This window comes from Carcharodon carcharias, chromosome 11 (genome assembly GCF_017639515.1).
Source record: "Carcharodon carcharias isolate sCarCar2 chromosome 11, sCarCar2.pri, whole genome shotgun sequence".
Classification (NCBI taxonomy): domain Eukaryota; kingdom Metazoa; phylum Chordata; class Chondrichthyes; order Lamniformes; family Lamnidae; genus Carcharodon; species Carcharodon carcharias.
The window spans coordinates 100,045,904-100,117,992 of record NC_054477.1 but is presented as its reverse complement, the minus strand read 5'-3'; the positions used below and the strand labels follow the sequence as shown (position 1 = coordinate 100,117,992).

At 43.5% G+C, this 72,089-nt stretch overlaps 1 protein-coding gene and 1 non-coding gene across 2 annotated transcripts; one reads left to right on the top strand and one right to left on the bottom strand.

Annotated features, from left to right (window-relative positions):
- Nucleotides 1-12,723: 12,723 nt before the first annotated feature.
- cfap300 (cilia and flagella associated protein 300) lies at nucleotides 12,724-59,666 on the bottom strand. The gene is made up of 7 exons (XM_041199783.1): nucleotides 59,560-59,666; nucleotides 59,117-59,198; nucleotides 53,928-54,003; nucleotides 45,575-45,741; nucleotides 32,707-32,879; nucleotides 14,481-14,547; nucleotides 12,724-13,433 (listed from the first exon to the last, which is right to left on the bottom strand). The coding sequence occupies exons 1-7, from the start codon at nucleotides 59,664-59,666 to the stop codon at nucleotides 13,302-13,304; spliced, it is 804 nt and encodes a 267-aa protein (XP_041055717.1). The 3' UTR covers nucleotides 12,724-13,301.
- Nucleotides 59,667-70,975: 11,309 nt separating this feature from the next.
- Nucleotides 70,976-71,047, top strand: trnae-cuc. Its single transcript has one exon. It is a non-coding gene; the product is annotated as a tRNA-Glu (tRNA).
- Nucleotides 71,048-72,089: the final 1,042 nt, after the last annotated feature.

Sequence of the window (72,089 nt, the reverse complement as noted above, 5' to 3'; positions counted from 1 at the left end):
TTGCCCATTCTCCTAACCTGTCCAAATCCTTCTGCAGCCTCACCGCCTCCTCAATACTATCTGTCCCTCCACCTATCTTTGTATCATTTGCAAACTTAGCCAGGATGCCCTCAGTTCCTTCATCTAGATCATTAATGTATAAAGTGAAAAGTTGTGGTCCCAACACTGAACCCTGCAGAACTCCACTAGTCACCGGCTGCCATCCTGAGAAGGACCCCCTTATCCCCACTCTCTGCCTCCTGCCAGACAGCCATTTTTCTATCCATGCTAGTACCTTGCCTCTAACACCATGGGCTCTTATCTTACTGAGCAGCCTCCTGTGCGGCACCTTGTCAAAGGCCTTCTGGAAGTCCAAGTAGATAACATCCATTTGTCTAACCTACTCGTTACCTCAAAGAATTCCAACCGATTTGTCAGGCATGACCTCCCCTTGATGAAACCATGCTGACTTTGCCCTATTTTACAACGCACTTCCAAGTATTCTGAAATCTCATCCTTAATAATGGACTCTAAAATCTTACCAACGACCGAGATCAGGCTAATTGGCCTGTAATTTCCTGTCTTTTGCCTCACTCCTGTCTTAAACAGGGAGGGTACATTAATGATTTTCCAGTCCTCTGGGATCCTCCCTAAACTCCAGTGATCCCTGAAAGATCATCACTAACGCCTCCACTATCTCTTCAGCTATCTCCTTCAGAACTCTGGGGTGTAATCCATCTGGTCCAGGTGATTTATTCACCTTCAGAACTTTCAGTTTTCCTAGCACCTTCTGGGAATGGCCACCATACTCACCTCTGCCCCCCAACTCTCTTGAACTTTGGGGATGTAACTCATGTCTTCCACTGTGAAGACTGACGCAAAGTACCTATTCAGTTCCTCCGCCATTTCTTTGTTCCCCACTACTACTTCTCCAGCGTCATTTTCCAGGGGCCCAATGTCCACTTTTGCCTCTCTCTTATCCATTATATATCTAAAAAACTCTTGCAATCTTCTTTTATATTACTGGCTAGTTTATCCTCATATTTAATCTTCTCCCTCCTTATTTCTTTTTTAGTTGTCCTCTGTTGGTCTTTGTAGGCTTCCCAATCCCCTGGTTTCCCACTGCTCTTCGCCACATTGTATGCTTTCTCTTTAGCTTTCATGCTGTCCCTGACTTCCCTTGTCATCCATGGTTGCCTTGTCCTCCCTTTAGTATGCTTCTTCTTCCTAGAGATGAATTTTTGCTGTGTCTTCCAAATTACTCCCAGAAATTCCTGTCATTGCTGTTCTACTGTCTTTCCTGCTAGGCTCATTTCCCAGTCAATTCTGGCCAGCTCCTCCCTCATGCCTCTGTAGTTGCCTTTATTCAGCTGTAATACCGTTACATCTGATTCCAGCATTTTCCTCCCAAATTGCAGGGTAAATTCTATCATATTATGGTCACTTCCTCCTAAGGGTTCCTTCACCTTAAGTTCCCTTATCAAATCTGCCTCATTACACATCACTAAATCTAGAATTGCCTGTTCCCTTGTGGGCTCCACCACAAGCTGCTCCAAAAAGCCATCTTGTAGACATTCCACAGATTCCTTTTCTTGGAATCCACTACCAACCTGATTTTCCCAGTCTACCTGCAAATTGAAATCCCCCATGATCACTGTAACCTTGCCTTTCTTACATGCCTTTTCTATCTCCTGGTGTATCTTGTACCCCACATCCTGACTATTGTTCAGAGGCCTGTACATAACTCCCATTATGGTTCTTTACCTTTGCGGTTCCTCAACTCTACCCACACAGATTCTACACCATCTGACCCTAAATCATTTCTTGCTATCGATTTGATTTCATTTCTTACTAACAAAGCAGCCCCACCCCCTCTGCCAACCTGCCTATCTTTTCGATAGGATGTATATCATTGGATATTTAGCTGCCAGTCCTGATCCCCTTGCAACCATGTCTCCGTGATGCCCACCACATCATACCTGCCAATTTCAATCTGCGCCACAAGCTCATTTACCTTATTTCGTATACTGCGTGCATTCAGATACAACACCTTCAGTTCTGTATTTCCCATCCCCTTTCTCACTGTCGTCCCTTTATTTGATGTGCTTGAAGTTAGATTCCTAGCCCTTTCCAAACATTCTGTCCTATTTTGTGTTCTGGAGACTTTAATAGCCTCTCCTGGGCTCTCCTTTCTTTTCAGTTTTTTCATAATTTTTCATGAAGTTGAATCCACCCCCCGACACGCCAACCTGATGCTTTGTTTCCCATTAGTCATACTTCTTGGAGTTTTATCCTTCCCTCCCCCCCCACTTTCTAGTTTAAAGTCCTGTTGACCACCCTATTTACCCTTTTCGCTAGAACATTGGTCCCAGATCGGTTCATGATGCTGGGGACCTTCGGAGGAGGCTCAGATGTATCATCCATTCGGCACTTCTGGCTGAAGATTGTCGCAAATGCTTCAGCCTTATCTTTTGCACTGATGTGCTGGGCTCCACCATCACTGAGGATGGGGATATTTGTGGAGCTTCCTTCTCCAGTGAGTTGTTTAATTGTCCACCACCATACATGACAGGATGTGGCAGGACTGCAGAGCTTAGATATGATCTATTGGTTGTGGGGTCGCTTAGTCCTGTCTATCACTTGCTGCTTATGCTGTTTAGCATGCAAGTAATCCTATGTTATAGCTTTCCCAGGTTGACACCTCATTTTTAGGTATGCTTGGTGCTGCTCCTGGCATGCCCTCCTGCACTCTTCATTGAAACAGGGTTGATCCCCTGGCTTGATGGTAATGGTAGAGTGGGGGATATGCCAGGCCATGAGGTTACTGATTGTGTTTGAGTACAATTCTGCTGCTGCTGATGGCTCACAGAGCCTCAATGGTGCCCAGTCTTGAGTTGCTATTGCTGTTCAAAATCTGTACCATTTAGCATACTGGTAGTGCCACACAACATGATGGAGGATATCCTCAATGTGAATGCGGGGCTTCATCTCCACAATGACTGTGCAGTGGTCATTCCTGCTGATACTGTCACGTACAGATGCACCTACGGCAGTCAGGTTGGTGAGGATGAGGTTTAAGTATGTTTTTCTCCTCACTACCTACTGCGGACCCAGTCAAGCAGCTATGTCATTTAGGACTTGGCCAGCTCAGTCAGTAGTAGTGCTACCGAGCCACCCTTGGTGATGGGCATTGAAGTCCTGCACCCAGAGTACATTCTGTGCCCTTGTCACCCTCAGTGTTTCTTCCAAGTGGTGCTCAACATGGAGGAGTACTGATTCACCAGCTGAGGGAGAGTGGCTTGAACTGATGCCATGAGACTTCATGGAGTCCACAGTCAATGTTGAGAACTCCCATGGCAACTCCCTCCCACCTGTTTACCCCTGTGCCACCACCTCTGTTGGGCCTGTCCTGCCGGTGGGACAGGACATACCCAGATGGTGTTTGGGACATTATTTGTAAGGTATGATTCCGTGAGGGTGACTCTGCTTGACTAGCCTGTATGGCAGCTCTCCCACTTTTGGCACTAGTCCCCAGATGTTAGTAAGGAGGACTTTGCTGAGATTGCCATCGTCATTTCCGGTGCTTAGGTCGACGCTGGGTGGTCCGTCCAGTTTCATTCCTTTTTTGTGACAGTTTCTGTAGCGGTTCATTACAACTGAGCGGCTTGCTAGGCCATTTCAGAGGGCAGGTGGGTCTGGAGTCATGTGTAGGCCAGATCGGAGGATGACAACAGATTTCCTTCCCTTTAGGGGAATGTGAACATTAATGAACCAGGTGGACTTTTACAACAATTGACAATGATTCCATAATCATCGTTATTCCAGATTTTTGTTGAATTCAAATTCCACCATCTGCCGTGGTTCGATTCAAACCCAGGTCCCCAGAGCATTACCCTGAGTCTTTGCATTACTAGTCCAGCAACAATAACACTACGCCATCACCTCCTGATTGTGGCTGGTAGGTCACAGAGGGGAGTTGGAAGGTGATACTGGAGGCTCAACTGTGATGGGGGAAAGGAAATGGGTGACTGAGGTAGGGGAAATGATGGGGGAACGCACGAAAAGCTGAATCAAGACCATGCTGTCCAAATCAAAAGTGAAACAACAATCATGTGAGCGAGATCAGGTGCTGCATGGGGGTGTGATCATTGGGTGTGCGGAGATGCCGGTCAGCTCAGATGGACAATTGAAAGCAAACCCCAGCAGGCAGCATTGAAAATGCCAAGGACATTGAGATGAGTGTGTGTGGGAGAGTGCTTGCACGAGGCTCCAAAAGGCCCTGCCACACACACACTTCTCCTTCCAGAATCACTCGTGGGCCAGCTCCTCCCTCTGCAAGGATTGAGGGGTCACAGGCAAAGGGGACTTGGAGGGAGAGGGCAGCCTCTAAAATTCCTGAATGGATGGCCAGGGGTGTTCAGCTGCTGCTCCTCCTCCCTTCAGGTGCCTGGGGGCCCTGGCCTGACTCCTTGATGGGAAGGAGCAGCTGGAGGGATGTCGAGGTGCCCCGTTTCCCCCTCGCATTGCCACTGCAGGAACTCACCCACGGCTCCAGCAATGGAGTGCAGGTCTGCACACACCTCTGCACTCTGCTGGACCAGGGTCTCCATGACGTCCCCCTTCCTCCCAAAGGAAACCTCCATATGTGCACATGTGGGCACCACTTCATCAGAGAGCAGGCGGACGCAGTCCTCCGACTCATGTGCCACTCTGTTGAGGGCTCCCAACAGCTCTGCATGATGTTCCCCCGCCTTCTGCTGACTCTCCAGGATGAGTGGGAAGGCCAAAGCCAGAGACTCGTCATCTGACTCAGACCTCACAGGTGTCTCTTCCCCAAAATTTCCCTGAGTGCCAGGGGGCTCGGCCAAACCTGCCTCCTGCTGCTGCAGACATGCAGTGACGAGATTGTGAATCTGAGCCTGCTCTAGATCTAGTTTCTAGCAGGGTGTGTGTCTCTGCGCTGTTCGTGGGTGTCGGTAAGTGCTGTGATGGGTCTTCCAGGCTGCTTATTTCCAACTCTTCAATGGAGGAGGTGTCCGCTTGGCTAGAGTTGAGGACGTTGATGGAGCTAAGGGACTGGCTGGCTGAGGATGTTGGTTGCTTGGCAGAGCTCCCTGTGAACCAAAGTAGAGATAATTAGTGCGTGGCAGCAGAGTCAAAAGCAGGAGAGAGAGCACTCATCCTTGATTGAAGGATGATGTGGTGCAGGAGCCTTATGAGGTGTTTGCCATTGACCTCACCATTACCATAGGCAGGGTCCATGCGCCCTCACCAGTTTGTGCGATGGCACATTCCTCAAAGTGAGTGAGGGGTCTAATGTGGACCATTCCACCCCTGGCCTGGGACCTCTTCCTGCTGATGTGAGCCAGCTACTCCTGCATGGAAACAGATGGAGAGAGTATGAGCAGGACACATGGCACTGAGTGGAATGTTTGTGTGGTGAGTGGAGCCATAGATGGGGTGAGGACGTGAGCTAAAGAGAGTATGAGCCTGATGGAGATGTGAGGGTGTGTGTGAGAGTTATGGTGTTGTCCCTTGAGGTGTGAGATCCCTGTGCATGTGTGATAGGTTTATGAGTGTGTGGGTTGAGAGTGGCGAGAAGAGTGAGTTACCCTGGTGGAACAGATGAGACCATTCATCCTGGTGATGGCACTGGGTGGCTGTCCTCTTTTGCAGGGCATTGGCACTGACCACTGCTGCCACTGCCTCCCAAGCCAGATTAGTGAGTTTGCTGCCCATCCTGCGGCCAAAGCAAGGGTAGAGGACATCATGACGCGTCTCTACAGCATCCAAAAGGGAAGCATCATTGAACCTGGGGGTTGCAGTCTTTTTACCTTTCAGGACCTTGTCTTCTTTGCAGCAGTCATGGGCTGGAAGCACTGAGAGGTGCGTGTGTGGGGGACTTTAAATATGATGACTGGTATGATGAAAAGGCAAGGTGATGGTGTGGTGGGCAAATGAAAACCCTCATACCATGGAAGCGTCATGTTTCCCAGGAATGCATAATCAATGCAGCGGGTTTGTGATGATATGGTATGAAAAGCTGCCATTGTTGCCGACGGTTTTACCCAACTGCTACCGCACTTAGTGCAAATCTAGGATGATTCCACCCATAGAGAATTTCTGTAAGACTTGTTCTACATGTGCAGCTAATAATCCTGATCCACAAAGGAAGAAGGTTCCTTTGGGACATAACCATTTGTCTGAGACTGTGACAATATGTCCAGATAGACATATTGGACCTCTGCCTACCTTCAAGAAGGGCAATAAGTATTCCTGAGTCCTGGTGGAAAAGACCCTGGTTGGGGAAACATTTTCCAGATGGGGATTCTTGAATGTTAGAATCGGACAAAAGGGAGTCATTTCATGGAAAAGGTAATGCAGGCCACACTGAAATTGTTTGGGCTTGAGGGAAGATGGTGTGTGGCTCACACCCTGGAGTCATCGGGAATTGTAGAGAGAATGAAATTGGCTCTGTAAAAAGAATTGAATGAAAACCCCACCAGGAGGGAATCCAAAGGAATGGGCTACTCCGTACATCTATTGGTGATTGGGAGATCCATGTGAAGCCCCACACACTTGTTACTTCGCACGTTGATGTTCCAGCAGGTTGACAAGGTGACCAGGAATAAGTTTGTGGACAAGCTGTGGGAAACCCTGAAGATGTTGTACCTGAGGCCGTTCACAACATTGGGAGAACACATCTGCACAACTGATTGCTCCTGGTTCTGAGTAAACCTCAGGAATGGGAAGTAGAATATTATATGATGGCACTTAACTATGTAAGTCTTTGAACCCCTTCACATGGGACAAGATAGAATCGTTTACAAAGCTAGTCCCAAAGTGTTTAACCTAATCCCATGCAGTTTAATTACCTAAGCAAATTAAATGGTTCCCATTAACCAAATGAAACCTTCCAGCCAACCAGCAAGTCAAGAAGGCAACCAGCTACGATCATGAGTGCGGTGTGGATGACTCATCCTACCCAATGGGATGATGAGAAGGGGAACCTATTGTGGTGCCTCCACTGGTACATTATGGTGATAATTAGAGACAATGGCCCAGGTGTAAAGCAAAGTGGTTTAGGAAGTTGTACCAAATGGGGTGACTGTTAGGTCTGTCCCTCAAAGAAGGTGGAAAGAAAGGAAGTTATACTCCACTGTTATTTCCTTCCCCTATAGGCAAAGATAAAGCAAGGGAAGATGGGGAGACTATTGTGGCTGCTGTTGTGTGGTGCAATGCTCTACATTGAAGTAACAATGGATACAATGACGATAGCAAGTAGAAGGCTTGATGGTTCAGCGTACAAAGTCAGATAACCGTTGCCTTAGAGGCCTCACCAAGACACCGCCTGGGTCCAATGATACATCTGGAGTAAATGGTGCCATGTTTACTGAAGAAAATGACTGAGCAAATGGCAGCCTATGTAGACTGAGGCTGTGGAGCTTGATGCATGACACAGCAACTGCCTTCAACACCAGGAACTCCCTTACCAATAGCCTTGATTTGACCAGCTGTAAACATGATCAGAATTAGTTTAAGTAAAATTCTGTATCAGGTAAACAATCAGGAAGAGGGGCAATTGTAGGAGGGCCAAATTATGAACATAAATCTATGAAATACGGTAAAACATCTAGGATTCCATGCTAAGACAATACATTACATTTGTAAGGAGGACCAGAGCACCTATAATGAGGCCGTGTTAAATGATGTATAAATAATGTATGGGTCCTGATTGGTGAAACAAGCCCAGGAAAACCTGCAACACACTGCTGAGGGGAAATTCCCTCCCGGGTGATTGACTGATTTTTGACATTGATGTTTTCTTACTGACAAAGACCATGGGCGGAATTTTCCGAGCCCACTGGCTGCGGGCGTGATAGGCGGCATGCATGGAAAATATGGTGGGACCAACTTCACAACAGGGTGAAGATAAGTTGCAATCTTCCACTCAGCCTGCCAATGGCGGGCCACATTTCCCGCCATCAGTCGGGCTCTTGGAACCCCGCTATATTATCCATCCACGTTGGCAGGAAAGCTCGCCGATGTGTTTCACAACAGCGCACAGGCGATGTGCACTTGGCGGCCTTCACTTTGGAGGAACTGAGCTTTCCCATTGTTTACAGGCCTCAGGGGTCCCAGGGGGTGGGGGAACCGATGCCTGGTCCCGTAGGCGAATGCTGAGGGGTGGGGCTATCCGGGGGCAAGTGCTGGCCAGCCTTGGAGGCAACTGCTGAGGGAGGCAGGAGGGAAGAAGTGCTGCCCTGGTGCTGCATCCCACGCGCAGGTAGGGGGTAGGGTAAGTGAGGGAAATGGCCACGCATTAGGGACACCTGTATAAACTGACCATGCCTTTGCAACTAAGACAGATCAGGTGCAGCCACAGTGATATGACTGCGGTCAGGTTTCTAGTCTGCTTGCCCATGCAAGGAACGCGGAAGCACCAAAGGGCCACCAAGCACTCCATAGCTTACCCCCCACCTGCCCCCACAGGTGACCTCTGTGGGATTTCACAATCCGCCACCCACAAATGCATCCATGAGGTCACAGATGCCATCTTCTCCATGACAGACAAATTTGTGCATTTCGCCCGGCACCGGGACAGCCAGGATGCAAGGGCCATTGGATTCGCCCTGATCTCGGATTCCCACAGGCGCAGGGTGCGATTGACTGCAGCCATGTGGCACTCGGTTCTCCATTGCTACACTCAATGGACTTCATCAACCACAAGGGCTTCCACTCACTGAACGTGCAGCTGATATGCAACCACCAGAAACACATCCTGCAGGATGTGCACGGTTTCCAGGGAGTGTGCACGATGCCTACATCCTGAGTCACTCGCAGATCCCTGCAGTCTTCCAGGGTCCACAGAGGCTGCAGAGTTGGCTCCTTGGGACAAGGGCTACTCGCAGAGGCTGTGGCTGATGACACCCATGCGGTGGCCTCAGGCTGCAGCAGAGCGACACTATAATGAGACTCATGTAGCAATTTGCAACTTGTAACAGAGCATTGGGATGCTGAAGATGCAGTTCTGGTGCCTGGATTGGTCTGGTTGAGCCCTGCAATACAGTCCGCAGAGGTTGTCATGCATCGTCATCGTCTGCTGTGCCCTTTACAAACTGGCACTGCAACAGGTTGTGGAGCTGACTGAGGAGATGAGGAGCTGCACATCTCCTCGGATGAGGAGGTCGCTGATGGGGATGAGGGTGAGGGGGTCCTCGGTGGTGATGATGACAGTGATGAGGCTCTCGCACTGGCTAGATGAGGCAGGCACGCTCTGGAAGCCCTCATAGCTGCCAGTTTTGTGGAGGATGATGATGAAATGCAGTGAGAAGTCCTCACAGATCCTTATGTCACAGTTGTGAACGTTTGACTTCAGTCTGGCTTATCACAGCGCCAATACCCTCTGTGAGAATGCTCACGTCATGGATGCAGTGGAGGCCCTAATAATCGCTCGATCGCAGGAGGATGATGACAAAATGCAGGGAGGACACTCCATAGATCTTCATATAGCCTCTGAAATATCTGACTCCTGTCTGGCCAAGGGCAGCTCGCTTAGCTCCATGATCAGGGCCATCTCAGATTCGCAGCCATGAAACTTTAGACGTATCTGATGCTGTGTCCACCTTCAGCACCTCAGCACATCAGGGGCTGGTGCACAGTATCACTGGTCACAGATGCTGGTGTGAAGGGGGCCAGCCCCACCTTAAAGGTGCTGAGAGCACACAGTGAGTATGAGAGAACTCTGTGGCGCCTGCCCACTACATTTTGGCAGCAATGACCAGCACTGCTGAGGTGCAGGCATCAGTAATGTGTCCAGGGAGTGTGAGGCTGGACCATCACTGTGGTCTGAAAATCGCACAGAGTACAGGGAAGAGGCCCTGGACTGAGGCAAAATGCTTGTCGTTTGTTCCACCAAAATCCATGTCGTGGCATGAGCCTTGTTATACAGTCACTCTGCTGCAGTCTGAGGCCACCGCACGTGGGTAGCCCTTGAACCCAAGGAGCCAACCCTGCAGCCTCTGCGGACCCTGGAAAATGTCAGGGATCTGAGACCTGCTAAGGATGTAGGAGTCGTGGACGTTCCCTGTGAATAATGCACAGACTTGTAGGACGTGTTTGTGCTGGTCACAAACCAGCTGAACATTAAGGATGGAAGCCCTTGCGGCTTGTTGCCACAGAAATCTGAGTGCCACTTGAGTGATGGCTCTCTGTGGATCTTCAGCTGCATGCTCAGCAGGCCCTGCTACTCCTTCATCTTGACGGAAGTGCTCCTCCCTTTGCTGAGCCAGGCACCTCCACTGCTCTCTTCATTTACTTCTCTACTCTCTGTAAGCCATGACCCTGATGTTCTCCTCCTGCAGGATCAAAGAGAGAGTCACGTGGGTTAGCATGGGCGTACTAAGCACCTCTCTTGGTTAAGTCTGAAGGCCTCTTCATGCATGCTGGAGAGTGCTGGCCACCACTTAGATGGCCAGTGTGTAGTGCACTTCATGGTTGTCCGAAACCCACCACTTCAGCCCCACTCTTGACCAATTGGTGGCAGCCTTGCCCATTGGACTGCATGCTGTGCTCTCAGCTCGGGTGCAGGCGTTCTCCTAACCCGCACTGCAAGGCAGGTTATTAGATTGAACCATGATGGCTGCTGATCTAAATCTTAATGAAGACATTGCAAGGGGCTGTGAGCACCTCCACCAGTGACTGCACCATGGCCACCTTTCACAAGGGGATTGTACAATTTGCCTAGTTGTCCAATTGTTCTGCTTCCCCCTAAACGCACATTAATTTTCAGTCTGTGTCCGAGGGGTGAAATGTTCTGGAGCATTTCGTGGCACATCCATGCTTTTACGTTGCTTGAGTCGGAAAAGCTTCAGGGACCCGACTCCAAGCATCTCAGCTGTGGAAGAATGCTCACTTTTGACAAGCTTTTCCAAGTGCGTGGCTGCTTCCCTCACTCTCCCTCCCCAACAACCTGTCCCCAATGGCATGTGCTGGTGCACTTCCTTCAGGCTGTTGCCTTGCACCACCCCACTGCCCACCCGACCTCACCCACACTGGAGCCCTTGCCCTGGCGTCGCACTGAAAGCCAGGCAGGAAATAGCAATTTGCCTGTGCCCCCTCCCCTGAACGCATGGCGCCTTTTCCTCGATGCTCTAAGGGCGATGCTCATGAGCGCTGCACAAGGCTGTGTGCACTCGCCTCCAAGTTCCCCTCAAAGTTCAGCTCGCCAGGTGCATGCCTTTTAAAGGCAGTTATATATCACGCCGTTCTGAAGTTATGTTGACATGGGTGGTAAATTTGACATGGGATGATGATTCCAGCATGAGGGCACAATAATGAGATGTAAATGCATTAAGATTAAGTTCCCAACATAAGGTGGCAGGAAGCGATTTTTGGCCTTCTTGCCATCTTGTCCACTCATGCATGCCATGACGCCCGCTGCCAATGGGACCGGGTGATTTTGCCCTGAATGTTAGAGTAAAACATACATGTTGTAAATTGTTTCATCTTTCTGAACTTTGTAAAGTTTGTTTTTGTTTATTCAAAACCCATGAAATCTTGTGGCTTTATTCCATATGCATGTGTCTTGAATCTCAACCTTTACCTACTTTAAACAATACATTACTGGTCCCTAACCTGATCTCCCCTCCATGTCCCAGGGTCTGGCTGGGGATCATAACAATACTGATATCCCACCACGGCAAGTCATCCCAATCTTGGGTACTTTTCCCTTATTTTGTGAGGACGGGCTTAAGAATTCTTTCCGTAGAACTGGATGGCCTTATTATGCGTGTTTGACCAAGAGCCCAGATTCATAGATGGATTCCTTAGCAGGGGGTTCTGTTTTGACAACTGGAGAGAACCATTGACTTTTCTTGCTTTAAGTGGATGTAATAAATTGTTCTTTCTGTGATCTCTTGCCAATGTCTCAATATTTATTTGCAAAATATTAAGAGCTGTGAAGCGTTTGCAGCCTGTTATTGATATTTTAATGGTCTGTTTGAGTGACACATTTATAGGACTGTAAGAACAGTAGTTTTTGTTTCTAAAGAAGATTTGTGAAATGGTGTTTTTTCTGAGCAGTTCCACACATACCATTATTATTATATAGTTCATTGGTCCTGCACATAGTGCATACTGTGGATATCAGTTGGCATGGAGAGTATGAGGGGACAAGTTGGAATGGGGGCTATAAGAGGCCACAGGATTGGATGGGGTCATACGTTAGCATGAAGGAGGCAGGGGGAGTGGGAGGGGAGTGTGAGGGGTGAGGGCTAGAGAGCCTAACAGGATTTAATACCACTGGAATGAAGTCCCTGACAACCAAGGTGGGCCTTCTAACCAGCCTGCACTTGGCCACCTGTGGCCGCCCCTATCGCAACATTGTGGGGCCTTTCTAGTGAGAAGGGTCCGGTGAGTCAGGAAATTTCCCAACTCAAGCTACTCACCTGGATAGCGGAAATTTGGCCCAAAATATTTGTTCAGTATCTCTGCCATTTCTTCATTCCCCATGATAACTTCTTCTGTAACTGCTTCTTAGGAACCATATTTAGGTCTAGTGTTCAGAGCTATACCATGCACTTGACTGCTTAGTCATGGGGGTAATGGTCATGAAATCAACAATTTTTCATGATGTTACCTGTTGTAAATGTGGATGGAATCAGGATCCAAAAATACTATTGCACAACTGGCAAAAAAAAAATCACAAAAACATTGTTTTTAGGATCAAAACCACTAAGCAATTTTAAAAAACTGAACATTAATTAGTTACCATAACAAAACATTGTGTAAAGCAAAACTGTTTTAAAAAGCCACAAAAATTCAAATCTTGTGCAAACATGTATAGGTTACATTTCATACAATTCTTAAATGATCTCACAAGTAAGAAACTGAAATGATAAAAAACTGATGCATAGGTTCTAAACTCTGTTGCAAGTTTTGCAATGCATAAAACTGAGTTACATCTATATAATTTTATTAATCCAACAAATAGATAAATTACACAATATCTAAGTACTATTACTCAAAAATTCCAGATGTAATACTTTATAAATTGTCTCACAGCAAAACTTGTGATAAATTATTTTCTACATAGCCAAATGAATAACTTAAACAGCTGTACATGGAGGATTCTCTGAAGCTGCCTACATTTAATCTCTTTACTATAAATTATAATTAAATACAAAGAAATAAAGTCTCAAATATTGAAATGTATAATCCCTTGTTTGCTTCTTATAATACAGAATGTTCTCCGTATAGAACATCTTCAGCTAAATAATCCACTAGTAATAATGTTCCAGCAAAGACACTGATTGTAAGAATTAATTGCAGAATAATCCTCCTCCGAAGCAATGGTATAGCACATGCACATGACGTTTTAGGGGATCCACAATAAGATAGGCAAAAGTCTGTTCATGCTTCTTAGTGGAAGGGTAGCATGTGCCACAATTATCCTAGTTAAAAATGACAGTAGTGAACAATTAGTATCCCAGTTTGTCACATTTTCACAAATAAAAGTAGCGAAGCAATGTAATCTTGGAAAGCAATATTAACCCTGAATAACTGCAAATAACCCTGCTAATACCCAAATAAATGGCAGAGTCATTATCATCTTAAAAATGTTTTTATTTTAGGATTTTAATAAAAAAATCTCCAGTGAGGAAAGGCATTGCCTGGTATAGCATGGCTATACAGACTAGTATATGCTGAGTAGCTGACCTCAGCTAAGTGGATACATTTATTAGCACAAGTAGACTAGAGAGTGCAGAAACAAAACTTAGCCTGGATTCTTGCTAAGTAGAAAGCATTGTACTACAATGAGAGGCTGAGTAAACTGGGCCTAAAATCTCTGAAGTTCAGAAGAATGGGAGGTGAAACATATAACATTATGAAGGGAATTGACAGAGTAGATGCCGAGAGGTTTCCCTTGGCTGGGGAATCTAGAACATAGGGGCATAATCTCAGGGGGGCTGTGGTCATCCATTGTTGAATACATTTAAGACTGAGATAAACATATTTTTGGTCTCTCAGGGAATCAAGGGATATGGGAAGCAGGTGGGAAACTGGAGCCGAGGCCAAAGAATTGCTATGATCGTATTAAATGGCACAGCATGCTCAATGGGCTGTATGGTCTACTGCTCCGATTTCTTATGTTCTTATGAGATATTACATCACAAATTATTTCGAATGGTTTGATCTGGTAAACATGAGAAATCACTCATTGGTAATAACAGTGGACAAATAGTTAATACAGCTGTATTACATTCATCTGTCTACATTCATTTGTCTGCCACATTAACTCAGATGCTAATGCTTTTATTTTAAATGTTTAATGCCTCCTTTAATGTAGTGGACAGAAATTTTATACGTACATATTAAATGTTCATTGACAAACATCAGCAAATTTAATATATAGGTTTCAGTCTTGAAGTCAGCAATTCAGCCATCAACATAATTTCAAGGAAATTCAAATACATTTCTTGTTTTTAACTGATACTTACATTGGCCGTAACCTTGAATACTGTGGAGATGATACGTATATCTTTTGTACCAGGATCTTTCTGTACACTACAAGAAAATAATTATAGTTCAAGATTTTATACTACAGATATCTGCTCTAGTTTTATGAGGAATGTGTTCCTGAGATGCTCGTGTGAGAGCCTTTTTAAATTAATAGGTTATTTGTCAGCAAAATCTTATAATTTGTCTGGGTGATTCTACTAAACAATCTTGACATTTTCCAATTGCTTCTGTTCCCAGTGGTATTTTAAACTAGTGTAATAATTTTAAACATCACAGCTGCCTAAACAGGTCGGTTAGCTCTGACGGACTATTCGGGTAGGCTGGCTGAGACAAATGCACACTGAAATTTTAAAAAACTGGTCTGAAAGCATCAATCTTTCACCTGGCCGTGGCTGAAGCTCTTCCATTTCACTGTTCAAAGCCTTAACAGCTTGTCAGTTTCCCCGAAGAAGCCCTTGCTGCTGCACACTTGCCTCGGTGAGCCTAGCAAGTTTCTCACAGGTCAAGAAACAGCATCCTCCTGTACCTTGCAGCTCCACTCATTCCTATCTCTCTAGACGCCTCACACCCCCATCACACTCATCTTATTGCCCTCTTGCACTTTTGCTTCAAAGCCACTCTCCATAAATGGTGTCCTTCACTCCTCTCCAAACAAGCCACTATGAGTTCTCACATCTCTGCTTTCTCTCTTTGTTGGAGAAGACAGCACACAACTTAGTGCGAGGCAGAGTTCTGGAGGCATGGGGAGAAGGGTGTTGGGGATATCCCCCCAAGTGACTTGCACCTTATCAGCCGCTGGCAATGTGCGCTCAGCAGCTCCACCGAACAAAAGAAAGACTTGCATTTACACAGCACTTTTCACAACCACCAGGTGTCTCAAAGCCCTTTACAGCCAATGATTTACTTTTTAAAGTGTAGTCACTGTTGTAATGTAGGAAACATGACAGCCAGAATGCCCTCGTCAAACTCCCACAAACATTATTGTTATAATGACCAGATAATCTGTTTCCTCATGATGTTTATTGAGGAATAAGTATTGGCCAGGACACCAGCGATAACTCTGCTGTTCTTCTTCAAAATAGTGCCATGGGCTCTTTTACATCCACCTGAGCAGATTAATTCCAAAAGCAAACAACTGTAACAGTGCAGTACTCCCTCAGTATGGCACTGGAATGTCAGCCTTGATTTTTGTGCTCAAGCCCTAGATTGGGACCTGAACCTAGAACCTTGTGATTGAGAGCTGAGGGTGCTACCAACTGAGCTGCAGCTGACGCGAAGATTGGAAGAAGGTCTTGTTCTACCAGGCTCCCTATATCAGCAATGACTTGCCATGAGATCCTGAGTCTCCTGAGGCACTGATGCTCAGACATGTTGAGAGAGCTGATTCTCAACCCATAGATCCTGTGATGGGGGTCTTGCCTGCTTCCGCCTGGTTCTCCTGTGGAGGGGCACGTAGGTGAGGCTGGTGCTGCTTTTAGTTTTACCCGACCGCTACCACAGTTAGTGCAAATCTGTAACGATTCCCCCCTGTATTTTGAGTTTTGCATGCACAATTGGGTATGGTCTGTACCTTGCCCATTGCGAACAGCAGCCGGGACATGCAGTTTGATACGATCCGCTAGTCTTTGGAACATACGACCTAAATACCTAGCATCACGTTGGCACTGAAACTCATATATCACATTATTTATTTGAGTGATTGGCTGAATGTCTTTTTGGCTTGATGGCAGCATCCTGTCAGTGACGAATACCACTTGTGTTGCTACTGCATAGTAGCAGTGTGGAACAGCTAGCTTCACCTGTTGCTCAAATGTTTGGCATACCTTGCCTTTCCAGGGTAATCTGAGGCAGACTGGACGCTTTTCAGGACCGAATGTGGCAGCCTTTGGCCCATTCATGAGTTTGCATGATATATGACATGAATCGACCTGACCAAGGCAGCCATTATCCTGCAGGATACCTTTTATGCGCCCTATTTCAGCATCAAGCTTGCATGGTGAGCAAATGGCTCAGGCCCTATTTACAAGGTTGTCAATAAAACCAATCTTAAAGCGTGTGGAACTGTAAGAACCCCAATGCGTATATTGACCAGTGAAAGTTACTTGTGGCAGACTGTTGTAGAGAACCCATGGCAGATTTCTGAACAAGTACATCAAGGGGAGTTCATCTACGATTTAAGTCCGCTATATTTAAGTCTGCAGCTGCATGTAATAATTTCCTTACATGTCTTAATGGGCACCATCCTGCCCTCAAATTCGCCTTTGAAATGGAGCAGTCAAATTACCTCCCCTTCCTTGATGTACTAGTTGAGAAATCTGCCAGGGGGTTCTCTTCCACTGTCTACCACAAGCCTACCTTCACAGGTCAAAATACACGTTATGATTCTTACAGTTCCACATGGTATGTTATGATATGGCAGGTGGTATTTGCTGGGCTGACCAAATCCCAAAGGGAAACTTGGTCGGGCTATCACAACAGTTTTGCAGTTTGTATTAATTAAGAGAAGGTATGTGTACTGAAGTCAAAAGTAAAGATTCCACTACCACTTTTGGAGATTTTAAATATTAAATTAAAACATTTATTAACAAAAAAGAAAACTTAAACACACAAGATTACAGTTACACAATTAAATTTAGTCTTATAAAATTCTCAAAAGATTTGTACTTAGCTGGGCTCACAAATAAACACCCTTTTCCAGACAACAGTCCATATAAATTCTTAATCTATAAAACATCCAGTAATATTACTGCAAGGCCCCCCTACTATTGCTTTTAGGGAGGTATTTCACAAGCTTCTCTTTCCCTTTCACTTGACAATGGAAATCTAAGGCTTGTAACAAAACCTTATTTTTTGAACAATCAGACACTTCTCTGGGGTGGCTAGAGGCTGCTTCCTGCACAGGTCTGTCTTGCAGATCACATGGCCACACACACACCTCATACAGCTTTCAGTATTTTCTTCCCTTTCATCTTTACTCATTGTTCTTAACTGTCTTTTGAAAGTTACCTTTCCTAGAATCTAAAATCTTTCATGTTGTCTTTATGGACACCACTTTCAGGAAAAATAAGCTTAATAATATTGCTTTATTTATTTATGATCTTTGCAGTTGTAAAACTTCTTTTTCTCCCTTTGAAATTCAATAGCTAAAAAAATCACTCTTCATTTATCTCCTAATGCAAATTCCTATTCATGTTGTATTTACAGGTATCCCATCTTAGCTCACTCATTTTCACATCAAAATGCCTACATTGCACCTAACCCTTTGATGATTTAAACCTTGGAGTTTAACTGTCATCAGTCTAATTAAATTAGTCACACAGACACACACCTTACAGCCCCCATAAGCCTGCTTCACAGCATCCCACAGTTATATTGAAAAAAATGATATTTTCTTTACAGCTATAAAGTTGATCTTATCACAACCTTGTAATTAGGGCCCGAGCTATTTGCTCACTGTGCAAGCTTGATGGTGAAATAGAGTGCTTCAAAGACATCCATCAGGATAATGGCTACCCCAATCAGATCATGTGTTATACATCACGCAAACTCATGCATGGGCCTAAGGCTGTCACTTTTGGCCCTGAAAAGTGCCCAGTCTACCTCAGATTACTCTGGAAGGGCGAGGTATCTCAAAAATTTGAATAAAAGGTGAAGTTAGCTGTGTCACACTGCTACTATGCAGGAGCAACACAAGTGGTATCCGCCACAACAGGATACTGCCATTAAGCCAAAAATATGTTCTGCCTATCACACAAATCAGTAATGTGATACATGAATTTCAGTGCCAGTGTGATGCTAGGTATATAGGCCGCATGTCCCAAAGACTAGTGGATAGTTTTAAATAGCATGTCCCAGCTGCTGTTCACATCAGCCAAGGTACAGGCCATACCCAACCAGCCTGTGCTTGCAAAACTCAAAGCACAGTGTCCAACATTCGATGTGATTCTGTGAATGCACAACATTTGCTAAATAATCCATAGTGTGCTAAGAGTTACACTGACAACCAATTTAAGATTGTCAGGTTGGGCTTGCAGTATGGCGCATTTGCATGTACTGGAAGCTACATATATTAATACACAGGGCCCTGGTCTTTGTAGACAGAAAGAACATATGCACACATTGCACCTGTTATAGCTAAACAAAATAAGTGACAGCCAATCACTGACTCATTCCTTAGTGTAATGTCTTGATCAATCAGGGTCAAACTGCCTGGTTTAAATTTTAAACAGTGCTTGGCAGTTAACTGTCAGTCACCATCACTTGTACATTCTCCATGGCAACACCTCTATCAATCAGAGTCCACCTGCTAACCAATCAGAGTCCACCTGCTAACCAATCAGCACTCACTTCACATATAGTATAAATTGTTGTTTCCACCTTATTCTTGCAAAGTGTCCTGATGAGTATAAAGCAAAAAGCTTTGACATTTCTCTTTTGCAGCAATACTCGTGATGTTTATTTGACAGATTTGAGAGTTTCTAAGCAGATAATTTTTTTGTGCCTTTTCAAGTTTATATTGACAGATTTATGAGCTTTTCAATGACTTCACAATGTTACTATAGAGCGCATGAGTTCTGTATATAAAGTGGATGCCGGTTGATTGTGTGAGGGGTGTAGAGTGAGGGTGTGAAGGGGGTGCACAGGGGCTGAGCAGGTGAGGTAGGGTAAATAGGGGCTGAGTAGGTGAAGGGTGTAATGGGAGTGAGTGGAAGCTGAGGGGGTAAAGGGGTAAAAAGGGGTGAGGTGGGTAAAGGGGGTAAGGGGAGGTGAGGGGTGGGGGTGAAGAGCACAGGGGTAAGGGGGTGAATTAGGGTAGTGGGCGAGAGTAAGTGGGGCATTAACTGATCTGTAGAACTGTGCTAATGTCTCAATGAACTGAGGCAGGCCTTTTAACCTGGCTACTCTGGCATCAGCCTGCCTCTGGCTCTGGTGGCAGGCACGACTCCAGGTCGTCTCCGTCTCCCTCAGATGAAAATCCCACCAGCCAGAACTGCCGAGATGGAGGCAGGATTCTGACATCAGGCAAACTTCCAACTGTGAATTCCTGCCTCCATGATAAAAATTCAGCCCATGGAGCTAAGTCACAGATCAGCATGATCTCACTGAATGGCGGAATGGGCTCGAGTGGTTAAGCAGTTTATTCCTGTTCCTGTGTCCCAAAATAAAGACAATTGGAAAATAGCCAATGTGACCTCTATTTTCAAAAAAATGGGCAAGGCACTTTCAAATTGTAAACTTGCAAGTCTTACTTGCATTATGAGATAATATAAGGGAGGATCTTGGGTGGAAAAGGTATGGGTGTTTGTGGGTCAAGCTGAAAGATTTAATTTCTTGTAAATCAAACATTTTCAATATTGGTTACCAGATGTCGGCAAGGGGCACTTCCAGGTAGATATGACACAGTAAACATAGGTAAAGCTTCCTTTACTCTTAACAGAAAGGAGTACTTCTCCACTATTCTGTGGATCTGCCACCTAGTGGCAAAGAAAGTAGCATACACTAAAGATGCAAGATTTCTTTGTCCTCACAAGAAGGACTACATTTTATCAGTGATGTTTGCCTTTGTGCTAATGTCAATAGGTTATGCACAAAAATATATTTGGCAATACAAAATTAGAATAGTGACCCAGTATTAATAAACTAATCAAAGCAGGTTTCTGGCAAACAATATCACAATATATTACCTGATGTTGGAATACCACATAACTTGCATTTATACAATGCCTCTCATGACCACTGGACATTCCAAATCGCTTTACAGCTAATGAAATACTTCTGAAATGCAGTCACTGTTGTAACGTAGAAAACACAGCAGCCAATTTTCTCATAGCATACTCCCACATGAGCAATATGATAACAGGCGGATAATCTATTCTTGTGATGTAGATTTAGGGATAAATATTGGGCAGGACATCGGGGATAACTCCCTACTCTTCTTTAAAATAGGGCCATAGATCTTTTGCATCCATCAAGCAGGCAGATGAGACCTTGGTTTAACATCTGATCCAAAAGATGGCACCTCCAACAGTTCAGCAATCCCTCAGTACTGCACGGGACTTTCAGCTTAACTTTCATGCTCAAGTCCTGGCATGGGATTTGAACACACGACCTTGTGACTTAGAGATGATAATGTAGGGAAAATCCTGACTCACCATAGATGTTATAAAATAAAAACACTGCACATTTTGCATGTAGCTGAATAACATTTGTCTAATATTAATGATTTTTAGGGATAATGGTATTAACATAACAAGCCTGTCTCTGCTTCAAGCCTCCAGGGTCTTAGCTCATAATATCTCCATGAAAATTTGGTATAGCTTTTTCACATAACTACTAAAAATGGATGGAAAATCCAACTCAAAATATTTTATGAGACTCGCTATAGCATGAAATGTATTATAACATGAAAAAGCCTTGGCTCCAAAGGATCATGTTGTAGTGAGCTACTCATTGTTACTTTATCTCAGAGTTTAAAGCTTAGATTAGTGTTTATGGCTTTACATAAAAACTATACATCACTTCCAGTGAGTCACCTGCAGTATTCTCATTGCTGTGAAAAAGAAACTGGTATGGAATCATAATTAATTTAATGCATTAAGCTATTGTGTCTATGGCAGCCAAAAAAGAGCTATTCACTTTCGAGCGTTTGGTCTGTCGTCTTGTAGGTTCAAATCCATATCAAAGTACTTTTTAAATGCAATGAGGACTTCTGCCTCAACCATTTTTCAATGAATTCCAGACCCCTCCCACTCTCTGGGTGAAACAATTTCTCCTCAACTTCCCTCTAATCCTCTGGAAAATTACTTTAAGTCAATGCTCCTTGATAATTGACCTCACTGCTAAAGGAAATAGGTCTTACCATTCTCTCTAGGCCTGTCATAATTTTATACACCTCAATTAAGTCGCCCCTCAGCCTCCTCTGTTCTAACGAAATACACCTAAATCTATCTAATCTTTCCTCATTACTGAAGTTTTTCAGTCCTGACAACATCCATGTGAATTTCCTCTGTACCTGTTCTGAAGCAATCACATGCTTCCTGTAATGCAGCAACCAGAACTGCATGTAGTACTCTAGATCTACCTAATGTTTCATACAATTCTAGCATAACCTCCCTGCTCTTATATTCTATGTCACAGCTAATATCAGAACCCTGAATTATTCTCGAGGCATATATTAATGTAACAATAAAAAAGCAAGATACAATTACCTTTGTCCTAACTAGACTTCAAAAGCACCTACGTATAAACACTGTGTGGAGGTAAAAAACCTAAAGCCAATGGTAGAACTTCCATTCAAAAGCAATGACATCAGGACTGTGTCTCATGCATATACATAAAAGTGACCAGCTGAGAGATGTTGTGCATGGTATTGTGATTAGTTATGATAATCACATAAGGTTTCTAAGCTTGATTGAATAATTATCTATTTCATCTTATTTCTTTATGCTTCATATTGTGGGTTGAACAGACTTCACCTTATATCCGCCCAAATCAAATGGCTATCAGTATTGGCTATTAATAAAGCATTTAATTCAAGCTCAACATTATGCTGGGAGGCAACATTTGGATTTCAGAGTAATGGGAAGGGAATCTAAGGTGCTGCAGTGCTGGAAGGTCAGGGTTTGGAAGCATTCAGTTGGATGTAATGGTATTGGAAAACTGGGAGGTACTCCACAGAATTTATCAGCACTTGAGAAGAGTATCCCTTATGCTGTAGTACTGATAATGGAATGTCAGGGTCTGGGAGCATGAATCTGGGGAGAAATTGGAGTAAAGAGCAGTAGCATATGGAGAGAGTTGCATGGTGATACAGATTATTAAAAAAATGACTGGATTGGTGGGAGAGCAAGGAATGGGTGTTTGATGTGACAAAGGCGAGAGGCAGCAGCAGAAAGTGTGGATTAGTGAGGAGGAAAATAATCAGGTGCTTGCAGTCAGAATGTGACAAGGAAGTGGGGAAAGGCAAGAGTATCCAGCACATTGAAAACCAGTAGGAGTAACGGTAAAAAGACATGGCTGCTCAACAGGGCACAACGGGACAATAGGAAGTAGTGGGGATGAGGAAAAGTCATGGGCACCCGACAGGATGGAGTGGAGTCAGGGGGAAGGTGTAGACATATTTAGGACAGAGCCAGGGGCTGGGGACCCCCTGTCTTCCCAGAATTAAAACTCAATAGGACTTTCCCACTATGGAAAACCCTGTATTATTAAAACAGCAAACAATTCTATGCAAATAGCACAGGTCTCCTTATAGTGGAAAAGTCCAGTAACAAATCCACACCAACTCCAATCTACCAAAAGCCAGTTGCTGTTGGTCAGTGGGAACTGGCATTAAAGTTTCTTAAACAGTCAGTAAAATGGTGATTATTGATATTTAAAATTCTTTAAACTCTGTTTCAAGTTGTTTAAAACAACTTACAACTGGATTTCAGGAACTGGTGCAACCCCAAGAGGAACAGATCAAAATTTCGTCAACCTCAGGTGATACTGTACATGACAGCCAGTCACCTTTGAGATGCATGTTGGAACAAATCCACAAAGTGTATCATCTATCTTAAATATGAAGTGGGGAAACTCAAGTAAAACGAATAGCTATATTCCAACATGACAGAAAGAGTGTGAAGGAAATTGGATAAGAGAATGTTTCAGGACGTAAAAACAATAGATATTAAAGTTGCAAGTTTCAAATAAAGATACATATAATTTTAAAAGATGAAAGTGAATCAGCAAATCAAGTTTTACAGGCAAAAACATTAAATTAACAAAGAAGTTGTACCAATGACATTCTTTAAGACGTATTTTTAAAAATCTGACTCAGAATACAAATCTGCCCTGAAATAAACTATTTGACATTATGTACAAATGCTTAATGCATTTTTCTGAAATTATTCTCGGTTATTTTAGTTGAAGCATTACCTTATGTATTTTAAGCAGGTTCATGTCCATGTCAAAATAATAGAGAAAATTTTAGTCAAATTGTTAATTGTTTGCAGTCTAATATTTACATTGCAGATCCATCACTTGAACTCACACATAAAACGAAATGCTTATATCATTGTCTGGGGACTAAAACCAGACCAGGGAACTTCTTTAAGTACAAGTCACTGAGCAATGCCCTGTTTTATCTGCTTATAGAGCAGTCTTACAGCTGATTAACATGCACTTGAGATTACTAAATATGTGTTCCCACCCAAAATGTCAGGCAGAACCTAACTTGTTGGAAACTTGGGAAGTTTCTGTCAGAAAACTTGGAGGATTGGGTTTTCCCATATACTGTGGAGTTTAGACTTGACCTCAATTTGGGTAGGGAGTACTTGGGACCAAGTCTTGTCTGCAGGTAAGTTGGTTGCTGTCACTAATGGATGAAGGTGGGTGGGGTGGGGGGGTGGGGTGAGGGGGTGCATTGGGAAGTGGAGGTGTCTGATCCCCAACCCTGAGGTAGGTGTGTTCAATTGCTCACCCTGGAGAGAGGTGGAAGCAGCTTGGTGGACCATGGGAAGATCCATGAAGCTGTCCATGCCTCCCTAATGCTGCCATGTTATCTGCTGCTTGGGAAATCTGGCTGGCCAAGGTTAAACTTGCAAAGCAGGTAAAATCAGAAGATGCCATCCTTTTAAAACATTTAAATGGCCACCTGGCCTCCTGCAAGTGGGTTGGTTGCCCACCCCTTGACCCATCTCCGTTAAACCTGAAACTGGGCTGGTTGAAGGTGGTTTGGGATTTTTAATGTTTTAACATCTCACCTGACCCCAACTAGGGGGAAGGTGGTGGTACAGTGGTAATGTCACTGGACTAGTAATCCAGAGGCCCAGGTTAATGCTCTGGGGAGACGGGCTTGAGTCCCACCATTGATAAATCTGGAATTAAAAGCTAGATTCGATAATAGTGACCATGAAACCATTGTTGACTGCCGTAAAAGGAAGGAAATCTACCGTCTTTACCTGGTCTGGCATACATGTGATTCCAGGCCCACAGACCAACAGCAATGTGGTTGACTCTTAAATGGCCTTGTATGCCACTAATGAAACTGGACGGAACACCCAGCATCAACCTAAGTACTGGAAATGACATAGGCCCAGCCCAGTCAAGACTCCAAATTCTTCCTCACTAATATCTGGGGGCTTACTAATATCTGAAGGCTGTCTCACATACTAGTCAAACAACTGCCTAAAATAATCATACTCAGGGAATCATATTTGACAACGTCCCAGTCCAGACACCACCATCAGGACAGACCCACCAAAGGTGGTAGCGCAGTGGTACACAATCGAGACAGAGTAGTCCTGGGAGTTGTCAACATTTACTCTGGACCCCATGGAGTCTCATGACATCAGTAAAGTCAAATATGGGCAAGGAAATCTCTGGCTGATTACCGCCTACCGTACCCTCTCAGCTGATAACTCAGTACTCCTCATGTTGAAAATCACAGAATGTACTCTGGGTGGGGATGTAGCTGAAGCTACTCTTCAATGTCCAATATCCTCCTTTGTGTTGTGTGCTAAATGGGGTAGATTTTGATTAGATCTAGCAACTCAAAACTTGGCATCCATGAGGCTCTGTGGGCCATCAGCAGCAGCAGAATTGTACTGAAACACAATCTGTAACCTCATGGCCCAGCATATCCTCCACTCTAACATTGCCATCAAACAGGAGGATCAACCTTAGTTCAATGAAGAATGCGGGAGGGCGTGCTAGGAGCAGCACCAGACATACCTAAAAATGAGGTGTCATCCTGCTGAAGCTACAACACAGAACTGCCTGCGTGCCAAACAGTGGAAGCAGCAGGTGATAGAACTACGTGATTCAACAACCAACGGATCAGATCTAAGCTCTGCAGTCCTGCTACAACCAGTTGTGAATGTTGGTGGGCAATTAACTGATTAACTGGAGGAGGAGGCTCCACAAATATCCCCATGCTCAATGATGGGAGAGCTCAGCACATCAGTACTCAGTGCAAAAGACATGGTTGAAGTATTTACAACAATCTTCAGTCAGAAGTGCCAAGTGGACAATCCATCTCAGCCTCCTCTGGAGGTCCCTAGCATCACAGATGCCAGTTTTCAGCCAATTCGAATCACTCCACATGATATCAAGAAAAGACTGAAGGCGCTGGATACTGCAAAGGCTATGGGTCTGTCAAAATTCCAGCAATAGTACTGAAAACTTGTGCTTCAGAACTAGCCACAGCCCTAGCCAAGCTATACCAGTACAACTACAACACCGGCATCTAGCCGGCAATGTGGAAAACTGTCCAGGTATGTCCTGTCCACAAAAGACAGGACAAATTCAACCCGGTCAATTATTGCTTCATCAGTCTACTCTCAATCATCAGCAAAGTGTTAGAAGGTCAAAAACAGAAGGTCATAAACAGAGTCAGCATGGTTTTGTGAAAGGGAAATCACGTTTGACAAATTTGCTAGAGTTCTTTGAGGATATAACAAGCAGAGTTGATAAGGGGGAACCGGCAGATGCAGTGTATTTGGATTTTCAGAAGGCATTCGAAAAGGTGCCACATAAAAAGGTTATTGCACAAGATAAGAGCTCACAGTATTGGGGGCATGGATTGAGGATTGGTTAACATGCAGAAGACAGAGAGTCGGGGTTAATGGGTCTCTTTCAGGTTGGACAGACGTAACTAGTAGAGTGCCAAAAGGGTCAGTCCTAGGGCCTCAATTATTTACTATCTATATTAATGATTTGGAAGAAGGGACAGAGTGTAAGGTATCCAAATTAGCTGAGGATACAAAAATAGGTGGGAGGGCATGTTGTGATGCTGACATAAGGAATCTGAAAGGGGATATAGACAGGTTGAGTGAGTGGGCAAAAACATGGCAGATGGAGTTTAATGTAGGAAAGTGTGAGGTCATGCACTTTTGCAGGAAGAATCAAAAGGCAGACTATTATTTAAATGGAGAGAGACTTCAAAAATTGCAGCACAAGGGGATCTGGGTGTTCTTGTGCATGAAACACAAAAAGTTAGCATGCAGGTGCAGCAAGTAATTAAGAAGGCAAATGGAATTTTGGCCTGTATTGCTAGGGGGTTGGAGTTTAAAAATAGGGAAGTCACGTTACAGCTGTATAGGGTATTGGTGAGGCCGCACCTGGAGTACTGTATACAGTTTTGGTCCCCGTATTTAAGAAAGGATATACTGGCATTGGAAGCATTGATGGCATGGGGGTAGGTGGGGGTGAGGGGGCATGTGTGATCTGAGGAGGCATGGGGGAGTGGGCGGGTGGAGTTGAGGGGTGAGGTTTAGGGGAGATCTAACCATTGTTGGGAGCTGGGCTGCCACATTGGAGAACCAAGGCTGGCCTTATAACCAATCCACCTCTGCACCCACACTCCTCACTAGCTCTACTGCAGCTCTCAAAATGCACTGCGAACCCAACTGTTGTGTGAAGACAATAATCCCAGACAAAGTCACACATGGATCAGGTGTACATTTCAGAAGATACAAAAGTGAGGTCAGGTTTTGCCGAGTACACGTGAACATCGGAGCCCATTTATTTGGGAACAGCAAACAAGCCAAGGGAATACATAATAAATGACAGATATTGAGAAGTGTAGAGGAACAGAGGGACCTTGAAGTGCATATTCACAGGTCCCTGAGGAATGAGTCAGCAATGCCTTGGCCAATCAGGGTCAAGCTGCCTGGTTTAAATTTCAAACAATACTTGGCAGTGAACTGTCAATTACTATCACTGGTGCATTCTCCATGCCAACACAATTGCCAACCAATCAGCATTTTCTCTTCACATACAGTATAAATTGTTGCTTTTCCCCTTATACTGGTATTCTTGTGAGGTGTCCTGATGAGTGCAAGATGAAAAGCTTAAACACTTCTCTTCTTTCAACGATACTCAAGTTCTGTACTACCAAATGGCTAAAAGATGTGACTGCACTAGAGAGGGTACAGAGGAAATTCACCAGGATGTTGAACAGTTTTAGCTATTAGAGATGATTGGATAGGCTGGGGAGAGATTTAATTGAGGTGCATGAAATTATGTGGGGCCTATGTTATGATATGGCAGATGGTAATTGCTGGGCTGACCAAATCTCAAAAGGAAATTTGGTCAAGCCATCACAACAATTTTCAATCTGTATTTATTACAAGAGGTTATGTGTACCGAAATCAGAAGTAAAGATTCCACTACCACTTTTTGAGATTTCAAATACTAAATTAAAATATTTATTAACAAAAGAAAAGAAAACTTAAAAACCCAAGATTACAGTTACTTAGTTAAATTTGGTCTTACAACATTTCCCAAAAGGTTTCTACTTAGCAAGACTCACAAATAAACAAAACTTTCCAGGCAACAGTCCCTATGGATACTTAATCTTTAAAAAATCCAGTAATATTACAAGATGCCTACTGGTGCTGTAGGGGAAGTATTTCACAGGCTTCTCTGTCCCTCTCACGCAACAATGGAAATCCAAGGGTAGAATTTTACGCCTCATGGGCTGGCACCCGCCTGACCCGATCGGGCATAAAATAGAGCGAGAAGACATCGGGCGAGCATTCTGGCATCATCCTGCCTGTGTGCAGTCTTCAGGTTGGCAGGCGTGCACGGATGTCAGAGCCACGCCTGCCATCATATTAAAAGGCTATTAAAAACCCAATTGATACCGATTTTACGTTGCCCATATGATTTCGCACTTGTTGCTCGGGCAAAACGTGCAAATTTTGCAAAACCTCATCCAAGGGTGAGATAAAAAGGTCAGCAGCATTGCTGTGTGAGTAGTGAGGAGTTTAGGAGATAGTTTGCGGCTGGTTGCTGTTTTGATTTTGACACCTTCATCTCTGTTCTGAGCTTCATTCTTTGCACTTCTAGGCTTCATTTCAGGACACATTGGTGTCTCCAATGCCCCCGGAGGATTTTGACCATGTGAATCCTTCCAGGTATCAGACAGCCTTCTGTTATCTTGGTATTGGAGATTGTGGTTTCCGCAGGTGGCACCTCCTGAGGAGGAATAGAGGGGCAGAAGGGACAGGAGGCCAGGTGTCTCAATGAAGCTTCCAAGGGAGTGACCTGTGAGACAAGGGGTGCAGGTCCAGCAGGTAGTCCAAGGCAGAAGGGACTGCAGAAGATGCCACTACCCTGCTGCCAGGGTTTACAGGCAGTGATGCAGCTACCGCAATATGTCTGAGGTACAAAGCCAAAGGAGGTTCCGCCTTTTCAGGGAGACTGTGACCTCCATTTGTCAGATGACTGGGCTTGAGATCACCTCCAACTGTGGGGGTGGAAACCCCATGCCAGTGGCTCTGAAGGTCACAGTGGCCCTCAACTTCTATGCCTCCAGCTCTTTCCAGGGGTCAGTGGTGGATCTTCGTCGAGTCTCCAAATCAACTATCCACAGTTGCATCAAGCTGATGACAGAAGCTTTGTTCAGGCGGGTAATCACATTTATTCATTTCCAGATGAGGCCAGCTAGGCTGAGCGAGCCAGAGGGTTTGCAGTGATTGCTGGGATCCCCCGGATCCAGGGTGCAATTGACTGCACACATATGGCCCCCAAGGCACCGGCCCGACTGGATGGATGGCTGCTGGGTGACAAGGGCTATCCGTTGAAAAGTTGGCTTATGGTGCCTCTTTGCCACCCAAGAATAGAGGCAGAGGAGCATTAAATAGGAATCATGCCTCCTCAAGGGCAGTGATAGAGAGGGCCATAAGTCTTCTGAAGATGCGCTTCCGATGCCTAGACCATTTAGGGGGAGCATTACAATACCCCCCAGAGTGGGTGTTACTGATAGTGGTTGCATGCTGCGCTCTTCACAATCTGGCACTGGCAAGGAGGTACCCACTGGAGGAGGAGGACCTTGACAGCCTCATAGGCCACAGAGGATGAATCCAGAGGGGAGTCAGAAGAGGAGCGTGGTGAGGAGAATGCTGAGGGTGTGGAGGCAGACCTCTGTATCCTTCAGGAAGGCAGGGACACCAAGGATGCCTTGATCCAATGGTCCTTTAGCTAGGCTGCCAAAGATCTGCTTCCACCTCAAGCCAGGGCTGCCGCCTCCATCCCAGATATCTGAAATTACCCTTGATTTTGAACCTAAAGTCCACTCAGTGCCTGTGCAATAAAGTTTAGAGCCACTCACATCCAGCATTACACACTGGCGTACCCTGCACCAAAAAAATAAAAAAGTGAAGGATACTCAGGCTATGACAACAAAAACAAAATTAATGTCATTTTCACAATCCAAACAAATTAACATAAACTTCTCTGGTGTTCATTCCCACACCAGTAAACATAAACAAAACATTACAGAACAGATCACCAACCGTGATCAGTCCCTCTTGTGCTCATGGTGCCTTAAACTTACATTTGCGAGTGCTACGTCTTGGTGCCCCCACCTCGCTGGCAGCGGCATTGGAGGCAGCCTGCTGACTCTGGTGTCTTGTTGGCCTTAATGACCTTGACAGTCGTCCTCTGGCCAATGGAGCCTGTGCTGGCCCTGCCCAGTCATTGCAGCCTCATCAGATGCCATGGTTACCGACAGAAGGGCGGAGGAGTTGCTGCCTGCCTCAGAACACCCTGAGAGGAGTCCACAGAGATGACAAGAAGCTCATACACTAATAGGAGGTCGCTCTGGACCTCCCTGGGTTGGCTAAAGGCTGCTTGCTTCACCAGTCTGTCCTCACACAGCACACTCTTCAAGATCACAAGGCCACACCCCATACAACTTTCAACCTTTCTATAAATATGTTTTTTCTCTTTCATCTTTAAACCCATTGTTCTTAACTTACTTGGGAAACTACCTTCTTCAGAATATAAAAATCTTTCATATTGTTTTCATGGAAAAATAAAAATTGTTTTAAGGAAAAATAAGCTTAATAATTTTGCTTTATTCATTTATGATCTTTGCCAATTGTAAACTTCCTTTAATTTCACTTTGAAATTCAACAGCTAAAAATTCAACTCCTCATTTATCTCCTAATGTACATTCTAATTCATGCTGTATCTATTGATATCCCATCTTAGCTTGTTCACCTCCACTTCAAAATGCCTGCTTTTACACCTAACTCTTTGATGATTTAAACCTTGCAGTCTTACTGTCTTCAGTTTAATTAAATCAGTCACGCACACGCACAATATACACACAGACCTCACAAGCTTGTTTCACCGTATCTCACAGTAATATTGGAAAAAATGAGTGGATAGAAAGGACCTATTTCCCTTAGCAGAATAGTCAACAAAACCAGATTTAAGGTAACTGTCAGAAAGATTTGAGGGAGGTTGAGGAGAAATATTTTCACCCAGAGGATGGTGGGGGTCTGGAACTCTATCTCCAAGAGTGGTAGAAGCACAAACAATCACTAAGTTTAAAAGGTACTTGGATATGCACTTGAAGTGTTGCAACTTACAAGGCTACAGACCAAAAGCTGGAAGTGGGATTAGGATGGATTGGTCTTTTGTGACCAGCGGAGACAAGATGGGGTGAATGACCTGGTTGTGTGTCATAAATTGCCATGTATTACTGTCAGTAATTACTGTCAGTAATCTTCAATTCAGTTCACTTCCAAGAGTTGGTTCTAACAGGCCAGAAGCTTTCTCACCCTCAGTTTCCCTTCCCCCTTTATCACTTCCCTTTACACTTGTCTTCCTCAAAGAAGATTTGTTTGCTTTCAAAATTCAATGAGATTTTTTGAAGATGTATGCAGTTAGCAAACTGTACCAGATACTGGTAGGTATGATTTTCAAGAATGTGTTTAGTCACTAAAGATCCTCCGAGGCGGCCAAGGTCGGTGTGCTAAAATGCATGTTTAGCCCAAGATTTGTGCAAGAACCTATTACAACGCTTTCTACGAGATTGTTAGCTATTGCAGGTACTTACAATGAGTTTTCAATAAAACCTGCAACCCACGTACTGAATTGAATATACAGAAGAATTTGTAAACAGGAAACAGAACAAAATGCATTTAGCTACGCTCTCTACTTCATTATTTTTGCTAAGCACTTCCCAGTATTTTATCATATCCTGGTAATTTTTGTAAGTAATGTAATAACACTAAAAATGTAAAGTAAAAATCTTTTAATTATCTTTCATTTTTGAAACATTTATAGTTTTGCATGAGATATGCAAAATTCCACTACAATGCCATGAATTAATTGCAACTAAGATATTCCTTTTCCTTCACTGGCCCTCACTATCAGGCATACTTTCATCATTGCTGCTGCCCATCCACCCACACCCACCATCTCTTTTTCAAATAAAAGCAAACCATGATTGCGAATAACCATAAACTGAGCATTTATAAAACATTAGTCACCAATACATAACTGGTGGGCTGAAAAGATGATAATATATAAATTTACAACAGAGGGGTTCATTCAGATGTATACTTCATAAAATAAAAAAGTGCCAGTGTGTTTTGGGGCTGTAACGTAACTTAAAAATCCTCTGATGACTTTAAATTACTAAAAGTCCACACTTCCATTTTATCACATTCCTCAATTGCAGTTTTCTCAGTTATTCTTACACTTTTATACTTAGTGAGCCTGAACCCTCCCCTCCCACCTGCCCCAGCCCCCGCTAACCAGTCCCAAGCAAATTATATGCCCTCCCTCTGATTACACTGGGGTTTGATGTCACTGGAGGGCATTGATCAACATCTTGACACATCCCAAAGAACTTCAGGGCAGTTCAATTAAGGTCACCTCAGTTAAATGTTCTGCTCAATTCCTAATGCTCCATGATGTAAGGCAATGCTATTGCTGTGCTTATGATACCAGAAGACCAAAATTAATGCATCATAAGGTGTGCAACTTTCCTGGAAGCCTAATGTGAATGGTAGCAGCTCAGGCAGCAAAAGCAGCAGTAGCACTGACAAAGTTTTCTGCTCTCCTCACGATTTGTTTGTAGTTGCAAGTTTAGGGCTTCCTGAATCACCCACACAATAGAATCAGCCATTAAAAAGAAAGAAATAAAGGAGAAGATTGCTTTTCCTCTATATATTGCTGATATGCAGTATGTCATGAAATGCATAGGGAACAACAACTAAATACAAGAATTATGAAATGAAGAAGATTGAAAAGATACAACACTTTTGTTAAGATACAGGATGTGCCCAAGAGCACATCAGACTGTCTCCATGGAATAGAAAGATAAAGATCTTTCAAATACTCAACATGAGCAATCTGAGGTCTGGAAAACTTCACTCTGTTGTATTAAAAGAAAATAATCTGGGAACACATTATACACACCTGACTAATTCCTTGTATACTGCCTTGGTAGTTTCCAGATAAGGTTCAATTGTATCTTCAAATTGACAGAGGGCTCCACCCAAGCAGAAATGTTTGAAGATGCGGAAGACAAATTCCTCACGTTCTGTATCACTGAATATTTGATATTTATCAGATTCTTCCAACAGTAACACCTAAATTAAATATGAAACACTTAAGTATGGAATTTGTTAAAATAAAAGGAAAATTAGTCATAAATAAAATCTCACTCATCTGCCCACATGATTAATGGTGGACACATTATAACATTCAGCACATTTCTCAAACAATATTTTTCTATTTTGTGCAACATCTTTCCTTGTCATTTCAATATATAAAATACAGTATATGATCTTGGCTCCTTGTTTCTTTCACAGAGTTGGCTCATTTGTTCAATGGCTAATTAGATAACACTGCTTAATGTCACTATTATCGAATCTAGCTTTTAATTCCAGATTATGTAATTAATCATAATAGAGACATTTAATGACACTCTACAAATAACAATTTCTCAAGGTCAGTTCTGTTGTTGAACATTGGTCATTACTTAGAGGGGGGCACATAAATGGGTGGTCTTCCTGCTGCCCTCCCGCCTGCCCCCGAACCGTCTGCAATTTTAGGCCACTTAAGGGCCTCTTCCCACCCGACCTCCAGTTTGAGACTGGCTGCGGAAGTACAGAGGCAGGGAAAAAGCCCAACAGGACATCCTGCTCGGGCCTCAGGTAGGGAGGGAAGGCCCCTCCCTCAGAAGGCCCTTTTTCCACTTTGACCTCTCCTCCCCGCAAGGTCTGCTCCCTGCAGGTACTCCCTCTCCCCTCCCAGTCCCTCCACCAAGAACCCAACCCCACCCCCGTCTTTTCGACTCATCTCCCTCTCTGCCATGAGACCCTCCACACTTACCTGGTCCTGGACTCCAGGATTTAGAATCTGTGGACTGCCTGTAGTCCCAGTCTTGGCCACTGCTGCTGCTGGGACTACAGAACTGCCGGCCAGTCAGATTGGCCAGCTGCTCTCTGAGGCAAGACTGCTGCCCAAGTGAGGGGCAGAAGTCCTGTCTCCAAACAATTGACACTTCTTGGAGCATTAAGTGGCTGTGGGCTGCTACGATTGATGACATTGCATTCCCTGCCGACTCTTAGGATGACGGCTCGGGAAACCCCAACACCTGAAAAATCCTGCCCAGGATTTCTGCATTAATCTGCACTTGTGCTAATTCCTGAAGCTGCAGTCATTTTCAGAGGGGTAATGATGACAAATGCTGACAGTTCACATTTAAACCCCCCACCAGGCCAATTGCACTGTAGGGGGTATAACAACAACATCTTGCATTTAAGCATCTTTAACGTAATAGAAGGTCCCAAGGTACTTCCCAGGAGCATTATGTTAAAAAATTGATACAGAGTCAAAAGGATGACTGCAAACTTGATCAAAGAGATAGGTTTTAAAAGGAGCATCTTAAAGGAGAACAGGTAGAGAGACAGAGACGATTGAGGTGGGAATTCCAGGACTTAGGGCTGTGGTAGCTGAAGCAACAGCCATCAATGGTGGAGCGATTAAAGTTGGAGATACTGAAGAATCCAGAATTAGAGCAGCAATGATGTCTCAGAAGTTATATTTTATACAACTGTGAAATAAGTGCATTCATAAATCCAGTCTTGTGCATGGTACATTGTTTTCAACTACTTAAAAGGGAAACTGAGCTGCAGGAGGAACATACTGGAAGGGTAAATACTGACCTCTCGATGAATTCCAGTCAGTTAGCTTTTGCGTATATCGATTCATTTCTTAATAAATAATTCAATTTAGGGGGCTTCTCTGGAATCCTGCATGTTTTCATTTCAACCAGCAATATATGGATGTGTTGTGGTGAGAAAGCCTAGGGTAATCGCTTGAAGTGTATTCTTTCTTATCATTTGAACGAGAAACAATTGGTCACAGTATCAGAACAAAATATGCTTGCTAACTTTGTGCACATGGTCGATTGTAGGAAGAAAGTGATTCCTAAAGTTGATAAATACACTGCATCTTCACACATGGAAACTGGCTTCAACTGAATGCTCCGTGGAAATACACAGCTGTTACCACATGGAAATATGCCATTTGGCACAAACGATATATCTTAGCATTTATCCTCCACACAATTTTAGAATGATGGGATGAGAATCTCCTTTTCCTGCTGGCTAGGATGGTCTTAAGAGAAACTAGTTTCAGTAGCCACAATCTATTACAAGTGGAGTCAATTTTAAGAGCTAAAATTGTTCATAATTCAGCATTAATTAGTATTCAATTGGCACTTGGAATGTTCCAAATTGGCAATTTTCAAAATGTTCCCAACTCAACAAAAATAGTCATACCTTAATTTAAATCTAGAATCATATTGTATGAATGCCCACTGATTCTTTGTTCTGTGTTTCTCCTTGGTGAAACTGTAGGATGTTTAGTCTTCTAAACCTTACCTCAAGCTTCTCCTAGGTACTACCTGATTGTGTAAAGAATTCCCCTAAGAGTCTCATGGGACTGATAGGACCTTCATCTAACAGCAGCCAAGCACGGAGGGGAACCTGCTGCAGGTTTCATTTGTTGTGGATGAATTGTGGATTCATAGATGACAATGGCCTACTCCAATTAATCTGTATCTGCTATACATTCTAGGAAAATGTTCCCTATACCTGAAAATATATTTGCCGCTCTCCAAACATCTTTCTTTTTAAAACAGGACCTGTGAGATCTGGGTCAAGAGGCTCTGTAGCCAAAAGGCTATGTAACGTGATCCCCCAGTCAACAATGTTTGCCTCAACATCTTCCATTCCACCTCTCCATGCTCACTCGTGCCCTGTATATCACTCTGGGCTCTCTGTTTTGGCTCACCCTCTAATACCCACCAGATCTAAGTCTCTATGCAGGGTGAGAGATGCTTCAGCAATGTAATGCTGGCAAGTTTGGAAGCAGTGTGGCCAGGTACATGATCATTTTGTGTACTGGATTGAAAATTCTGCTTCTTCTTCTGTCACATCTGACGGGGAGGTAGAGGAATAGGAGACGCAAGGAAAGGTTACTGAGGAGCAGAGTTCATATCTATGGAAAATGTGATCTGAGGGTTTGTTACTAATTTGCTGACAGTGTATATATGACCCAATAGCCAGACAAGGAAGAGAAGCAGAATATCACAATAGACCAAACAGCTTATGCCTGCTCTCCAATTTTCCTGCCTCTAACACACTCCTGTCTGCCCTGCTGGAAGCCCTAAACTCTCCTTCATAAGAGTAAAAGACTGGAGGTTGAGAAAAACATTGCCTGTAGCCTGTTGTAATAAGTAGTCTACTTTTAAAAGAATGCAAAAAGTGGGAATGTCCTGTGATTGGCATGTGTTGCAGTGAAAGATGGCAGCAGGTACAATATATTAACAGCAAGTGCATGAATCAAACAATTACATAAAAGCTGGTAGTTTTAATGGGGCTCATTTATGTATGGCTGCAAATGATGTATAATGCACTGCATGATCTTCTAGGCATTGATTGTAAACTTTTGAAGCATTTTATCACAGTGACAAGGAAGCGATTGTAAATGTCAGACATGCTCAGCACAGCGCTCAGTACAGCTGACTCTTATCTTGTCTGACTTCATAAGACAAATTAAATATCTTGCAGCGTCAAGTTGCAATGTAAGGAATCATGAAGTTTGCACTCACTGCTCTGACAGTAACTGCTAATTGCCCATTGCACAATGTATAGGCTTGAGCAGGTCCTTTAAAGGGTCTCCATTTGCAGGGCTGCCTTCCTCTTCTCCAATTGCACCCCGACAGGCATTTTAAAACCAATCTGGTTTTCAGTATGACTGGCCCTTTGAGCTTCTATATGTAGCATGGAACTTCCTTCCTGCACCACCCTCGCCCCTCTCTCCCACCCTCAAAAATACACACACACACACACAAAGCTATTTAAATTAAGCGGACCCAGGAAGGTTCACTGGGGGAAGCATTGATTCATTTGGTTGGTTAGAAGTTCAACTCTGCAACACTTAAAGCAGCAATCCTGCCTGAAAGAAACAAATGAACTTATGAACCAGGAGCAGGAGTAGGCCTCTCGGCCCTTCGAGCCTGCTCTGCCATTCAATAAGATCATGGCTGATCTGATTGTAACTTCCCGTCTACCCCCAGTAACCTTTCACTCCATTGTTTATCAAGAACCTATCTACCTCTGCCTTGAAAACATTCAAAGACTCTGCTTCCACTGCCTTTTGAGGAAGGGAGTTCCAAAGGCTCACTACCCTCTAAGAGAAAATAATTCTTCTCATCCTTGTCTTAAATATTTTTAAACAGTGACACCTAGGTTAATGTTGCTTTGAGTGTTTTAGCTCTTGCTCACAACACTTTTTCCCGTATTTAAGCGGCTTACTGCTCTTGGCAAGGTATTTTAACCATTACTATAATCAAGCTTTTTTGCATTTTTAATATTTGTACATGTGTTTATATGTCCAAATATAAAGAATGCTTGATTTTCCCCTCTCTCCGATATTATCTTGAGTGTTTCAAGTAGGGCAACAATAAAAGTAGAACAGATTCAGAGGAACCTTTTTTTAAAATCATGTACATTTGATATGGAAAACTGTTGAGTACCCTTAGCCCCATTTGCATCCAGGCCCTCTTTGTGACACAGGCTATTTGCTACTCGGCATTGTTCATGACTCTGCTCTGGGGATGGTGTCCTTCAGTGCAAAACATGACAATTCTCCTCTGTTTTACTTCACAAAATATCACCTCAAAGGTTTTTCAAGACACAATGCAGCACTTTAAAGTAGTTTTACAGAGCACTTAAAAATTCATGACTTGCTTTAGGATTACACAAAATGTATGTAGGGGAGGCATAGCGGTATTGTCACTAGACTGGTAAACCCAGGGTAATGCAGATGGTGGAACTTGAATCCAATAAAAATCTGGAATTAAAAACCATGAAACCATTATAGATTGTTATAAAAACCCATCTGGATCACTAATTAGGGAAGGAAATCTGCTGTTCTACATTTGACTCCAGATCCACAGTAATGTGGTTGACTCTTAAATGCCTCCTGAATAAGAGCAATTGGGGGTGGGCAATGAATGTTGGCCGAGCCAGCAACACCCACATCCCATGAATGAATAAAAAAAATGGCGCAGAAATAGGCCACTTGGCCCAACCTGTCCATGACAGTGGAGGAGGAAGCTCATCATTCATAAGAATGTACAGAAATACCAAATTTTAGGTAGCTGTTCAAGAAACATCCATGGGATCACTGGCATTGCAGCATTCCAGCCCAAATTGTGCTCTAAAAGGCATTTCAGTCCTAATATCTCATCTGATGAGCTATTACCTCGCTGCATAAGTTTATTACACAAAAATCAAATTCAGAGATTTCAAAGGGAAATCTTTCACAATTATCTTATCATTAATTGGTTGCGTACGGTGTACACTTTGGCACTCGGTAGCTATTTCAAGTCCGAAATGATTTCTGCACTGTGCACGTCACTTCTGGTGTGGGCTGTGTTGGAGGCCATTTTAAGTAGGTTATTAGCACAGGCTGATTTGAATCTAGTGTTGTCATTTTTTTTAACCTCAATGTTCTAGCTAATGCCTCCTCTTATTGTCTCACAGCTGAACACATGTTCAGCAGAAGGAAGGATGCCCACCAGCTCTATTTAAAGGGATTTTCACCCACTTCAGGTTTATTGCTGATTGATTTTTACAGGCTGTTACTGAGTTAGTAGAAATGCTTGGTAGTTTGTAATGCTACTTAAAGTTGATACAGTTAACAGGGAGTGGTGTGGCATATGGTGAAGGCCTTGGTTCTCACTTCAGGTGTTCTGTTAGGACTACCTGCTCCCAGCAATGGGTGCTATAGCTTCTGTTCCCTTTGGCCTGCATCATGGCATGGAGAATCAGTAGACGTGACACAGAAGAAGGGAAGCTCTTGAAAAGGGAGGAGGAGGAGTAGGTTCTCAGCAGGAGGCCATATCCACCCAGGGTCTTCAGAGAGCAATTCTCCTACTTCAACCTAAGCCAGGAACAGTGTGTACAAACTCCCTATTCCACTCAGGAGGTCTTCACTGAAAGCTGCCACCTGTTGCATGCATACCTGCAGCTCAAAGCAGGGAAGGGATGGCATAGCCAAGGGTGTCATCATACAGGGCTCTTTTCATGCTGGACTAGTATCATCTTGTAGTTTGCTATCCACTGTTGTATAAGGAGGGGTGGCTAATGCTTTGTGAACCCAAAGACAGGAGAATATATAGCATTCTCTCTTTCTAGAGAGAAACAGGCAAAGAGAGCACATGCCTTTGCCAGCATTCCCTATGATGCAGGGTGCCACTAACTACACACACGTTGTTTTAAAGACTCTGCAACCAAGAAAGGATCATCAATGTAGAGCTGGTGTGTGGCCATGCCTGTCAATGCCCATAGTCTTTGCTGCAGTCATGATACCTTTACTCTCCACCAGCCTGCTGTGCCATCAACATTTGAAACATCACGAGAAACCAAAGGGTGGCTACTGGGTGTGAGGCTAGTGGTTCAGTTATAAGGATATGGCATTTGAATATTTACTCATCTCCCTTAACCACTCGTGAGGGATCATTAAACTTCTCACAGCACTTTGTCCAGATTCTCAAGGCCACTCTGCTGGCACTGATCGCAATGGTTATCTGCACTGACTTAATTTGCAGTGTCTAGCTGGAAAGCCTCCTGGTCCCCTGTGGCATAGGGCCTATCTCCTCCTGTTCACCAGCTTCCATAGCGCAGAAACTAACAGTGCTATGAAGTTGAATTTTGTGGCCAGAACGTTGCATAACAAAGGCAAGGGATTGAACAGGAAAGTAAATCACTGAAGTGAAGTGTGAGCTTGCATGACTACTAAACTGATAAGGCCTGAAAACAGGTGTGAAGATAGCAATGTGTGATTAACCTGCGCCTGCTGTTTCTCATGCAGGCAGCATGCAAACTGTCTGTTCATTTAATATGCATCAACATTAAGCACGTTGAGTGGCTGCATGCCTGAGCAAGGGGTGAAAAATCATGACAGGCTAGCACGAGTTCAAATTAGCTGCACTACTTGAAGCCAGCCTGTGCCTGTTAAGGGGGAAGGTACATTTTGACTGAAACAGGTGCTGTAAGTCATTCTAAAAGTGAGTTTGACCTGGGAAAGATACAAGAATGGCACAACCTGGCAGAGTGCAAGTTCCGAGATTCCCCAAACAGCATTGGAGGCCTTTGGTGCAGGAAGTGCACAACAGGAGAGCTCCTATGCTGTTATGAGCGGGATCGGAGGAGTGTGCGTATGATCTAGCCCCACTACTCCGCAGGCAGTACAGTTAATTTAAAAGTTTAACTTTTTCACCAAAATAGCCAATCGTCTATTTCCCCAACTGGTGCCCAGAAGAAAAAAGAGACTTCAACCAGGCTTTTTTCAATAAACCCAGGATGATTGTTTATTACAAAACAAAGTTTTGTTTTAGCAAGTTTCAAGTACTGGTTAACACACAATTGTAATTGGGAAGTATAACTATCTATCTCCACCTGAAGAATTCCTCCAGCAAACACACAGGCACACACACATGCAAACAAAGGACAAACAGGTAAGTCTCTCTGCAGAGATGGGCTTTAAAGGATGGGTGTTAAATAAAAGGATAAAGTCCGCAGGGCCTTGATGCTGTCGACCCTCATATGAAGACTGGTCCTGGTGGACATCTGGAATTTCTCACCAACTGATCTCAGCTTTGCACGTCCAAATGCAGACCGGTTACAATCACATGAGGGTTCTCTGGCTACAGGTTGATAGCCACACACAATTGCAGGCAAGGTAGAGGGAGAGAACCAGTTAAGGTAGCCTTCCTTCCTCAGCTTGTTCCACAACAAGGCTGCCTTCAAAACCAGCAGGCTCAAAGCTTAAGTTTATTTTCTCTCTCTCCTATGTGATTTCCAGCAAGTTACCAGCCTTTTTCAGTTATCTCCCCATCAACTAAAGTGATTGCTGTTCAAAACAATCAGATCTTCCTCAAGTACCATAAAGGTCAGGTGATTTCTTGGAAGAGGCCTGCTTGCTGACAGTTCCAAGGTGAACTTATGATCTTTTTAATAAAAATCCCATGTTAGCATCCACATGTACAGATAATGCCACGTTCTACCATTTTGTAAAAGAAAAACTCAGTCTTAAAAGATATGATTCTAAAAATATCCATAGATGATCAGAGGCTTTTACATAGTGCAAGCTCCAAGAAAGAACTCCCACCGCACACATCCCCCGCCTCGAACACCCCTTCACCCCACAGCAATATTTAAAGGCATTTTTTTTTTGTTGCTGCAGAGTAACTGAAGTACTGTGTTGTCAGACGAGTTGTCCTTCTGGTCAGAAGTGAGTGGTACTGGACTTTTTGAAAGAGTGGTGTCATTTTAAAAGACCTCTGAGTGCATCACTTGTGCCCAGTATATAGTCCTATATTGTTAATGGTATCTAAATTGTACTGTTAAGGTTAAAGGTATACAGATGGGAGTCATTGATTAATTAATTATTTTGCACACATATAAAGAGATACTTACCTCGACACATCATGCGTCTGTTGTTGTCCAGCTCGCGACCAAAGGCATTCACAGCCTTAAAACCGTACTGCTTGATCCCGACCACACTCGAGGTGCAGTGGCTCACGTGTGCGTCAGACTCCCCTCTGAGCTTACCTCTGCTCAGATGGAATTCCACATTGGTCCCAGGTACTGAAACCTCCCTCGGACAATGCTGCCCCACAATTTGAGCCGTTTCGTGGAAATTCCCTCGGTGTCCTTCCATTCAGTGTGGAGGGGTTTTCTGTATGGGCTGCTGCTGTACACCCTTACCTTTGTCCAGTGTCCAGACATTTGCCTTGGTATTTTCTTCTATCATCTGATGGTAGTGGATGTCTCCAGCGGGGTGGGGGAGTGGGGGGCTCTCTAAGCGGGAGTCCTCTCCATTACCTCGGGGATCTGAGGTGGAGGGTATTGCATGCAGCAGTCCCATACAACCACAGGGTGAGGTGATTCATGGTCTTCCAGGCTGCTTGTGATTTTTATGGCCTTGTGGATTCCTTGGACCACATCTATATAGGGTGTCATAGACTACATTCCCTTTTTGGTTATTTGAAGGGGCTTTTTCTTAATTTATGGTTGCAATTCAGTCCCATGCTCCTGATCTTTGGGCTCCTGGTGCGGAAGGGGGCAGACAGGTCGGAGGACCTCCTCATGGGTCTGCTCCTGGGCCTGGCCAATTTGGCCACAAAGATCAGGCCTTAGGGGGGGTTTGTTGCACCCGACTCCCTGCCTCTGCACCATATTTACATCCGCGCCTGGGTGTCCTGGGGAAGAGAGTGCATGGTGTCCATGAGGCCTTCTGCAACTGTGGACACCATGGGGTTGGGTGCATCATAACCCCACAAAATGACATTTTAATTTAAAACTCTATACAATTCCTTTGGTATTGATTTGCATTTCAGTGTCCCCTTAAGAGGCTGTCAACCTCAACTTTATTTGATTAATTTTGTTTTATTTAGTTAATTTTGTCTAATTGTAGTTTAAAAGAGTATAGAGAGAGACTTACTTTGCACATTGTGCATCAGTTGATGTCTAGCTCACAGGCACAGGCATCCAGAGCCTTAAAACTGTGGTGTTTGGCCCTGAATGTACTCAAGGTGTTGAAGTGGCTCAAGTGAGTGGTGGACTGAACTGATCCTTGTTTGGACAGAAGTTCACGTTGGCCGTGTGTTCTGAAACATCCCTCGGGAACCTTAGCCCCACAATTTGAGGTGTCTCGTGGAAGTTCCCTCTGTGCCTTTTCGACCTGCATGGTGGGTTTCCTGTAGGGGCTGCTGCTGCACACCGTTCACTTCCTCAACCGGACATGCCATGGCATTCCGTCCTGCCATCCAGAGCACCCAGTGGAGGGCTCTCCTTTATTATCGGGGATTTGGTGGAGGGTATTGTAAGAAGCAGTCACATGCAACAAAAGGTTAAGATGGTTCATGGACTCCCAGGCCACCTGCATTTTCTGCAACCTTGAGGAGTCTGTGTTCCATGTGTATATATAGACTGTGCGAGGTTGCAGCCCCTTTTCGACTTTGAGGGGGCTGATCCTCAAAATCTGGTTGCATTTCAGCCTCACGCTCCTAATCTTTGGGCACCGGGTGCGGGCAGGGCAGAGAGCCTCCCTGTTACCCTGCACCAGGGTCTGGCCAAGAAGGCTATTAATAGGTCCTGGCAGTGGGCGGTTGAGGGGGTCAGCCAGCCTGACTGTCTGCCCCTCTTCCGTGACTATGTTTGGCCTGGGTTTCCCTGCAAAGGTAGCACGCATTGTCCATTGGTATGCTTGAGGCGTTCCCTGGGCGGTGGACACCACAGGGGCTGGAATGCCCCAGTCAATAGCCCTTTAAGGTGTTTTGAATTAGTTAATTAGTTTATTTCTGAATCATTTTATTTTATTGGTTCACGGTTTTCATAGGAGTACAAAGAGAGTCTTCTGCCGTCTGGGGACAATGGGAACCCCCGGTGGGAGGCTCTCTATGTAGGAGTCCTCCCTTTTTCCATTGAGGATTTGGTGTGGATTATGTTGCATATAGCAGTCCCATGCAATAGAAGGCTAAGATGGCTCATGGACTTCAAGGCCATCTGTATTATCTGTGGCCTTGAGGAGTTCCATGTGTATGTAGGATGTGCGAGGTTGCAGCCCCTTTTTGATTATTTGAGGGGGCTGCTCCTCAATTTTTGGTTGCATTTCAGCCTTGCACTCCTGATCTTTGGCCATCCAGTGCAGAGGGGGAGGGGGGGGCAGGGAGGGAGGAGGACCTCTTCATAGGCCTGGCTAAATTAGCTGTTCAGGGGTCTAAGCAGCGGGTGGTCAATGTGGTCATCCAGCCTGACAGTCTGTCCCTCTTCTGCAGTTATGTTTGCGGCCGGTGTCCCTGGAGAGGGAGCACGCAGTGTCCACTTGCAAGCTTGAGGCCTTCCGTGACCGGTGTGCACCACGGGGGCTGGGATGCATCATCATTCCAGGAAATTGCACTTTGATTTAAAGTTTGTTAAGTTTCCTTTGTAATTTGGTTTTAAGTAGTGTCCCTGTAAGGGACCAATTCCCCCACTTGATTTGTTAACTTGCTTAATTTGTGTCAACTTACTTTTCCTTTAACTTGTGTTAAATGTTTCTATCTAAAGAATATAAAGAGAGCCTTCTGCCCTCTGGAGGTAATGGGAGTCTCCAGTGGGAGGCTCTCTAAATGGGAATCCTCCCTTTCTCCATTGGTGATTTAGTGTGGAGAGTGTTGCATGTCGCAATCCCGAGCAACAGAAGGCTAAGACGGCTCACGGATCTCCAGGTCGCCTGTATTTCCTGTGGCCTTGAGGAGTTCCATGTGTACGTAGGATGTGTGAGGTTGCAGCCCCTTTTTTATTATTTGAGGGGGCTATTCCTCAATCTTTGGTTGCATTTTAGCCCTGCACTTCTGATCTTTAGCCACCCAGTGCAGAGGGGTGTGGGGACTCAGGAGGATCTCCTCGTTAACCTGCTCCTGAGCTTGGCCAAGGTGGCCATTAACAGGTCCAGGCAGCGGGCGGTTGAGGGTGCTGTTCCACCCGACTGCCTGCCTGTCTTCCGTGGCTATGTTTGATCCTGGGCGTCCCTGCAGAGGCAGCATGTGGTGTCCGCTGGCACACTTGAGGCCTTTGGCAATCAGTGGGCACCGCAGGTACTGGGGTGTATCATCTCCAACCAAAATATTATCCTAATTCCACTTTCTTTTAAAGTTTTGTTATAGTGCCCCGTTAAGTGACTGTCAAGTAGTTCATCTGTTAATTTGATTATCGTTTGCTCAAGAGACTATGAAGAATGACTTCTGCCATTGAGAGGAGGCAGGGGCCTCCAGTGCGAGGCTCTCTGTGTTGGAGTCCTCTGTTTTTCCATTGGGGGTTTGCCATGGTGGCTGTTGCATGCAACCATCCCATGCAATGGGTGATTAAGTCAGTTCATGGACTCCCATGCTGCATGTAATTTCTGCAGCCTTGAGGAGGCTATGTTCCAAGTGTATGTAGGTTGTGAGATGTTGCAGCCCCCCTTTCATTATTTGTGGGGGCTGCCCTTCAAGTTTTGTTTGCACTTTGGTTGCTTCGCATGAAGCTGAGCCTGCTGCTATGCATGCAGGCTGTCAGCTTTAGCACTGGGCTGCACACCATAATCCTGGAGGTGAACAGGCAGCACTAAGTTTGCAAGCAGCTTGCATCAATTCCATCAGGCACAAGGTAATCATACATCATGATCCGAGTGCCCACCAAGGGTCTTATCAAACATTATCCTCCTCCTTGTCCAAACAGTAATAACACCACCACCATCTTCTAATTTGACTTTATTGTAGTAAAACATCCCAAAGCACTTTACAGGAGCCACATCAAACTGCATCAAACCACATAAGGGTAGATGATCAAAATCTTGGTCAAAGCCATATATTTTAAGAGTGTCTTAAAGGAGGAAAGGGAGGTAGAAAACAGAGCAAGCATGATAAGTTGCATATTTATGTTAGCAATAGCACAATGGTCTGGGATCAAATTAATAATGCTTCTTTAAAATCAATAATATCAATACTTCCTCTCACCTGAAGAATGCATAGCTTTTGCAAAGCTTTCCATCTTGCAGTCAAGCTAAGAGGTGAAAATTAATCTCAACTGTGTTAGGCAAATTCAATACTGGGGCCAAAACCAGCAATATTTTGTTTGTGAAGCAAGTAACACATTCACTTACATTATTAAAACAAGTTAATTTTGTACACTGATGCAATTAATACAAAATGGCATTTTCTGTTCCATTAATGTCTTACCTGTCGAAGCTGATCAGAGATAATAAAATCCTCATAAAATTCATCCAAACACTTGGTAATATGTCCCGTTTCTCGCACGATCCCTTCAGTGTACAAACAGTCAAAGAATAACATTGAAAGTTGACTGCAGGGAACCTCTTCAGCCTCTATTTTCTTAACTTCTGTTCCTACGAAGACAGAATTAAAGATAAATGGAAACATATAACGAATAAATTTCCCATATTTACATAGAAGGTAAAGATCATATGTTTCATTTTGTCATGAACAATTGCCTTAACCTTCAGTAAACTGCAGAGCATTCTGAACATCATTGATAAGACCATAAGACATAGGAGCAGAAGTAGGCATTCGGCCAATCGAGTCTGCTCTGCCATTCAATGAGATAATGGCTGATCTGATAATCATCCTGCCTTTTCCCCAAAAGCATTGATTCCCTTACTGATTAAAAATCTGTCTATCACAGCCTTGAGTATACTTAACGACCCAGCCTCTCCAGTCCTCTTCGGTAAAAAGTTCCACAGATTCACTACCCTCTGAGAGAAAAAATTCCTCCTCATCTGAGATTATGCCTTCTGGTCCTAGACTCTCCCACAAGGGGAAACAGCCTCTCAGCATCTACCCTGCCAAGCCCCTTAAGAAAAATATATGTTTCAATAAGGTCACCTCTCATTCATCTAAACTCCAATGGGTACAGGACTAACCTACTCAATCTCTCCTCATAATCCATACCCAGGATCAACCTAATGAACCTTCTCTGAACTGCCTCCAATGCCAGTATATCTTTCCTCAGATAAGGGGGTAAAAACTGTATACAATATTCTAGGTGTGGTCTGACTAGTGCCTTGTATAGTCTTAGCAAGACTTCCCTATTTTTATACTCCATTCCCTTTGAAATAAAGGCCAACATTCAATTTGCCTTCCCTAATACCTGCTGAATTTGTATGCTAGCTTTTTGTGATTCATGCACAAGGACTCCTACAAATCCCTCTGTGCTGCAGCTTTCTGCAGTCTTTCTCCATTTAAATAATATTCAGCTCCTCTATTCTTCCTGCCAAAGTACATAACTTCACACTGTCCCACATTATATTCCATCTGCCACATTTTTGCCCACTCACTTAACCTGTCTATATCCCTCTATAGACTCTTTGTGTCTTCCTCACTACTTGCCTTCCCACCTATTTTTGTATCATCCGCAAACTTGGCAATAGTACATTCATTTCCCTCACCCAAGTCATTCATGTATATTGTAAATAATTGTGGCCCCAGCACTGATCCCTGTGGACTCCACTAGTTATAGGTTGCCATCCTGAAAATAACCCCCTTCTCCCAACTCTCCATCTTCTATTAGTTAGCCAATCTCTAACCATGCTAATATACTACCCCCAACACCATGAGCTCTTATCTTATTAAGTAGCCTTATGTGCAGTACCTTATCGAACGCCTTTTGGAAATCCAAATATGTTACATCTACTGGTTTTCCTTTATCTATCCTGCTTGTTACCTCCTCAAAGTATTTTAATAAAGGTGTCTCCTTCACGAAGCCATGCTGACTCTGCTTGATTATATTATGTATTTCTAAATGCTCTGCTATTACATCATTTATAATAAACTCCAACATTTTTCCAATGACAGATGTTAAGCTAACTGGCCTATAGTTACCTGTTTTTTGTCTTCCTCCGTTTTTGAATAAGCGTGTTATATTGGCTATTTCCCAATCCCCTGGGACTATTCCAGAATCTAAAGACTCTTGGAAGATTACTAACAGTGCATCCATTATCTCTGTAGCTGCTTCCTTTAATATCCTAGGATACAACTCATCAGGTTCAGGGGGCTTATCAACCTTTAGCTCCATTATCTTTTACCATGAAGACTATTGCAAAGTATTTATTCAACTCCTTTGCCATTTCCTGGTTCCCCATTATGTCCCCATCTCATTCTCTAAAGGGCCTATGTTCACTTTTGCCTCTCTATTCCTTTATATATATTTAAAGAAGCTCTTACTGTCCATTTTTATATTACTTGCTAGTTTACCCTCAACACACTGACGCTTTAACACACTGCATCATGAAGTGATAATATGCAGCCTCACATCTGCAATTGCCATTCAGCAAATTTCCAGTTTGGACTTTGCCGCCATCAGAGCTGGCACACTCCACAGTACACACAACCTCATGATCATTCTTGCACACCATAAACAGTCACTTCAAAGGCAGTCCTGCCAGAGGCATGCCACCACATAAGCTGGACACATTCAGCTGGGGGAGCATATTTGGTGCAGAGGAAAATAAAGAAACAGTTGAAAATTGGGAACACAAACAAATGTAAATACAATTGGGTAGTATGTGCCTTATGCTCAATGAAAAGGGGGTTCTGCCATGATGCTGCAGGTATCTCTATAAGCAAGAATAACAAGGATAAAAATTATAAGGCTCAGAGTGTACAACTTTTTAATAGTGCATTATTGTACATAGTTCACACAATTGAAATTTAGTTTGTATAACAGCATAGTTACTTGGCCAAACTGCCTAAGTATTGCGAGTCTTGCCTTTGCGAAGAAACAGATTTAATGTGGCTGTTGTCAGCAACACAACCAACATCCTTTTGTCAGGTATGCAATTAACCTGGGAAGTAAATTGTCAGGAATGGATGAAGAAACATCAGGGCTGAGATTTCCTACTGCAATCCCCAGAATATGACTTTCCTTCCATTAACGTTAATGAGCAGAAACCACAGGGAGAAACCTTTTTGAGAGTCAGGGGGTCCATTACATCTTGCAGAATTCCCAGTCTCTGACCTGCACTTGTAGCCACGGTATATCTAGTTACGTTTCTGGTCAATGGTAGCCCCCAGGATGTTGATAATGGGGGATTCAGCAATAGTAATGCCACTGAATGTCAAGGGGAGATGGTTCGATTCTCTCATGTCGGAGATGGTCATTGCCTAGCACTTGTGTGGCACAAATATTACTTGTGACTTATCAGCCTAAGTCTGAATGTTATCCAGGTCTTGTTACATACGGACACAGGCTGCCTTATTACCTGAGGAGTCACAATGGTGCTGAATATTGTGCAATCATCAGCGAACATCCCCACTTCTGACCTTATAATAGAGGAGGCCATTGATAAAGCAGTGAAAGATGGTTGGGCCAAGGACATTACCCTAAAGTACTCTTGCTGCGATGTCCTGGGATTGAGATGATTGGCCTCCGACAATCACATCCATCTTTCTTTGTGCTATAGGTATGACTCCAGCCAGTAGATAGTTTCTCCTGATTCCCATTGACTTCAGTTTTGCTAGGGCTCCTTGATGCTGCAGTTGGTCAAACACTGCCTTGATTTCGAGACGAGTCACTTTCACCTCACTTCTTGAATTCAGCTCTTTTTTCAATAAGATCTGCAGCCAAGAAGCCTTGTGGAACTCAAACTGAACATCGGTGAGCAGGTTATTGCTGTGTAAATGCTGTTTGATAGCACTGCCGATGAGCCTTTCCATCACTCGGCTGATGATTAAGAGTAGACTGATGGGGCAATAATTAGCTGGATTGGATTTGTCCTCCTTTTTTGTGGAGAGGGCATAACTGTTCTGGGCAATTTTGCACATTGTTGAGTAGATGCCGGTCTTGTAGCTGTACTGGAATAGCTTGGTTAGAGGAATGGCTGGTTCTGGAGCACAAATCTTCAGTTCTACTGCCAGGATGTTGTCAGGACCTATAGTCTTTGCTGCATCCAGTGCCTTCAGCACTTTCTTGACATCATGTGGAGTGAATTGAATTGGCTGAAGGCTGGCATCTGTGATGCTGGAGGCCTCAGGAGGAGGCTGAGATGGATCATCCACTTGACACTTCTTGCTGAAGATAGTTGCAAATGCTTTAGACTTGTCTTTTGTATTGACGTAAGAAGTAAGAGAGGAAGGTATTAATATGGGGCATGAAAACAGATTTTGACAGGAAGGGACAGGGAGTATAAATCTAAGAGTAAATCAACAGACAAGGCTAGAGGTTACTAAAATAATAAAAAAGGACAAAACTTAAGGCAGGTATCTGAATGCATGTAGCATTTGAAACAAAACAGATGAACTGATCATGCAAAAAGAGATAAATAGCCATTAGAGACATGGCTGTAGGATGGCATAGATCGGGACCTGAATATTGAAGGGTATGTGACATTTAGGAAGTTAGGAAAAAGTGGAGGAAAAAGTGGAGGGGTGGTTCTGTTAATTAAAGATGACATTAGCATAATAGAGACGGATGACCTAAGTTCAGGAGACCAGGATATAGAAGCAGTTTGGGTAGAGACGAGGAAGGATAAAGGCGAGGAGTCATTTGTGGGAGTGGTGTAATGGCTCCCCTAACAGTACCCACATGATAGGATGGAATATGAAGGAAGAAATAATGGGAGCTTGTCAGAAAGGTATGGCGATAATCATGAGAAATTTTAATCCACATATTGACTGGAAAAATCAGATGAGCAAAAGTAGCCTAGATGAGGAGTTCATCAAATGTTTTCAGGATAATTTCTTAGATCAGCATGTTCTGGAGCCAACCAGGGAATAGAATATACTAGACGCGGTATTGTGCAATGAGATAGGATTAATGAATGACCTGATAGTGAAGGCGCTTCTAGGTAGCAGTGTTCATAATATGATTGAATTTTACATTCAGTTTGAGGGAGAGGAGAATGGGTCTAAGACTAGTATTTTAAACTTAAATAAGGGCAATTATGAGGGCATCAAAGCAGAGCTAGCGAAAATGAACTGGCAATTTAGGTTAAGGGATAGGTCAATAGAGATGCAGTGGCAGACATTTAAGGGGATATCTCAGAATGCACAGAATAGATATATTCCAACAAGAGAGAATTATTCGAAGGGGAGGACCCACCATCTGTGGTTAACTAAAAAAGTTAAAAATAATATCAAACTTAAAGGAAAAGCATATAATTGAGCAAAGATGGGTAGCAGGTCAGAAGATTGGACAGAATATGAAAAACAGCAAAGAATGACAAAGATTAAAAAGGATGGAAAAGTTAAAGTATGAGAGAAAGCTAGCTAGAAATATAAATGCAGATAGTAAGAGTTTCATAGATATTTAAAAAAAAAGTTAACAAAGTGAATATTGGTCCTACAGAAAATGAGTCTGTGGAATTAATAATGGAAAATAAGGAGATAGCAGATGAATTGAACTGGTATTTTGCATCAGTCTTCGCTATAGTGGACACAAGTAACATCCCAGAAATAGCTGTAAATCAGGAATTGGAAGGGAGGGAGGAACTCAAGAAAATTACAATCACCAGGGAAGTGGTACTTAGCAAATTGTTGGAACTGCGGGTTGACAAGTCCCAGGGTCCTGATGGATTTCATCCTATAGTTTTAAAAGAAGTGGCTAGTGAGATAGTTGACACATTGGTTTTCCAAAATTCACTAGATTCAGGGAAGGTTCCATTAGATTGGAAAATAGCTAATGTAACTCCTTTATTCAAAAAGGGAGGGAGACAGAAAGCAGGAAACTATAGACCAGTTAGGTTAACATCTGTCATAGGGAAAATGTTTGAACCTATTATTAAAGATGTTAACGAAGGGCACTTACATAAATTCAAGGTAATCAGGCAGAGTCAACATGGTTTTGTGAAAGGGAAATCATATTCAACCAATTTATTGGAGTTCTTCAAAGAAGATGTGCTGTTGATAAAGGGGAACCAGCGGACGTACTGTACTTAGTTTTTCAGAAGGCATTTGATAAGATGCCACATCAAAGGTTATTACAGAAAATAGCTATTGGTGTAGGGGGTAACATATTAGTGTGGATAGAAGATTGACTAGCTAACAGGAAACAGAGAGTAGATATAAATGGGTCATTTTCTGGTTGGCAGGATGTGACGAGTGGTGTGCAACAGGGATCAGTGCTGCAGCCTCAGGTCTTTACAATTTACATACATGATTTGGATGAAGAAAATGATTGTCCTGTTGCCAAATTTCCTGATGACACAAAGATAGGTAGGAAAGTAAGTTGTGAAGGCTACAAATGGATATAGATAGGTTAGCTGAGTGGGCAAAGATCTGCCAAGTGGAGTGTGATGTGGGAAAATGTGAGGTTGTCCATTTTGGCAGGATGAATAAAAAAGAAACAAATTATCTAAATGGTGAGACATTGCAGAGCTCTGAAATGCAGAGGGATCTGGGTGTCCTAGTGCATAAATCGCAAAAGGTTGGTATGCAGATGCAGCAAATAATTATCAAAGCTAATAGAAAAAATGTTATCATTTATTGCAAGGGGAATTGAATATAAGAGTAAGGATATTATGCTTCAGTTATACAAGGCATTGATGAGGCCACATCTGGAGTACTGTGTACAGTATTGGTCTCCTTATTTAAGGAAAATGTAAATGCATTGGAAGCAGTCTAGGGAAGATATACTAGGCTACTACCTGGAATGGGTGGGTTGTTCTAATGAGGAAAGGCTGAACAGGCTAGGCTTGTGTCCACTGGAGTTTAGAAGAGTAAGAGATGACTTGATTGAAACATGTAAGATCCTGAGGGGGCTTGACAGGTTGGATGTGGAAAGGATGTTTCCTCTTGTGGAGAGTCTAGAACTAGGGGTCACTGTATAAAAATAAGGGGGTTGTCCATTTAAGACAGAGATGAGGAAAAATGTTTCCTCTCAGAGGGTTGAGAGTTTGTGATTCTCTTCCTCATAGGTGGTTGAGGCAGAGTCTTTGAATATCTTTAAGGCAGAAGTAGGTAGATTCTTGATCAGCAAGAAGGTCAAAAGTTATCGGGGGTAGGCAGGAATGTGGAGTTGAGGTTAAAATTAGATCAGACATGATGTTATTGAATGATGGAGCAGGCTTGAGGGGCTGAGTGGCCTACTCCTGCTCCTAATTCGTACATTCGTATGTATGTACATATTGGGCTTCCCCTGAGGATGGGAATGTTTAAGAAGTCTCCTCCTCTGGTTAGTTGTTTAAATGTCCATCACCACTCACAACTAGGCATGAGAGGACTGCAGTTTTGATATGATTTAATGGAAGTGGAGTTACTTAGATCTGTTTATCACATGCTGCTTCTGCTGTTTAGCACTTATTTAGTCGCCTCACCAGGTTGGCACCTCATTTCTAGCTATATCTGGTGCTGCTCCTGGTATGTCTCCTGCACTCTTCATTGAACCAGGGTTGATCCTCAAGCTTGATGGTAACACTAGAGTGAATAATATGTCATGCCATGAGATTACAGATTGTGGTTTAATAAAATCCTGTTGCTGATGGTCCACCATCATGTATGTCCAGTTTGAGTTGCTAGATTTGTTCTGAATCTATCCCATTTAGCATGGTGATAGTGCCACACAACATGATGAATGGTATCTTCAGTATGAATACAGGACTTTGTCTCTGAAAGAACTGTGCGGTGGTCACTCTTACCAATACTATCATGGATAGGTACATCTGCAACAGGTAGTTTGCTGAGGACGAAATCAAGCAGGTTTTTCCATGCTTCCCTCAGGAGTTGGCCAGTTCGATCATGGTGCTACCAAGTCACTCTTAGTGATGGGCATTGAAGGCCCCTTACCCAGAGTACATTCTACATGGACAAATGTAAAATAATTTATATTGAAAGGAGAAATAGGCAACACATGTACTCTATGAATTGTACTGAAATTGATACAGATGAAGTGCTTAAAATGTCCAACCATAGCAAAGCCATATTAGCAAAGTCAGTAGAATATTGAAGTATAGAGCCAAATCAGTAAAATACATATCAGAGGAAGTCATGAGCATACTGTCAGAACACTATTTCAGTACAGTGTCTATTTCTGGACCACAAAACACAGTCACAGAGGTCTAAATATGAGGAAAGGTTGGAGAAACATGGGTCCTTCAGTATTGAAAAGAGATGTCTAAGAGATGATCTCATCAAGGTATACATAACCATTAGTAGTACAGTTAAAAGGGTAAATTAAACAAAATTGTTCAAATTAAACTATAAGAGCAGAATAAGTTATCACAGGTTTAAACTATTAAAATATATATTCACAACTGTTATCAGGATTTTTTTAAAACACAAAGAGTAGTCACCATATGGAATGGACTCTAAGGTACAGTAGTACAAGTAGAAAATGGAATAATTTAAGAATCAACTGGATGCCTCAATGAGGGGACTTCAGGCTTTTACTTTTAGACTTCAGGATTGCTGAGCTATATAACTGGAATAGCCGACTTTGTACTTCACAGTAATTTAAAGTAGAGAACAGTTATCTTAATTTGTGCAATGTTTGCAACAATTGGTGTTCAATTCAGTCTACTATTTAAATCAAATCAAATTAAATTATTCCCTACAACAGCTTTGACAGCAATGCTATTCATACCTAGAGTTGTCCATTCAGACGATAAAGGTGAGAGTATCTTCAGATTAGCCGTAACATTTGGATCCTGGAAGAATGCCTATGGGGTAAAATATATAAAATGAATGAATCCAATAAACAGATACAATAATTATTTGCTAAATGTATTTCTCATATATATTACTAAATACATTTTTACATAACAGTGACTGGATGTGAAGTGTTTTGAAATCCCATTGATATAATAAAGGTGCTATATAAATGCATTTTTTTTACTGCTATCAATGCTAACGCAGTGAGTAATGTAAGCTGAGCTCATTGGAAACACTTTCACCTCTGAGTCAAAAGATTGTAGGTTCAAATCCCACTCCAGATACTAGAGTATAAAATCTTGCAGTGCATTACTGAGGGAGTGCTCTATTGTCTGAAATGCCATCTTTTAGATGAAACATTAAACCAAGGCCCTGCCTGCTCTCTCTGTTACGCATCAAAGATTCTAGGGCACTATTTTGAAGAACAGCAGGGGAGTTTGCCAGTATTTACCTCTCAACCAACTAGTTAAAATAGATTACCTGCTCATAATCATGTTGCTGTTTGTAGGGGTTTGCTGTGCACAAGTTGGCTACCACATTTGCTACATTAATTACAAGGGCAATTATATTTCAAAATTATTTGACTGGCTGTAAAGCACTTTGGAACTAAAAACAGAAAATGCTGGAAAAATTCAGCAGGTCTGGCAGTATCAGTGGAGAGAGAAACAGAGTTAACGTTTCGAGTCCGTATTATTCTTCTTCAGAGCAGCTCTGTTAGCTTTGTTTCTCTCCCCACAGATGCTGCCAGACCTGCTGAGTTTTTCCAGCATTTTCTGTTTTTATTTCAGATTTCCAGCATCAGCAGTATCTTGCTATCATCTAAACACTTTAGAACACCCGAAGGTCATGAAAGGTGCCTTATAAATGCAAGTCTTTCTTTCTTTTAACAAACTGCTCCACTCTGTAGAATATGTTGTTGTCCTATTCTATTGGCTTTTCATAAACTGAAATAGCCATCTAGTTATTCTCCAAAAGTTTATTCGGTTTACATTAGGAGACAGTAGCATTCAAACACTCATTTAGATCTTAAGTTCATTTGAAACTTGGCAAAGAACAATGGTATACAGTTTCTGCTCATTTGCACTAATAATATCAGAGTAATAAAAACAAGAAAAAAATGCTGGAAAAATTCAGCAGCTCTGGCAACATCTGTGGAGAAAAGCAGAATTTCAGGTCAAGCTGACCTTTGAACAGAACTGAAGAAAGGTGGAAATGTAAGCGTTTTTAAGCCAGTGGAAGGGGCGGGGAGGTGGCAAGAGAAACAAAGGATGGGGTGGAGGTCAAGGGAGATTAAGAAAAGATTTCAAGGTGCCAAAAAGAGTGGTAATGAGTATAGTACAGAAACAAAAGTTGTGTGCAAATGAGAGGTGAATGGCTACATTGAGGAATCGTACTCTACGTGTTTTTTTCTCTTCACTGTTTTGCTGGGTTGGTCTTATCTTGTTTCTTTCTTTATCCCTTCAAGTTGCTTTCAGGTAGCCCTACCTGGCCATTCATGCTTCATTAGGACGCAACCTTTGTTTCCTTACTATATCCATAACCACTCTCTTTTGCTGTTGCATCATAAAATATTTTATCTCCCCTGCCCTCCACCCTATCACAGGCCTTCTCCTTTGTTCTTCCTGCCCCTCCCCCTTCTATTGGTTTAAAAACTCTTACATTTCTATCTTTGTTCAGTTCCGATGAAAAGTCATCTCGACCTGAAACATTAATTTTGGTTCTCGCCACAGGTGCTGCCTGGCCTGTTGAGTTTTTCCAGGATTTTTTCTTTTTATTTCAGATTTCCAGCATCCACAGTATTTTGCCTGTGTAACATTAGCGCAATCTGGACAAAATTAGCTAAACCAATGCAAAAGATCATGGAACTTGAACGTAAGTGAACTACACCCAAAATCTGTTTGTTTTGTGTTTTCTGTATCATGATAATGAAAGAAAAAAACCGAATTGCATCTGTAAATATTGGACTTTAAAAATAAGACCTGAGATTTTAAAAATGCACACAAGCCAATGGCTGGATTGCTGCAGGATGACTCCCTAAGAAGTAATGGAACCTCACACTGTTACCAGACAAGCTACTTTTAAAGACATCCAGCAACTAATTGCTCTCTCCAGTAGAGACAATGGGACACATTGGGAAATTAGTATCATTTCATCTAGAAATCCTGTGAGCAATGCCCAGACAGATTTGTGAATTTGCTTCCCACTTGGAATGTACAAAGAAGGGATTAAAAGTGAGCTGGAAAGCTGCCCCGGTGTCTGTCTGTTGGTGGGTGTTTTGAGAGAGAGCAAGTGCTGGAAATTTGACTCAGAAGTAAAAGCCATACACCATTTTGCAGGCATCCCAATCTCTCTCCCTCTCTACTAAATTCAACAATACTGGAACCTCAAAACCAACTAATCATCTCCTGGAGTCAACTCTATTGGAACCTCGAATCCGGAGTCAATTCCACTGGAATTTCAAATCGCAACAGCCACAACACTGAATCACCCATTCCCCATGAGTCAAGGACTGTTCTGCATACATACATACATATACACATATATTCAGATACTTTAAGCTAAATTCCTACTTTTAACCTGTATGACCGCATATGCATGTGTTTTATCCTTTCTTGCTTTTAGTAGTTAATAAACTTACTCTTATCTTTAACTCAAGAAAGTCTTGATCAAATTGGCTCCTACAAAACCAGAAAGATTGAGTCTGGGAAAAAGGTATTGGCAAAAGGGATCGTTTTTAGATTAAATCTTGTTGTGACCAACAAAAGAGCGCAGGAGGGGGGGCGGGGGTGCAGTTGAATAAAAACGTGGAGCCAGTTCATCCCTCCTCACCTGGGGCATAACAGCCAGACGGTGACAAATTGAGGGGTCTTGCCTGGATCAACAACTTTGGGGAACCTCACTTAGGGGTGGGTCACAACAAATGTAATCTTTACACTGATTTAAGATTTAATTCACTTCGACCATGCCCTGCCCATGAAACTGTTCATAACCACCCCTCCTCCCCCCCAAAGTCAAAATTATAATAACTGCCAATTACACTGGTTAGGGAAGGCTCTTCAAATTACGTTCATTTCCTTAGGTTCACAGGCACTAATAAAATCATTTTAAAAGATTTTTATATCAAGGAATATTAATTTACTTAGAAACTGACTGGTGTTTACCATTGAAACTGGTAAATATTTAAGTATATTTATTTATAATATTTTTAAAAATTTAAAATTTTCATTTTTAGAGATTAATTTTCAGGGATTTTAAAGCAGTCTACTCTTAAATGGAAGGCTGGATAAGCTTATAAAAAAGCTTATTTTGGTGATAAACTCATTGTCATTTCTATTAAAACTACACCAGGTTACCACTCTTAAAGGCATCAATGAATACTCCTTAATGAAAGAAAACAAACAATTATGTCCTATTATGCTATCTAATTGCACTGATTCATGAACATTTTATGCCTGTGATTATGCAAATAAATTTGATCAGAAACTTGCAGAGTAATCGAACCAGCGCAATTTTGAGTACAGTTTGAACAAAATCTCATGATTGAGTCTAAAGCAGAAACTCTATCCTATGAATCTGAAAAACATAAAAGTTCAGTAGGGCACAGTGTGAAAGGCTACTTGCTGAAAATAAAAAGTCATTTTATAGACAAAAGGTTCCAGGATACAAAAGGATTACCATAGGTAATTGAACTAGAGCAGTGGAATATATGAATTTCTATAAATATCATGTGCTGTGATTTGTTGACCTGGTACAATTCTGCATTAACACTGCAATAGGCCATGAAAATGCTTGTTTCTGGACAGATCTAAGCCAGTGGTTCTTAAATGGGGTAAGGGGGACTCCTTGGTTTGCAGACACCATCCAGGGGTCCACAACTCAGATGGCCCTACAGGTGACCAATACTGGCAACCACCCGGGGCATTGTGACAAGAAGAAATGAGTGAGCAGTGGCCAGAGGTATATTCTGTTTCCCCATACTCTTGCTCTTCCCCCTGCTCCTCTAGTGCTCTCTCCTTGCCCTTTTTTTCTCCACACTCTGCTGACCCCATGCTCTTGCCCTCTTTCTCTGCTCAGCTCTGACATGATCCTGCTGCTCCTCTGGCTTTCTCTTTGCTTTGCTTTCTCCAGCCCCTTGCTCTCTCCAGGCCCCTGCTCTTTTTGTGCCCTTCTCTCTCCGAGTCTCCTGTTCTGCCTAGTTCTCCTGCTTGCCCCTTACCCATTCTCTCCATGCTGTGCTTTCCCAGTGCTTCTCCCTCTGCTCCACCAATGCTTTTTTGTGCTCTATTCTACTGCGATCCCTTCTCTATCCGAATTCACGCTCACTCTGTGCTCCTGTCAAGGATGGACAGATTTTGCAGTGAAAAACAGGCATATCCATTGTTAATTGTATATTAATTTTGTTTAATTGTTTGCAGTTAATAAGCAATAACTAGGGATCCATTAGTATCGTAATAAATTGACTAACTGTAGTTGTTGTGTTAGAAGGTACATCCTTTAATGTGTAATTGTGTAAATAAATGTTTATAAAGTGTGTAAAGATGGCTCTAGTTCTAACTTTCACCAACTGGCTTTCTGGAATATAACACCTAACTCACTGATATCTGTAGGTAATACCTGTTTTCCTAAAAGCATTATTAAACCACTCATCACATGCAACATTTTCATATTATGAATATATTATATTATTATACCTTAGGTTGTGATGGTGGTGTGTAAGTATGTAATGGGGGGGGGGGGGGGGGATTCTTGATTCTTAATCCGTTTGAAAAGGCATCCTTCAACCAAAAATGTTTTAGACCCACTACACATTCATAATATACAGATATTCATAGGAACATTCAGGAGGATAGTACTTTACTCACAACTGATTTAAAAGTTATGTTTAAAAGGATATTTTTGTTGAGTTCTGGAAAACAAAATTGATGAGCCCAAACATGTGCTGGATACAAGATCTATAAATCAAAGAAGGCTCTTCAAAATTATATGATGGCTAAACAAGATACTGTGGGCGGATATTTGAAACGAAATTACATGCATTATCATAGCGCCAAAAATACCATTGGGCAAATATGTAGTTCGGTAATTTATGAAAAAAATAACGCGAGAATATACAGCACTTACCAGTACAAAATTATCCTTTTCATAAGCCTGGAAATATTGATCAAAACTAAAAACCTGCACTGTGATCCTTCCATGCATTGACCTAACAGGAGAGAAAATGCAAAAAGGGGAAAATCTTTATTGGAACTCGTGTCGTAAATACTATTTCAATATCAGCTTGTAAAAGACTAACAAGCTTTGTTTCTGGTGAATGCTTGTAATTTTATTTTAAAAGTAGTCACATTGTCAATTTAAAAGCCTTTAACCCAAAGGCTATTGTCTGGTCGCCTAGTGACTTCAAATAAAAATAAAGATAATAATCCAACGGTTAGGTAAATAAATGAGACCATTAAGTTAATGAATCAGCCGGTAAGTTCCTGCTCCCCTTTCCCCCTCAGTGAACACTCGGATCCCAGTCTGAGTCTCGCACCATTTCTTTCCGACCCCATCACCGCAGATTTTACCATCTCACAAGCAGGTCTCTGGTTTTACTATCTTCCATGAAGTTGATCTTCTTGTTACTCAGATGCCCGAAAGTAAAAGCTGGTTTCACACCCCTTTCTGCGGCCATTGCTTCGCCTGTGTTTATTAGTTGCTAGGAAACGCCCTGCCACTCTCAAATCCTTCCCTGGACTCCTGATACCAAATCCCGTCAGTTCCTGCATTGCAGGCAGCATTTGTAACCAGAAGAGAGCAAATGAGAAAGTCGCGCACACTGGGCACATTTGGGGGGAATGGGGGGAGAGTTACCAACTCTCCAGGAATTAAACATTATTCTCCAGAACACTGTTGTGTGCAACCTGGAGGAAAAATTATAGGGACATTAAAAAGGACAGTTAAAAAAAAAAGTTTGAACATTACCCTTTCCCTGATATAAAAATATTGAAAATGGGGTAAAAAAAAGTGGAGTCATACGGACTCGAAACGTTAACTGTGTTCCTCTCCGCAGATGCTGTCAGACCTGCTGAGTTTTTCCAGCTATTTCTGATTTTGTTTAAAAAAAGGTTGTTTGGCTGACAGTCAAGAATCATCCAATTAGGTAATCAGTCTTTTTGCTTTCCAATTGGCATAGGAAGGCAGTGCGTCACAAGGATGGATGCTTGGCTGGAGTTTAGGACCAAATCATATGATGAAATCTCCAGGAATACATTTAATCTCAGCTGGCAACCTGGGAGTAAGGAATTGGATCAAGCCCAAAGAAGTTTTTTGAGGGGGGAGGGGATTGGATAAGGTCCAAAGTGGGAGTGGGGATCACAATGTGTGATTTACCTGCCTGTGTTTATTCCAATGCAGAAGGCAAACTTTGTGCTATCTGTTCATTTAAATGGTTTCTGCATGCAGCCAGTACTAAATTCACTGCTGAGCAGTTGCACACCTGAACAGAGATGCAAAATCTGGAAGGGCAAACAAGTTTAAGTCTGCATTACTTAAAGCAAGCTGAGCTGGAGCTGGAATTCATTGCAGAAGTAACTTGGACCTGGGGAAAGACACTGGAATGGCACATCTGGGTTCCAAGGTTCTTTAACAAAGCACTGGATGCTTTGGTGCAGGAGGACAACAGGAGGAGAAAGATCCTCCAGCCACAGGGGACCTCCAGGCAAACCTTGAGAGAGCAATGGGAGCTGATACACGTGCATGTCAATGGAAACAGTGTAGTCTTGAAGGTGAGGATGCAGTGCTGACTGAAGTTTAATGATCTCACACAAGTGGTCAAGGTAAGTGAATGCATCTACAAATGCCACTTTCTACCAACTTCACCACTGCTCAATACAGCACACCTAACAACAGTATCTATCAATCACGATTGATACCTCCCATTCATAGCTAACCCTCACACCCTACAACCACTGCCAACTATTTAACATTGACAGCCACATCACTTAAACAGATTGCACCATACTCATGGACACACTTCTCTCTGTCTTGCAGGCCAATTGGGTGACATATAACTGAAGGCAGCTGCTGGGGATGAACACAGGTTCATGCCTTCACCCCCATGGAGGAAGTAGTGCTCAGTCATTGGACTGGCCATGATTGAAGCCATTAGCCAGCAGCATGGCTGAAACCATTCAAAATGACTCTATGTCCTGAAAAATCCTGCTTCAGGCACCCTGAAGTAGGCTTCATAGCCTGGAGTATGTTAACAGCATATTATTAACAACTCATAACTATGTGCATATTTACAGTGGAAGATTCCTGTATGAAGCTGACCCTATTCTAGATCTTACTGAACTGTGTCCATCTCCAGATTGACTGTGGCTCTGGGTCAGGTGTCTTTGTACATCACTGTGTGGGCAGTACTGTAATCAGTCCCACAATAACCCTTTATGTACCAGACCTTCTACTACACCTCTCCTAAGTCTTTATCCTATGGCTATAGAGTTACTTTACTTTCGTGTCTTACATTGTTCTAAGTCTTTTGCGTTAACCTTATTGTTACAAACTTGATGTTATTCCAACATCATTACTGTTACAGTATTAACATTAACAGCATTAACATCACCCCATCTCCCCCTTCCAACTCCTTGAAGGTACAGGTTCAGGTGGTCTGGAGGCCTTACAACCCTTCCACATCTTGTTCACTGTTCTGTTGGGAGAGTGGCAGGCTCTGGTGTTGCTTGTTCTTGTTGTTGGCTTGGAGGTTGGTCTGGTGCTTGGACATTTTTGCCAATAACCCTCCATCATGCAATGGAGGGAGCTTGTCTTGGGAGAGGGTGGAGACACCTCCTTTTGTGTCTTACTGTGCCATCTGGTATGCCAATCTGGTAGGACCGGGGTTGATCCTCATTCTGGCAGAGGGCTGTCCCTTGTCTCCCGAGGTCTGGGACCCAGACCTTGTCACCCTGCTGCAGCTGTGGCAAGTGTCTGGTGTGGTACAGTATGTTGTAAGTCGAAGCTTGCTTCTGTCTGTAGGACTACTCTCTTGCTTGTACAGCCTGGTAGTCCTTGGCTACCAACCCTGGCAGGAGTCCTTCAGCAGGATCAGGAGTTGTGTATGAACATTCCTGGTGATCAGGAGCTCAGATGGATACAGGCTGCACTGTAAGTGATAGACCTGTAAGTGAGCAATGTGATGAGGAAGGCCTCATTTTTCTTCAGGAGGGCCTTCACCATATGGACTCCTCGTTCCATTTCTCTGTTTGACTGCGGGTATCTTGTAGAGCTGGTGTAATGATGGAAGCTGGCTGTGGCCGCAAAGTTTGTGAAGAAGGCATTAGAGAACTGTGGGCTGTTATCAGATATAATTTCATCCAGGATGCTATGGTTTGTGAACATCTCTTTAAGTGCTTTGATGACTGTCTCCATGATGGTTGTATGAAGTTGCTTTATCTCCACTCACCTGGAGAAGTAGTCTGTGGTGAGTGGGTAGATAAAAAGGTAAATGGCCAGCCTTTCATGGCCTTTCGGGGAAATGCATGGAAATGAGTGGCTCCCTCTGGTCTTGGCAGTGCAGTGCATAAACCTGACAAATTGCAATGATTTCTTCTATTGCAATAAAGGTGCCTGATCACCAGAGGGCAGATTGGGCTCATGCCCTACACTTAGTGATTCCCAGTTGACCCAAGTGTATCTTCTGAAGGACGTCCACCAGCTGAGAGGCTGAAAAGACTAGCCGATTGTCATAGAACAGAAGCCATCAATGACTGTGAAGTGGCTCAGATGCTCGAACCATGTTTTGACAGAAGTACCACTTGGTCTTTGATGAGGCCATCCCTGTTAGCAATAGGTGCAGATGAGGGCACACTCCTCATCGTGGAGCTGCTCTTGGAGGAGCTGTGGAGCCAGGTTGTGCTTCCTGGTAGGAGCGTGATAATTGTTTGAGAGTGGGCCTCTAGCTCTGCGACAAAGTCTAGTCCTGTTTGGTCGGAAGGCCCATGGTGACCCTGGAAAGTGCATCTGCTATCATTTTTTTTCCCTGGACAAAGATTGTCTCATATGTGAATCGCATGAAACATAGGCTAAACCTCTGGATCCGAGGAGGCACCTTTGTGAGTTCATTTTCATTTAACAAAGAGACCAATGGCTTATGGTCTGTCTCGATTGTGATTTTGAGGCCAATGATGTAGTTGGAAAACTTCTCACAGGCTCATGTCACTGCCAGAGCTTCCTTCTCGATGACGGCATACTTGGTTTCCGTGTCTGATTGTCCTCTAGGAACATAGTAGACAGGTTACCTTGTGCCGTCCAATTGCTCCTGGAAGAGAACTGCCCCGAGGCCTGTGGATGAAGTATTGGTCGCTATGGTGGTATGCAGGGCCAGAATGTCAGTGGAGAATAACATCTCCCTGATGAAAGCAAACACTTGTTCCTACTGGGAGTCCCAATACCACACTTGGTCTTTCTTGAGCAGGTGTCTCAAAGGTTCCATGATTTGCATCAAGTGAACTGATTGACCATTCCTAGGAGGTGCTGGAGGTCAGGGACTGATGAAGGGGTGGGGAAATCCGTGATCGCCTTGGTTTTGTGGGGTTCGCTGTGATGTTGCTGATGTGGCCCAGGATGCAGCTGGAGGTTTTAGTGAACTCACATTTGTCGTTCAGGGTCAGCCCTGCCTTTTGCAGTTGCTCCAAGAACTGCCGTGAGCCTTTTGTATGTTCTCCCAGAGTGACCCTGTGGACCAGGACTTTGTCCATGTGGGAAATGACCCCCTGAAGAGCCTGCTGGATGTCTGACATTGTGCATTGGAATATCTCTGGCGTCAACGTAATCCTAAAGGCAGACGGTTGAAGCAAAATCTGCCAAAGTGGGTGATAAATGCTGTTAGAAGCCAGGAATCCTCATCATGGGGAAGCTCCAGAAAGCACCATTTGCGTCTGGCTTGGAAATTACTGTGCTTCTTGAAAGCTTAGTTAGACTCTTGTCCACTGACAACATGGGGTGGACCTTCCTGGCAAAATGTTTGTTAAGGTTTGTGGGGTCCATGCGGATGTGGAGAGACCCATTCAGTTTCTGGATTGGGACCATCCCTGAGCACCATGTGATAGGTTTCTTGACTGGGGAAGTGACTCCCATGTCACCATGTCATCCAGCTGTCACCAAACCTCCTCCATGAGGGGGTGGGGGACATTTCAGGGAATGCAGAGGCATGCTGGCTTGGCGTCACTCCTGAGTGTGATCTGATAGGCATTTTTAAGGCAGCCCAGTCCCATGAAGAGCTTCAGGAACTGTCATCTGAAGTTGGAGCCATCCCTTGCTGATTGCCTTCGCCAACCCATTTCAGGAGGTTAAGCTCAATGTGTGCGTTGTGGCTTAACAGGGAGTAGTCCTGATTTTGAACCACTGTTATGATCTCAGCTGATGTTACTACTGGACAAGTCAGATCCCAGGGTGGAACCCGGCTTGATAGATCATAAATTTTTATTTTTTGTTTAGAAACGTGGAGGGCAGCTACTGAACAGAGTCACTGGAGTCAGCTGATGAACTTTTAATAAAATATCTATTAAACAAGAAAAGATGAACTATATTACAATGCTCCCTCACCCACAACTATATCTATACAGATTTGTAAGGATAGCAAAAGTTACAAAAGCTATTTTATATTCTAACATTGACAGTAAGTACACAGTCCATGACAACCTGTGGTCAGGCACACCACACTCTGAAACCAAGTGACAGATGCCACCCCAAACAGATGCTATGGATCTCTCCTCAACTTCCCCCAAACGATCGTCACACCGTGAGCCAACTGGTTTCACTGAACTCCGTCTTTCACACAAGGGTTTCCAATCTCCTCTTTTGAAGGACTCACTTTGGAACCTTCTCTCAAACGATATTTTCTCTCAGATGCCTTCCACAAGGGTCCAGCTCCAGGGTTTCAAACTCTCCTTCCAATGTTCCTCTCCCCTGGATTGCACTCAAGCTTTGCCTTCCATGCACTCTCTCTCTCACTGACTCAGCCATTCCTACAGAACACCACTGCTTCATATGCTCATAATAATGATTTGCAGAACTTCAGCTGAATCCTTGGATTTTCTGGCTTCTCGCAAGCCTATATTGCTTTGAATCTGTGTCCTGCACCTTCTCCCTTTAAGCTTGGAGCCTTTCTCTCTGCCCTTTACTTTTAACTTCACTTAACAGGGCCTTTTCCAGGTGCTTGTCCTTCCTTTGACTAGAAGGTCTTCTTGGGACTTTCTCCTGTTGCACTTCCTGGTTTTGGGGACTTTCTTCTTTAGTTTTTGGAACTTGCTCCTTGCAGTTCCCTCTCCTGACTCCTGCTTCTCTTGGCAGCTAGCTTCAACTTTAGTTTGGGACTTGCTATCTGTCCCTCTGCTGGCAACTCCTTTCAACTTTAGAGTACTCTGACCAACTGAACTCAAATTGCTTTCGGTTTCTCGTGTGTGTGGGTGGGTGGGGGTTGGGGTCTCTCGCATTCTCTCTCTCTCTCTCTCTCTCTCTCTCTCGTGCTCTCTCTCTCTCTCTCTCGCGCTCTCTCTCTCAACTCCTGTTGCTAGGCAATAGCACAGTTTTTTTTTCTACTTTGTTTTAACCTCCCTAAACCACTGCTCCCCTTAACAACACAGCTCTCCACTTCAAGGGTTATAAAACGAATTAAAAATGCAGGTATACAACAGAGCTTGAATTTGCTATCTCCACTCTAAAATGAAACTAGATCCCAGGTTTCATCTTTCTAACCCACAAATAGAAGAAAATATAAATTAAACTTAAACTTAAAGCTACAGCTTATTCCTTACACAGACAAATATCATATAGATTACTTAAAACTACCTCTACTTTCTAACACCATAAAGAGGATTGCTTGGATTGTTTTGTCCTTATATTGCAGAGTGGCCTGCAGGATGTCCTTTACAGGAAGATGGAGCCCTCCGGCTATATGGATTGAGGTGTCCGTTGTTTGGAGCTGCAAGTCTTTAAACCATGGTTCCTCGTCTGACAGTATTGTGACACCAGCAACTGAGTCTAATTTAAAATTTGTTAGATGACCATTTACCAGAACATCAGCATATCAGCATTCCAAAATGAAGAGCCGCCCTCTTTGATTTACCAAAGTGTCCCTGTCTGTTGCAGTGGAAGCATTGGGCAGTGCTCGCAGGACACTGATCTTTCTTATGAGGGCACTTTGCACCACAGCACTGGCAAGGTTGCTTTGCTGGGTGGTTCACAAGTTGTATTCCCTGACTTGGGTGGTCCCTGCATTTTAATGACCTGATATAGTGGACTGAGGTTTGATTTCTGACCCATGAAGTGTTCTCACCCCTCAGGGTGGCTCACGTGTCTCAGACAAAGTAGCTGGGCTGCCTTGTCTAGAGTAAAACAGCCTCTAGCTTGCAGTTCTGCAGATTTTTTTCTGAAATCTGGAGCAATGCTGTATCTTAAAAATCTTCTCCTCCAAAGACTCCAATTATGTGGCTGTTCTGGGCCATTGGTGAATGCCAGTGCAACTGGAAGTGTGGAATTGCAATCCATTTTTGAAGATTATAAAAAGTGTGGATACAGCTTTAAGAAGTTACAGACTTCCAAGATGGCGTCTCTGGTTACTGCTAAACAATGGATCTTCCTGTGCTTGGGGATTTTGGTGGGCTTTTCAAAATGGCGGCAGTACGCTTCTGCCTGAAGAAGGGACCACAATGGTGGCAGAGGTTGGCAGGCTGCCAACTTAATTAATTTGGCGGTATTGCATTATGAATCAGCTCTTGAAAAAGAACTGCGGGCTTACTGTTTCCGACAGCCACGAGGTACCCGGAGCAGACAAAGATAATTATTAATGATTTTTTTTTTTCTTGCCAAGTTTGGGAGCGATGAGCCAAGGCACGGAGTCTGGAATCGGGATTAGTGACGAGTCGCTTTCAAATGGCACTTCTGACTGAACAACTTAAAAGGGGTTTCTTAGGGTGAGTTGGCCTGGTATTTCAAAAATTTCATCTCACTCTTGCAGGCTGCGAGTGCTGCTTGCTGAAGCTGCTTGGGTAAAATGGGTAGCTTTCTTGTCTGCTTCCAGGCTCTGCTTGGTCTCTGCTAGGTAGGTGCCACATTTCAGTCATCTTCTTGAATGCTCTATTCAAAAAAATGCAAATACAGTCTACCTCTCTTACATCCCAAAACTAATTCACAGTAGTTGACAGGGCCCTCAACCATGTCCAGCCCATCTCCTGCACATCTGCCCTCATGCCTTCCCCTCCCTCCCAGAAACATGATAGCGTCCCCTTTGTCCTCACTTATCACCCCATCAGCCTCCGCATTCAAAGGATCATCCTCCGCCATTTCCGCCAACTCCAGTATGATGCCACCACCAGACACATCTTCCCTTCACCCCCCCTGGCGACATTCCGCAGGGATCGTTCCCTCCATGACACCCTGGTCCACTCCTCCATCACCCGCTACTCCTCAACCCCCACCTACGGCACCTCCCCATGCAACCGTAAAATATGCAACACCTGCCCCTTCACTTCCTCTCTCCTCACCGTCCAAGGGCCCAAACACTCCTTTCAAGTGAAGCAGCATTTCACTTGCATTTCCCCCAACTTAGTCTACTGCATTCGTTGCTCCCAATGAGGTTTCCTCTACATTGGAGAGACCAAACGCAGACTGGGCCACCACTTTGCAGAACACCTTCGGTCTGTCCAGAAGAAAGACCCAGACCTCCCTGTCGCTTGCCATTTTAACACTCCACCCTGCTCTCTTGCCCACATGTCTGTCCTCGGCTTGCTGCATTGTTCCAGTGAAGCTCAAGGCAAAGGAGGAACAGCACCTCATCTTCCGACTAGGCACTTTACAGCCTTCCGGACTGAATATTGAATTCAACAACTTTAGATCTTGAACTCCCTCCTCCATCTCCACCCTCTTTCCGTTTTTCCCCCTCCCTTTTGTTTTTTCCAATAATTTATATAGATTTTTCTTTTCCCACCTATTTCCATTATTTTTAAATGTATTCCACCCATGGTTTATTTCACCCAACCCCACTAAAGCTACCTTGCGTGTCCTGCTATCCATTCTTAATTAGCATATTCTTTTAGATAATATCACCACCTTCAACACCTATTTGTTCTTTTGTCTGTGACATCTTTTGGTTATCTCCTCCTATCACTGCTTGCTTGTCCCTACAACCACAACCCCCTCCTCCTCCCCCCCACCCCCCTTAAACCAGTTTATATTTCACCCCTTTCCTATTTCTACTTAGTTCTGTTGAAGGGTCATGAGGACTCGAAACGTCAGCTTTGTTCTTCTCCGTCGATGCTGCCAGACCTGCTGAGTTTTTCCAGGTATTTCTGACACCCATCTTCCTGCTTGTCAGTTATGACTCCAGCACTAAAGAAATTTTGCTTTTGATTCTTTACTAAAATCAGTTTTGATTAGGGTCTTGATGCTATAGTTAGTTGAATGCCCCCTTTATGTTGATGGCAAGTATGGACAAAAGAGCTGAATTCCAGAGGTGAGATGAGAGTGACTACCCTTGATAGCAAGGTAGCATTTAACTGAGTCTGGCAGCAAGCAGCCCTAGCAAAATTGAAGTCAATGGCAATCCAGGGAAAAACTCTCCACAGGCTAGAGTCATTCCCAGCCCAAAGCAAAATGGTTTTGGTTGTTGGAGGCCAATCATCTCAGCCCTAGGACAACACTACAGGCGTTCCTCAGGATAGTGTCCTGGGCCCAGCCATCTTCAGCTGCTTTATCAATGACCTTCCCTCCATCATAAGATCAGGAGCAGAGATGTTTACAGATGCTTGCACAGTATTTAGTTTCCAATGCAATTCATAAAATAATGAAGCAGTCTATGCCCACATGCAGCAAAACCTGGACAACATCCAACCATGCGCTAATAAGTGGCAAGTAAAATATGCGCAACACAAGTGATTGGTAATGATTGTTCCACAAAGAGAGAGTATAAACATTTCCCCTTGACATTTAATGGCACTGCCGTTGTTGAATCACCAATCACCATGCTGGAGGTCACCAATGACCAGAAATGAACTGGATCAACCATACAAATACTGTGGTCACAAAAGAAGAACAAAGACTGGGTACTTTGCAATATGTAACTCACATTCTGACTCCCCAAACTGTCCATCATTTACAAATCACAAATCAGGAGTGTGATAGAATATTGTCCACTTGCCTGGATGAATCCAACTCCAACAACACTCAAGAGGCTTGACACCATCAAAGACAAAGCAGCCTGTTTGATCAGTACCCTATCTACCGCCTTAAATATTTACTTCCTCCATCACCAGTGCACAGTGGCTGCACTGAAACTATTTGCCGAGTCTTCTTTGGTAGCATCTTCCAAACCCATGACATCTGGCACCTAAAAAGTCAAGAAGCATATGGGAATGCACCACTTGCAAGTCATGCTCAAAGTCATGCTCCATCCTGACTTGAAAATATATTGTCATTCCTTTATTGTTGCTGTGTCAAAGTCCTGGAAGTCTTTACCTAAGAGCAGTGTGCAATGTTTCTTCACCACATGGGCTGTAGTCATTCAAGAAGGCAGCTCAGCACCAGTTTCTTTAGGGCAATTCAGGTTGTGGAATCAATGCTGGCCTTACCAGCAGTGTCAGCAATGTGTGAATCAAAACATTAAAAAGAAAGAAATTTCCTTGCATCTCTCCTCTTGCATTTATCTCTTGTGTGCATGTCTGGATCAAGTTTGTGACAAGGTGTGGAGTCAAGAGCCAGAGGACACCAATTTAAGATTATTGGCAAAAGGAGAAATGGTGACATGAGGAAAATCTTTTTACACAGCGAGTGGTTAGGATCTGGAAAGCACTGCACGAGAGTGTAGTGAAGGCAGATTTAGTTGTGGCGATCAAAAGAGAATTGAATCATTATCTGAAGAGGAAACATTTGTGGGGCTATGGGGAAAAAAGTGGGGGTATGGCACAAGGTGAATAGCTCTTGCAGGGAGCCAGCAAAGCCTCCTTCTGTGTTGTAACAATTCCATGATTCTATGGCCGGGATTTCCACCCCTGTTTGCAGTGGGCGTGTTCGGTGGCAAGATCGAAGAATCTTATGAGAAGGCCCTAGTCATGTTTGCCGACGACATAAATCCAGGACACAATTCCCCTCCCCTCCCACCCCCCGGTCAATGGCAGGCCGCGATACCCACTGTCTAATGTCTGGAATTTAATAAGATGCAAATTTATCTTATTCATTTCCATGATGTGGGCTTCGCTGGCTAGGCCTGCATTTATTGCCCATCCGTAGTATCACTTCAGAAGGTGGTGGTAAGCTGCCTTCTTGAACTGATGCAGTCCATGTGGTGTACGTGCACCCACAGTGCTGTTAGGGAGGGAGTTTCAGGATTTTGACCAGGCGACAGTGAAGAATCGGTGATATATTTCCAAGTCAAGATGGTGAGTGACTTGGGGGGAACTTCCAGGTGGTGGTGTTCCCATCTATCTGCTGTCCTTCCCCTTCTAGACGGTAGTGGTTATGGGTTTGGAAGATGCTGTCTAAGGAGCCTTGGTGAGTTCCTGCAGTGCATTTTGTAGATGGTACACACTATTGCCACTGTGTGTCGGTGGTGGAGGGAGTGAATGTTTGTGGATGGGGTGCCAGTTAAGTGAGCTGCTTTGCCCTGGACGGTGTCAAGCTTCTTGAGTATTGTTGGAGCTGCACTCATCCAGGCAAGTGGAGAGTATTCCATCACACCCCTGACTTGTGCTTTGTAGATGGTGGACAGGCTTTGGGGAGTCAGGAGGTAAGTCCCCACAGGATTCCTAGCTTCTGACCTGCTCTTGGAGCAACAGTGTTGATATGTGTCGTCCAGTTCAGTTTCTGGTTAATGGTAGCCCTCAGGATTTTGATAGTGGGGGTTTCAGTGTTGATAATGCCATTGAATGTCGGGGTGATGGTTAGATTCTCTCTCGTTGGAGATGGTCATTGCCTGGTACTTGTGTGGTGTATGTTACTTGCCACTTAACTTCCCTGGTGGTCTAGTGGTTAGGATTCGGCGCTCTCACCGCCGCGGCCCGGGTTCGATTCCCGGTCAGAGAATGTCAAGTTATAAGAGCTTGGCCTAAATAGCCAAGTGGTTATGGTACTGGGTTTGTAACCTCAAGATCAAGAGTTCAAATCTCACAATGGCAAACTATGAAACAATGTAACTTCATCTGAAACAGATGGAAACGGGTTTCTACTCGAAAGAGTTACTTGCCACTTTCTTGCTGCATTTGGACATGGTTTGCTTCAGTATATGAGGAGTCATGAAATGTGCTGAACATTATGCAATCATCAGTGAACATCCCCACTTCTGACCTAATAATGGAAGGAAGGTCATTGATGAAGCAGTTGAAGATGGTTGAGCCTAAGAAACTAACCTGAGGAACTCCTGCAGTGATGTCCTGGAACAGAGATGACTGACCTCCAACAAACACAACCATCTTCCTTTGTAAAAACAGAATTACCTGGAAAAACTCAGCAGGTCTGGCAGCATCGGCAGAGAAGAAAAGAGTTGACGTTTTGAGTCCTCATGACCCTTCATTGAAGCTCTGTCGAAGGGTCATGAGGACTCGAAACGTCAACTCTTTTCTTCTCCGCTGATGCTGCCAGACCTGCTGAGTTTTTCCAGGTAATTCTGTTTTTGTTTTGGATTTCCAGCATCCGCAGTTTTTTTGTTTTCATCTTCCTTTATGCTAGGTATGACTCCAACCAGAGGAGAAATTTCCCTCTGATTCCCATTGGCTCCACTTTTGCTCAGGATCCTTGATGCCACACTCGGTCAAATGCTGCCTTGATTTCAAGAGCAGTCACTCTCACTTCACCTCTGGAATTCAGCTATTTTCTCCAAGTTTGAACCAAGGCTATAATGAGGTCAGGAGCTGGGTGATCCAGGTGGAATCCAAACTGAACATCAGTGAGCAGGTTATTGCTAAGCAAGCATCTCTTGATAGCACTGTTGATGACTACTTCCATCACTTACTGCTGTTGGAATGTAGGCTGTTGGAATGTAAACTGATGGGGTGGCAATTGACTGGGTTGGATTTGTCCTGCTTTTTGTGTACAGGACATACCTGGGCAATTTTCCACATAGCCGGGT

Coding starts and splice junctions, on each gene's coding strand:
- cfap300 (XM_041199783.1), bottom strand. CDS start 59,666: ATGGCCGCAGAAAGGGGTGTGAAACCAGCTTTTACTTTCGGGCATCTG. Junction 54,004..59,116: donor AAAAGGATAATTTTGTACTG/GTAAGTGCTGTA, acceptor TTTACCCCATAG/GCATTCTTCCAGGATCCAAA. Junction 14,548..32,706: donor GTATACAAGGAATTAGTCAG/GTGTGTATAATG, acceptor ATTTTCTTGTAG/TGTACAGAAAGATCCTGGTA.